The 71,105-nt window shown below is 42.2% G+C and overlaps 5 protein-coding genes and 1 long non-coding RNA gene across 8 annotated transcripts in view; 3 read left to right on the top strand and 3 right to left on the bottom strand.

Annotated features, from left to right (window-relative positions):
* Positions 1-2,838, top strand: part of LOC108648161 — a 3,490-nt gene extending 652 nt beyond the window's left edge. Inside the window, exons 1-3 of one of the 2 annotated variants that reach the window (XR_004223670.1) lie at positions 390-423; positions 1,199-1,278; positions 1,666-2,838. This is a non-coding gene — a long non-coding RNA (uncharacterized LOC108648161). Of the gene's footprint in view, positions 1-389; positions 424-1,198; positions 1,279-1,665 lie in introns of those variants that run through there. The other variant, XR_004223669.1, reaches the window with a different exon arrangement.
* Positions 2,839-13,954: 11,116 nt separating this feature from the next.
* On the top strand, positions 13,955-20,806 carry LOC101731115. Its single transcript, XM_018095847.2, has 11 exons — positions 13,955-16,192; positions 16,912-16,986; positions 17,564-17,650; positions 17,855-17,890; positions 18,586-18,675; positions 18,818-18,868; positions 19,091-19,165; positions 19,268-19,368; positions 19,556-19,709; positions 19,996-20,149; positions 20,268-20,806. The coding sequence occupies exons 1-11, from the start codon at positions 15,931-15,933 to the stop codon at positions 20,407-20,409; spliced, it is 1,227 nt and encodes a 408-aa protein (XP_017951336.1). The 5' UTR covers positions 13,955-15,930; the 3' UTR covers positions 20,410-20,806.
* A 4,621-nt stretch (positions 20,807-25,427) lies between these two features.
* LOC116412376 (leukocyte immunoglobulin-like receptor subfamily A member 6) lies at positions 25,428-34,863 on the bottom strand. Its single transcript, XM_031906543.1, has 3 exons — positions 34,810-34,863; positions 27,270-27,579; positions 25,428-25,633 (listed from the first exon to the last, which is right to left on the bottom strand). Exons 1-3 carry the CDS (start codon positions 34,861-34,863, stop codon positions 25,443-25,445), a joined length of 555 nt encoding a protein of 184 aa, XP_031762403.1. The 3' UTR covers positions 25,428-25,442.
* A 1,021-nt stretch (positions 34,864-35,884) lies between these two features.
* LOC101731078 lies at positions 35,885-41,066 on the top strand. Its single transcript, XM_031906320.1, has 11 exons — positions 35,885-36,370; positions 37,157-37,231; positions 37,811-37,897; positions 38,102-38,137; positions 38,833-38,922; positions 39,098-39,148; positions 39,372-39,446; positions 39,555-39,655; positions 39,843-39,996; positions 40,283-40,436; positions 40,555-41,066. Exons 1-11 carry the CDS (start codon positions 36,109-36,111, stop codon positions 40,694-40,696), a joined length of 1,227 nt encoding a protein of 408 aa, XP_031762180.1. The 5' UTR covers positions 35,885-36,108; the 3' UTR covers positions 40,697-41,066.
* Positions 41,067-47,151: 6,085 nt separating this feature from the next.
* On the bottom strand, positions 47,152-60,739 carry xilr1 (Ig-like receptor 1). 2 transcript variants are annotated; one of them, XM_031906322.1, is made up of 6 exons: positions 60,596-60,739; positions 57,947-57,982; positions 53,842-54,105; positions 52,335-52,607; positions 50,152-50,424; positions 47,152-47,513 (listed from the first exon to the last, which is right to left on the bottom strand). In XM_031906322.1, the coding sequence occupies exons 1-6, from the start codon at positions 60,627-60,629 to the stop codon at positions 47,323-47,325; spliced, it is 1,071 nt and encodes a 356-aa protein (XP_031762182.1). In that variant the 5' UTR covers positions 60,630-60,739; the 3' UTR covers positions 47,152-47,322. The 2 variants fall into 2 exon arrangements, with proteins under 2 accessions (XP_031762182.1, XP_031762181.1); XM_031906321.1 differs by having other exon boundaries at positions 53,842-54,108; positions 60,596-60,738.
* Positions 60,740-66,303: 5,564 nt separating this feature from the next.
* xilr4 (Ig-like receptor 4) overlaps positions 66,304-71,105 on the bottom strand; it is an 8,521-nt gene continuing 3,719 nt past the window's right edge. The window contains exons 3-5 of the mRNA XM_004916561.4: positions 70,098-70,373; positions 67,980-68,258; positions 66,304-66,759 (exon numbers count right to left, since the gene is read on the bottom strand). Of these exons, the coding sequence (XP_004916618.3) occupies positions 66,410-66,759; positions 67,980-68,258; positions 70,098-70,373 (905 nt within the window). The 3' untranslated portion in view covers positions 66,304-66,409. The remainder of the gene's footprint in view (positions 66,760-67,979; positions 68,259-70,097; positions 70,374-71,105) is intronic.

The following is a 71,105-nucleotide window of genomic DNA, read 5'->3' on the forward strand; positions in this document are numbered from 1 at the left end:
CAAAATTTAAAAAGCATACTGCCCAATAGTCCTCCTATTGTTTAGTAAAAACGCCACACTTTTGGCTCACCCAATCAAATATTTACTCAGTCACACTTACTTCACATTTTCTAGAACAGGCAGCCATCTCTAAAAAGGTATTCTCCCTTCCTATCCTTCCTTGCTTCATACTGCACATGTGTTTCATTCCCTCCCCCCCTCCCCTCTGCCAGATCCGCTTCTGATTGGCTGGTGGGCATGTGTAGCTCAGAACAGCAGACAGGATAAAGTTACACACATGCTCAGAGAATAGGAAGGCTGCCGCTGGCACCTACAGGAAGGGAAGAGAGATTTCAGTGATGTCACTGTAGTCTTCACACTGCTGTAGGCTGCCAGCACCATATCTCAGAGAAGCAAGCAGGGATCTGGGAATTTAGATATGCAGTAAGTACTTAAAAAGAATGCCTTTAGACTTACTTTTAATTTATATTAACCTTTCATTGTCCTTTAAGGGGGTGGTTCACTATTAAGTTAACTTCTGTATGTTGTAGAAAGGCCCATCATTTTTCAGTTGGTCTTCATTATTTCTGCCTCTTTTCAACTTTTAGAAGAGGGGGTAAAGTCTTTCATCTACAACACTGCCTGGCTGCAAAACTGTACCATAGCAACCAGATATTGGCTGGAGAAGTGATGACAAAAAAAAATTAAATAGTTCAAAAGCTACAACTAATGAAGACCAGTTGCAAATGATCTCAGAATATTACTGTGTACACCATACTAAAAGGGAAAGGAACAGTAACACCAAAAAATGTATCAAAGTAATGAGTATATAATGTACTATTGCCCTGCACTGGTAAAAGCCGTGTGTGTTTCCTTTAGAAACCCTGTTTATATGAACAAAGCTGCTGTGTAGCCATAGGGGTTGCTAATTAAATTGAAAAAAGGAGAAAAGGCCCGGGTTACATAGCAGATAACAGATAAGTTGAATAGGGTTTTAAAGGAGTAAAATATAGAAATATAATATAAAATAAGAAACATATAGATGCAGACCCACATTTATACGCACATATGGAAATCCTACGTGCAACCCACAGGAATACTCCCTTTCCTTGCAGGTAACTAGTGGGAAGATATATAGGTTACTTCACTTTTCATCCATAAATTCATATTGTGAAAAGTTTTAGTTCATTTTTATTCACTGCAAATTTTCTCCTTACAGACAATTCCAAGTTATTACGTTGCTGCTATGTGTCGTCCAGTAAATCACAGCAACACATCTCTATGTGCTGTATAATTCAGGTATGTGTTTCAGATTATAGGACTTTAGAGATCCAACACACCATGGCACATAAACAGGGAGTAGTGATAAAAGAGTCCAATAGTACGGAATATTCCAGTAAATCAAATTACATTGTGGTGGAGATGACTTCTGTCTCTTACTGTATCAGTCTAGCAACGTTATCTTGCTTCACTGGTATGTTGTTTATTTATGCTTTAATCTATTTATATGTGGTCATTTGAGTGTGAACCACAGTAGGATGGGTACGTCATGGTTGGCTTGGCAGTGTTTGCTCTGGGCCTACAGTCAAAAAGGAGGCCCCTTGGTCAGAATATGTTCTCTTAAAATGATGAAATATCAAAATAATGTTGCACAATAACTGAAAGATATTTTTATATTTACTTCAGGCCTGTCCCAACTTCAGCTTTTTTTTGATTGATGAGGAGAACTGACAGAATATGCGCACTCAGAGCCCTACCAAATGCACATAAGGAGGTCTGCCCTATGCAACCCAGCTGGCCACCGCGCCCCCCCCTCCGCACATGCATGCACACACAGGGGGGAGCGCTGGGAAATCAGCTGTAGGGGTAAGCGATCCCAGACTAGGGGTTGGCAACAGAAGTACCTGCATTGCGCCCCCTCACTGTTGCGCCCTAGGCAGGTGCCTCTTCTGCCTACCCCTAGTTCTGGCCCTGAGTTGAAGCTTCACAGTTCACAAAGGAGAAAAAAAGTCAGTCACTGGCGAATTCCAAACGTTGGGCATCCCCCCATTTACCTCACTTACCTGATACCCCAGGCCAGTGCTTCTGTTAGCATTAAACTGTCCCAGCCGGGGTTATTCCAGTGAGCACTATAGAGAGATTCCCTTCATGCATCTCCTTTATTCACCCGGGTGCACGTGTGCAAAGCCAAACTAAATAGCTGACTTTTTCACTGTACTGCTCAAAAGAAGCAGAAGAAAAGGATTGCCGGAACTAGGGGTAGGCAGAGGAGGCACGTGCCTAGGGCACAATGGCCAGGGGCACCAGGCACACAGCTCTTTCAGCCATCCCTAGTCTGGACCCACCCATGTCCCCCTCACTGCCTGTCTTCATTTTCTTCCCCCTATCTTCAGAGTGGCCGTGTACGTACATCCGCGCACACCTGCTTATGTGCAGACGCGTGGAGTGGTGGGCATGGTGGGTAGCTGTGTTGCCTAGGGCACCAGCCCAACTTGCTTGCTACAAAGGACTCCGGACCAATGTAGCTAACTGCTGCACGGGAACACCAGCCCAGGGTATTAGGCAAGTGAATACAATCATTGAGGGGTGTTTAACTTTTAGCACCCATGAGTGATAGTGACTTTCCTTCTCCTTTAATATATTGTTTTATTGCGGGGGGTCAGTAACCCCGACAGCCGGATAGCTTTTTTCAACTTCAAACCAGGAACAGGCAAAAGGAAAACTAGATATTTCCCCTTTAATTTAATTGTAGTTGGTTTAGCCCTGCAACTTGCTTTTAGAAGTGTCCTTGAGTGGTTTCTTATACTTGCCAGCGTTTGTGGTAGTTTAATCTTAAAAGTCACTGAGAATGCTGAACCAGTGGTTTCCATGAGTCAGTAGGGCTTATTTACTTTTCCTAGGACACATGGGCATGCCCCTAAGTGCTTATCTAACAAGTACTTGCACCCTGGGGGTTGCTGCACTCCTGCGTTGGATAGAAGATCTGGGGGTGAGGAATGGACTGCAGTGTCCTGTGACATAGGGCAGGCAGTAAGCACAGGCCCCTATTGCAGATTGCAACATCTGTTTTTATATTTAGTAGCCAACATCAGTTGAGTAATAACTGGGTGCTACAAAATCTTTGGTGGGCCTGGCACCCACAGCAGCTATCGACCCCCACCCGCCTGTTCCTGCCCTCCGTAGGTAGGAATGTGGCTGTGGAGGGGGGAATTTCTTTACAACTATAAAGGAAGCAGACTCTGGGGTCCTGGCCCACCTGTCCCCCCCCATGTGACTGCGGGGTCTGCTTCCTCTATAGTTACGCCAGTGGTTACCATTTACTTCGGCTCACAGTGTACAGCACTCATGGAAGCCAGTGCCCAGTTTTGTTTGCATTTACTACACTGCTAGTGTTTTCTCACACTGAAACATTCCACAAGCTCAGAAGTCCCAAGATCCATTCAAATCAATATCTCTCCGTCTGATCACTGATGAGTGTAGGTTGCTCGCAAATCTTAATATATTGGCCAGCAATGAGATGGTAACCATAGTACTAGTGGGGATGATTTCATTGGAGATTCATCTTGCTTCTATAATTAAGGCTTCCTTGAAATGTTAGGGGTGCAGATGGGAGAGGTTTATGGAAATTGTATTCACCTTCTAATGGGGCAGTGCTGATAATGTGATACGTAGCAAAAACAACTTCTCGATTTGGGCGTGAAACCCATTTTTACCTGGAAACTGAGATGAGAATAAATATCCACGATTGATGAATCTGATCCTGTGTTTTCATTTTTCGAAAAATTTCTTCAAAAAGTGTCTGTGCCACACAGCTAACATTTCATGTGGGAACTTCATGCTCAGAGTGTTCCCATGGCCGTACCAAACCCTGTTTGTGCGAGTGAGTAAGCCACAAGCTGATGCTTATTACAAATCTCTGCACAGTTTAAAGCATGAATTTCTTTCCCACTTTTGTTCTTCCCTGTTCTTTCTGTGGCAGAAAATGCCAACAGGGTCTTTGCTACTATTTCCAGACCCCTTCACTGGGCATTGGTGCATTTTTTGTATGTATTTGTGGAGATCTATAGGAATTGCTAGGGATCATCCATAAATCCCAGTTACAAAGGATTGATGCCACCTGTCCAGTTCTGACCCAAACAGTTCGGTTTTTCTTAGGCCTGTTTGGGACTCAACTGTCTGTTTGTTTTTCAGCCTTGCGAAACCTGAACTATAATCTGGGCAATAAATTAAAAATATTTCTATATTAAACTTGCTGGGATTTTGTCTATCAACATGCTTAGTTATCATGAAACACAGTTCATTTATTATTATTATTACAGAAAGAATATCAAATCTATCAAAAATGTGGAATTGTTAAATCAGCCTTGCTGTATTGCAGGTTTCTGTATAATAGACCCCATGCTTTTATTTAAGGGATTGGGTTTAGCTATCGGCAAAGGTGGCAAACCTAATACAGGTATGGAATCCCTTATCCAGAAACCCATTATCCAGAAAGCTCCGAATTACGAAAAGCCCGTCTCCCATAGACTCCATTTTAACCAAATAATTCCGAATTTTAAAACTGATTTCCTTTTTCTCTGTAATAATAAAACAGTACCTGTACTTGATCCCAACTAAGATATAATTACCCCTTATTGGGGGCAGAACAGCCCTATTGGGTTTATTTAATGGTTAAATTATTCCCTTTTCTCTGTAATAATAAAACAGTACCTGTACTTGATCCCAACTAAGATATAATTAATCCTTATTGGGGGCAGAACAGCCCTATTGGGTTTATTTAATGGTTAAATGATTCCCTTTTCTCTGTAATAATTAAACAGTACCTGTACTTGATCCCATCTAAAGATATAAATAATCATTATTGGATACAAAACAATCCTGTTAGGTTTAATTAACGTTTTATTGATATTTGTTAGTAGACTTAAGGTATGGAGATCCTAATTACAGAAAGACCCCTTATCCAGAATACCCTTGGTCCCGAGCATTCTTGATAATGGGTCCCATACCTGTACTGCCAGTTCTAGACGTTCTGAAAACTACAGATCTCTTATTCCTTATATCCCCTTATTATCCCATTGTATTGACGGTTCCAAATTTTTCCATGTGGGCAGCGACATAGATAATTGTTACTGGGCCCCACAGAAAATGTATTTTAGGGCCAACCAAAATGCCCGGAACTTGACCTGTTGTACTAATACAGACATATCAACTCACGCATATCTTTAGGGAGTTACCCTGATTTAAGCCCCCCTCACCTGGTCCGTAACGGGTGTCAGTAATTTGCAAACCTAACTTAGGCTGATGCCACACGTGACGTTTTTACACTGCGTATTTTCTAATTCTCTCGGCAGCTGAAAAACGCACAATATCATCATCCATAGAAATAACTTGAAAAGACTCAAAGGAAACCACACAATGCGTAAATACGCTAGAAAACGCCATACCACAGATTTTCCAAGCGTTTGCAGAAATACGCCGTTATTTGCACAGCAACCTATTCTGAAAAACGCCATAGTCAGGGGCTGTGTGGCTTGTGCGGCGTTTTTAGGCTGAGAAAATATGCAGCGTAAAAACGCCACGTCTGGCATCAGCCTTTAGTGCATAGAATTGCCTCCCAAATTCCTTTGATACTGTCCAAAGAAGTAGAACAGGGAGCTAGGCAACAGGCAGGGCCAAGATGCACCCAGATTTTTTTTGTTGGATAGTGACATGGACAATGAGTTACAAGTTACAATGTGATTGCCTTGGATAACTGATCTAGTGCAATATTAGTAAATAAGCCCCAGTGTGCTTTAGCACAAAGATTTATGCAGAAAAATAAAAATCCAAAAACCAAGCAATGGGTAGTGGGTTGCTGCCAGCTGTTATGAAAGACTGATGCTTTAGAATTGGCCCGTTTCATTATTTAGTGCTTTGTATATATCAGCTTCTAACCCCCCCCCCCACTATCTTATGTCATTTTTTCATATAATTCTGGTTTTAACTTTGAGAACTCTTCAGCAGTTGTTCTGACTCTCTGTTTATTTCCTCATCTCTGTAACCTTACTGGAAGCCTAGGGGTGGTTTAATTTTTAAGAAGTTCCAGTAATCACTCATATGACGCAATTATTGTTTACAATATTGCATTTTTATTTGACCTCTTCCCTTTTTGTGAACAAACATGGGCAGTGTATTGTGGCGGCACAGCACATGGGGTTTAACTACTTCCCCCAAATGTTATTTGTGGGTGAGATTTTTTGTTTTATAAATTGCGAGACAGTTCATTTTCTCAGTAGTTTTTGACTGGCAGAGAAAGAAGGTTGCCATGGGTTTGTCCCTCTAATCCGTATGCAGTCAGTTGTGGGGGCAGGGCATAGGGAAAAACATGAATTTATATCATCTGCCCGGTGGCCCTTCAACTGTTGTTACAGTGGAACACCTTCAAATTGAGATTAAAATGTATTCCCACACTGTAGTAGCGATAATGTATGAATGTACTGAGAAAAATCCCTAATGGGCCCTGGCCTGGGTGACCCCTACACACTTTCTGGAACACATGATTTTTATGGTACAGTGTTTATTACTAAATGACACTGTTCACATAGAAAATAATTCACTCTACCAACTTGCAGCGCAGCAGTAAAGAGAGACTGATGTTTATCAGAGCAAAAGTTACATGGCCGAGGGCACCTGTAAACTAAGAATATGTCTAGCCCCACATCAAATATTAAAATTACATTTAAAAAAATTTGAGAACATTTTGAAAAACAGATTTCAATGCAGGATTCTGCTGGAGCAGCTCTCTTAACTGGTGCATTAAAAAAACAAACATATTTTTCCATGACAGAATCCCATTTCCAGGTTTTGCTTGTACTTTAATACGAGGTGCCTGGGGTCAGGGAAAAGAGAGATGTCAAAATTATTGCCACAGATAAGCAGGAAAATCCAGGAAGGTAGAGAAGGTGGCAGAATTTCAGGAAGGTGGTTAAATTTCGGTTGATAAAAGAGGGGGCAATGCTGGTGGAATTGTGGGAGATGGAAGAGGGGGCAATGCTGGTGGAATTGTGGGAGATGGAAGAGGGGGCAGTGCTGGTGGAATTGTGGGAGATGGAAGAGGGGGCAATGCTGGTGGAATTGTGGGAGATGGAAGAGGGGGCAATGCTGGTGGAATTGTGGGAGATGGAAGAGGGGGCAATGCTGGTGGAAATTGTGGGAGATGGAAGAGGGGGCAATGCTGGTGGAATTGTGGGAGATGGAAGAGGGGGCAATGCTGGTGGAATTGTGGGAGATGAAAGAGGGGGCAATGCTGGTGGAATTGTGGGAGATGGAAGAGGGGGCAATGCTGGTGGAATTGTGGGAGATAGAAGAGGGGGCAATGCTGGTGGAATTGTGGGAGATGGAAGAGGGCAATGCTGGCGGAATTGTGGCAGATGGAAGAGGGGGCAATGCTGGTGGAATTGTGGGAGATGAAAGAGGGGGCAATGCTGGTGGAATTGTGGGAGATGGAAGAGGGGGCAATGCTGGTGGAATTGTGGGAGATGGAAGAGGGGGCAATGCTGGTGGAATTGTGGGAGATGGAAGAGGGGGCAATGCTGGTTTAATTGTGGGAGATAGAAGAGGGGGCAATGCTGGTGGAATTGTGGGAGATGGAAGAGGGGGCAATGCTGGTGGAATTGTGGGAGATGGAAGAGGGGGCAATGCTGGTGGAATTGTGGGAGATGGAAGAGGGGGCAATGCTGGTGGAATTGTGGGAGATGGAAGAGGGGGCAATGCTGGTGGAATTGTGGGAGATGGAAGAGGGGGCAATGCTGGTGGAATTGTGGGAGATGGAAGAGGGGGCAATGCTGGTGGAATTGTGGGAGATGGAAGAGGGGGCAATGCTGGTGGAATTGTGGGAGATGGAAGAGGGGACACTGCTAATGGAATTGTGGCAGAGAGGGCACTGCTGGCAGAATTGTGGCAAAAGGAAGAGGAATTGGTGGTGGAATAGCTGTTGATTGAGCCGCTGGTAGCAAAACTATGTATGGTAAATAACAGGAGAGGCACCACTGGTTGAACTGTAATTAATTGAAGAAGGAAGAAGAAGGTAGATGGAGCCACTGGTGAAACTGTGATAGATGGAAAAAAGGGCGCTGCTGACGGAACTTCAGTAAACAGAAAAAAAGGTACTACTGATGGAACAGTGGTAGATTGAGGGGGAGGCATAGCTGGTGGGATTCAATAGATTGAAGAAAAGGCACCGCCAATGGAACCACTGGTGGAAATGTGATAGTTAGGTAAGATTTACTTGAACTAAAGGTTGAAGTTAAAGGAAAACTAAACCCCAAATCACCAGTGGCAATTTAGGCACCCCTAGAGAATGTATACTTAAATCTCCAGGCTGGGGCTCCTCTTCTTTGAAAAATGTATTGGCCTTGGGATTTGAATGTAGTGTGCCCCCAGCATCTTGATACCTGCTCCCAGCATCCCCGGCACAGAACTGATTGGGTGCAACATCTTTGGTTATAACTGTTCTCTGCATGCACCCAGCTTTATTTGAAACAGAGGATACCTTGGAAAAATTAGCAAGATGGCTGCCTCTGTATTATAGAGGAGAAATGCAGGGAGATTGTGAGCCTTCAAGATGTGGACCCTTTTAGTGGGGTTCTATTTCTGTATCAGTAGCAACTTTAATAGGATCAAGAATCCAGTTAAGACCAGTGGTTGATACAATCAGGGCCAGTGAACAACCCTTACAACCAAACAGGGGGTACTGCTGGCGCAATGCACTTAGGGGGTCTGTACAGACTAATGGTGCCCAGAGTCAACAGCTTATTGGCAGTTATGATCCGATCCTTTGGCCCAAGGGGGGGCAATTTAGGGCATTTTCCACACAAGCAATTTCCAGCTGGGTGGGTGCCAAACAATTAGAATTCACTTATGTGCCAAACACCTAAACTTGTGGGCCAATCAATTGTCACTTTAAAAAAGATCAGAATTTTCCCTGTGATTGTCATAGGAATGAATATGGAGTGATTCCGAGAGTTTTGTCACCCACCTACTAACCTGAAAATCACTTGGGTGACACTACTTCCTGGATCTCCCCATCTGCCATTATCCAAAATTAATAAGTTACTGGCAGGGGCATAATAAGGGCAGCAGGTCCCACTAACTGTAACGGCCCAGAGGAGTAAGTAGAGGGCTCAGTGGGGTCCAGACTGATTTAATATATTGCAGTTTCAGTATATCAGCTTATCATTATTAATTTATTTGGGGGCCTAAAATGAACTCATATGAGCTAGGGATATAGTGCATAACCCCCTTTGTAACTTAAATATATGATCAGCTGGGGAATACTTATATACTTATAAATGGCAGTAGGGGGTCCAGACTGATATAATATATTGCAGTTTCAGTATATCAGCTTATCATTATTAATGTATTTGGGGGCCTAAAATGAATTCATATGAGCTAGGGATGTAATGGATAACTCCCTTTGTAAATATATGAGCAGCTAGGGAATTCTTGTAGATTGTAAGCACTTTTGGGCAGGGCTCTCTTCACCTCTTGTATCGGTTACTGATTGCTTTATATGTTACTCTGTATGTCCAATGTATGGAACCCACTTATTGTACAGTGCTGCGGGATATGTTGGGGCTTTATAAATAAATGTTAATAATAATAATACTTATAAATGGCAGTAGGGGGTCCAGACTGATTTAATATATTGCAGTTTCAATATATCAGCTTATCATTATAAATGTATTTGGGGGCCTAAAATGAACTCATATGAGCTAGGGATGTAATGGATAACCCCCTTTGTAACTTGCAGCTGGGGAATTCTTATATACTTATAAATGGCAGTAGGGGGTACATAGTCCAGCTCTGTATCAGCAAGTCTTCGCTTCATTGCTAAGTGTGTCACACATAGCTGCACAGTTGCCACAGAGGTTGGAACCGGCCCTGACAATGATAGAAACACTGGAAATAACCAGTTGTACTGAAGTTGAATGTGAGAGCTGGAAGTGGAATATGGAATAACAGAAGAATAGCGAGACTCTGTATAGTGGAAAATAAGCACAAGCGCCGGTATATTTTCTTTGGGAAATACTGGTTTTATCCTTGTGCCAAGTCAGGCAGAGTTCTCTTTCAAGGCACAAGATAAATGTATGAACGTCTGGGATGGAAAAGCGGTGGGGAAGTTAGAATAAGAAAGGAATGTTTCAAGGAAAGCGCTGAAATAATACTTATTGCGGGAATTCAGGCCCCCACACTGGGAATATCCATTTAGAGGTTGTTTTTGAGCTTAAAATATAACGTGGGGTCAGGAGCGTGTCAGGGTTTGATAAATGGGGTTCTAGCGGACCCTGCGCAGCCCGGCTCTCTCCTACATTCTTCACTTCAACTTCTATAGAGAAACAGGAATTTTATTTAGTAAGTGTTCAGGGGACTGGAAAATGAGATTACAAGATGAATGCAGGTTATTATTTCAGCCATAGATGCTTATTCTGGCCATACAAACTCCATAGCTACACCTGTGTGCTACATGATATACATCTAAAAAGTTTCCTATTGGCTATAATCTACTATCCACACAAATGGTAACCCTCATATAAGTGTCACGGGGAAGTCCCCTGAAACCCAATGTAAGCCTTTTCAAAAAGTACACATAATTTCAAGCAACCGTGCAATATACAACAATTAATAAAATCTACAGCCTTTTTAATGATTTTTAATATACCGGTACACAACCCGTTATCCAGAATGCTTGGGACCAAGGGTATTCCGGATAAGGGATCGTTCCATAATTTGGATCCCCATACCTTAAGTCTACTAAAAAAATCAATAAAACAGTAATTAAACCCAATAGGACTGTTTTGCCCCCAATAAGGATTAATTATATCTTAGTTGGGATCAGTTACAAGGTACTGTTTTATTATTACAGAGAAAAGGGAATCATTTAACCATTAAATAAACCCAATAGGGCTGTTCTGCCCCCAATAAGGGGTAATTATATCTTAGTTGGGATCAAGTACAGGTACTGTTTTATTATTACAGAGAAAAGGGAATCAGTTTTAAAATACTATATTATTTGATTATAATGGAGTCTATGGGAGACGGGCTTTCCAAAATTCTGAGCTTTCTGGATAATGGGGTTCCGGATAAGGGATCCCATAGCTGTAATAATATGGATTGGAACAGTTCCCTAAGTCCCGCCCCCTGTTCCCCTGCTGATCTGGCTGACTGCTTTGGGACTTTTGAGAAAAAAATGTAGCAGTAGTCGCCTGTCCTCGGGCTGTTTCTGTGTGGGGCTCTTTAACACATTTTGGTTCGGAAGCTGAAGTCCCCCTTTAGGTATAGGCTACAGTGTGTAACAAGTACAGTTATAGAGACAATGTGGGTCCCATCTACAGAGTGCAAAGTGCAAGACGGCCATGTTTTTTTTTACCCACTGCAATTTTTTTTTCCTGAGGGCAATGCAGTTTGCATGAATTGACCAATATGGATGCAAAGTAGCAGGTTGCTTATTCCTCTCTAGTCCCTGTCAGATGGGTGGTGTGTGTGTCCTAATCATCCTTGCCAGAAGTACAGTAGGTAGGGCCACCATCAGAAACCCATTGTATATGCTACACAAATGAACTACCTGTAGCAGGTCGGTAGGTTTTGCTAAGAACTATAGAGGAAACAGGTCCTGCAACTGCCAGGGGCCCAGGGACTATAGTGGGCCCAGTGGGACTGAGAAGCAACTGCAATATGGAAAATGCCTTTTACTCTAGGGGCCTTGTGGTCTTGCTGGGGGGCCCAGTAACCAGTCATTGTACTGCTGGAAGTTCATGTAGGAGATTTATATCATTCAGTAAACAGATCCCGATATAGACAGTTACTATGTAATAAGCAGTCCCTATAAACTGTTCCAAAACTTCATGTGCTAATTAAGGGTCAGTTCATTGAGAATTAGTGGAATCCGTTGTAAGTTTAAAGCCTGTATTCCTGCCTCTGCTCTGCGCTGTCATTGGTGGAAGTTCTACACTGCTCTGCACTGGTCTTGCTGTGGGGCCCAGTGACTAGTCAGTAGCAGTTCATATAAATAGCAAAAATAATTGAATAATGTGCTAATAAAGTCAGTTTATTGGGGGTCAGTGGAATTTACCTTAAGTTTTTTTTTTATTTATTGGGGGTCAGTGGAGTTTGCCCCTGCACTGGGCAGAGATAGGCTGCAGTTCCATATCAGGGTCACATAGCTGCTAAGTGACTGGCACCTTACAGGTATGAATGTACTACTGCCCAAAGTGCCACTAACTGCCCTGCGCAACCTGGGAAAGCGGGAAGTGGGGCAGATGGGGCAGTACCTTGCAATTGATCCCAACTAAGATGTAAATAATCCTTATTGGATGCAAAACCATCCTATTGGGTTTAATTAATGGTTTATTGATTTTTTAATAGACAAGGTATGGAGATCCAAATTATGGAAAGACCCCTTATGCGTAATACCCTTGGTCCCGAGCATTCCAGATAAAGGGTCCTGTACCTGTACCAGTATGAGAAGGTGTCTAAGAAGATTTCAAATAATGGCTTCGCTAAAACTGAACAAAGAGCAAAGTAAAGTTCTTAGCAATGTATAGTGCCATTATGTGCCAACCGCTGGCATTTGTGCCAAACCTTTTGTACTTCCACAGTGTAACTCCTCCTATTTCAATTTTATTATAAAAACCTGCATATTTTACAATTCCTATATTTAAAATAATTCAATGTGATCTTTGTTAGTGAAGCAATTCCCTCCTCACTTTCGGCAAGCCATGTGGGTTGATCTCTTATTGTTTCACACTAAAGGAATCCATTGGAAAAGGAAATAGTTTGTATAGGGGATGTAAAGCCATGTTCGGTGGTTTTAAAGTACATTTTTTATATATTATTACAACTAAAAGTAATGTTTTTCTTTCCCTTTCTGATTTGCTGCTTCTGTCTCTTGAAAAAATGTAGCAGAAGTCAGTCCTGCCTCTCTAGCTGTCTCCGGCTATATTGGTTCCAAAGCCAGAACCACCAGGGCAAAGAACTGCGAAGTACTTCAAAACCATTCACATTGTTAATGAAAGCATAATTATATTTTGTATATTTTGATCCAGTGTTTTTTTTTTTTGCAATACAGGTATGGGATTTATTATCTAGAATGCTATGGACCTGGGGTTTTCCAGATAAGAGATCTTTCCATAATTTGGACCTCTATACAGGTATGGGATTTATTATCCAGAATGCTAGGGACCTGGTGTTTTCCAGATAAGAGATCTTTCCATAATTTGGACCTCTATACAGGTATGGGATTTATTATCCAGAATGCTCAGGACCTGGAGTTTTCCAGATAAGAGATCTTTCCATAATTTGGATCTTTATACAGGTATAGGATTTATTATCTAGAATGCTATGGACCTGGGGTTTTCCAGATGAGGGATCTTTCCGTAATTAAATCTTCATATCTTTAGTCAGCTTAAAAATAATTTAAACATTAAATAAACCCAATAAGGATTCATTCCTATTTCCCAATACACATATTTATACCAAATACAATGGTTGCTGCCAAGTAATATTTTATATGAAGAGGTTGGTCCAAAAAGGATAGAAAATGTTTTAGTTTTCAATATAATCTTCCCTTCCCTGTCAATTGTTCACACATCAGTACAAAGTATATTTATGTTTTTGATCGATCTATTAAAAAAGGACCCTAACCCTATGGATTAAATATGTGGGGTACACAGGCATCTCCCCCAACAGAATAACTTTGGGTTGTGCTGCACTGGATTTATATCTGGCGCTGCCCTAGACCCTCCTCCCCATGATTATTATACATGCCCTGAATAGATTGGATTGCCCCTCCCGCCCCTCAGTGCTGTCACCAGATTTTTGTATCAATTGTCTGACTGAGGGCTTTTGGTTATTTTTGAAAAAAAAAACAAGTTTTTACTACATATGCAACTGAAGGCTACTGCCCTAAGTGCTGCCCTACCCTTGGGTTCCTATAGAAAATATGACCCCGGGGCTACATGAGTGTCTAGAAACTTACACAGATCACAGTCATTTACTACACATTTTTCTGTAGTTTTTTTGTGTTACTAAATCATACTTCTATCCATCAATAAATAATTTTGGTGTTCCAGGATACCTCAGTTTGTTACTGGCATTAATCAATCACATTACATTAGCTCTAGCTGCCTGAGTGCTTGAAAAGCTAAATTATACTTGGCTAATTGAGCTTCATGTGGCTAGAAAAAAGGCAGATATTACAGGTATCCCACCAATTTCCTGATGATGCCTTTAGACTAGCATAAAGGGAACAGGGCAGGTGTGCATAGAAGAGATCAGATTGCTACAGCCCATACACAGGCCGACAGTATCTGCTGAGTGAGGCAACAACTTAGTGGTCCATGTACGGAACCAACAGTCTGTCCAATCAATGTCAAGCTGCAGATCAGCCCGATATCTACTGGGCAGGTTTAAAAATACTGTTGGGCCACATTGGACAGTTGTTGTGGTCTTCTGAGTATGTAACAGCCACTAAGCCTGACCCCTCCCCCCCCCAGGTGTTAAACCGGATTTGCCAAACATGCAGATCTTTCCCAAGTAATAATAGATGTGAGATTCATTCCCAGGCAGTTGCCACAATAACACAGACACTGAGAGTCTCTAGATCGCAGCTAATTTCTGCCATGTTGCGCAGCCGGCGCCCCAGCCCGTACCTTCCCAGGCTTAGAATAGCAGAGAAATAGTGAGCGACAGTCTGTCCTTGACATATTTTCTAGGGGAAATTAATCCTATCATTGTTTTCTATTTCACCCAGTTTCTAGTGAAACTTAAACACATTAGTTCTAGGAATGAGCGCCAATATACCTAACATGGCTGCTGGAGCACTTCCTGTTTGGGAAAAATAAAGAGGATTCATGGAAATGAATGGTTATTTAAATTTCACGTATTTGACAAAATATTTGGCTCAAAAAAATTGTGATTTTTCAAACAATAATCTCAATATTTTCGTTTGACCTTACCAACATTATGGAGACCTTTAATAAATGGAAGAATGATTCTGTGTTACTTGAAAAAATACCAAGTTCAATTTATATGAGTTTATATGAGGCCAGAAATATTCTAGTTTTAGTAAATCTGCCCCAGGGTGTACATCTGCCCCAGTGTGTACATACTACTTGCCCTCGGGCACAGGGGGGGCTCATAGACATCAGGGAATTGGGGGCTTCACACCGGCCTTTAGAAGTTGTTACTTGCAGGGTTCCCCTATCCCTTTGTACGTACACATGCAATTGCCTTGTACCTAGTAGTGCTTTTTAAAGCTGAAGGAATTCACACATGTAGGACTAGTTGGGGGCCACATACATAACTAGAGGCGCCCCTCACTGGCACCATTTCATTCTAACTAGATGAGAAGTGGTGCCATTAACTACATAACACAGTGCACATATGTCTGACTCCAATAACAGACACATTCAGATTTGTTGCCCCCCCCCTCACCCTGCACCAACAACCCACCTCCAACAGCCTTTCCCCTGGAAACTGCCACTTAAAGCCAGCAATTGCAGCTGTGGCCCCAGCAAGAAGGCTAGTGTGTGTGGCGTAGGAGCCCAAGGCAACCCTGTACCAGTTAGGGACATTAGTGATTTGGGTGAGGTAAATGGGAACCTGTATTTATGCCGCTGACATATAATGTACATAAACCTACATAGAAACAAACTGGTTGAGGTTAAAATGTTTAATCTTTTCCCAGAATAGTTTTATTTCTAGCTATGTTAATATCATCAGTCTAAACAAATTGTCAGACATTATAACATCACCATCATTCAGCCAGTATAACATCACCATGACGACCATTGTGACATCACCATCACACAGCCAGTATGAGCATTATGACATCACTAACCAAAGTTTACTTAGAGTGTGCTGTTTCCTGCTGTGTCTCATTCGCTTGTTGTTTGGCTACGAGCAACAAGCGATATGCGTTTCCAGCATTTTTTCATACATTTTTTTATTCTTTTATTTTTATTTTTTATATTCACTAATTCAGCTACTGTTCCTACATTATTATGTCTGAAATGTGACAAGGATTTCGAAAAAATCAAGGATGAATTCATACACTTATTTGACATGAAAGATGTACTTGGATCTTCCAAACTGGATTTTATTAAGCCAGCTATAAAGAAAATATTTACTGCTACGTTTGAGGTAGTTATTGCCAAGATGGAAGAGAGGAGACTGGGTAAGTATTAGCTCTGTAACTAATATGCCCTGCCGGCAGCACTGGGCTTTATAAAGCATATTTCTGTTAGTAGTATGTCATTATATTGTCTGTTACAAATGTTTCATAATATAATGTTTTCTTTTTTAATGGCCAATGTTTAATGCAAAACTCAGTACCATAAAATATAAACGTCTTTCCTTTAGGGATGCACTGAATCCGAACCCCAATCAAAAAACACAGTTGCAAAAAATACCCCACAATCCTTAATTTTTAAAAAAAAAATCTGGAAATTTACAGCCTAATTGTTCCCTGTGATTTTGTTGCCATAGCAAAACTTGAATATAATGAACTTGTTCAGATTATACATATGAAACCCACGACAAATTACAATGATGGGAGCATTTTGTCGAGATTATAATGTTTTTTTTGAAAAATGCTCACAGTTACATTATAACAGATATACTCTGAGGATTCAGCCAAGTCCAACATTTTCTGAATCTGCCATTGTTTTGTTCACATTTTCATTTCAAATAGGGTTCAGATTTGGTATTTTCTCTGAATCTTTTGCGGGGGATTCAGTATTGGTCCCAGTGCAGGAATGATGGATTTGGTGCTTTACTAAATAACCGAGTTACAGGCCTACTGTATATAATCACTTTATAGTCCCATTAATGCACATTCAGATAAACCCAGTATGTGAAATTCAAGACAAATGTAATAATCTGTTTCTTTTACAGATAAAATCGGGATAAGTGAATTGGCCAAGGAGTTCAGGAAAACAATGAAATCTATAAAAGATACTAAAGCTAAAGGTAAGCTTAATTCTACTAAAGTGATGTTTATTGGAGACCAAGCTCTACCATGCAACAGTAATCTAGTTGCTGGAATAAAGGAGGCCATACACTGCCAGATCCACCAAACAAGTGGAACTGGATCCAATTCGACCCCCCCCATGCACAGAGCCAAAGTAGACTGATCCAATTGTTGGCCCCCGGGGTCAGTGATTGGATCATACACTGGGGCCTATGGAGGCCTGTCGGATGAGGATCACATTAATGCCCCCTAAATACACTCTTTGCCCAATGGGATGTTTAAACCTGTGCAATTGATATCTGGCCACTTTAAGTGACTTTACCAAACAGATGAAAGAGACAAAATAGAAAGGTTCATCTTTTAAAAAGCGCTACATAATAATCCTATTTTATAGCTGTTTGGGTCAGATTTGTCCTGTTAATAATTCAACAATTCAACAACCCTGCCGTTAGGAATGAGAATTGCCCCCAATATAAAGTTGTATCTAATGCAAGAGAATGTCATTCTAACCAACTTCCCAATATACACAACTTCAGCTCTTTGTTCTGAACTCTGCCTCTTTTTGTGTTTATACAGGAACCGAATTTATCAAGGCCATAGAATCCAACATCCAAGAGCTTAAACAGAAAGCCGAGATTATTGCTCAAACGTTTGAGCAAGAACGTAAGTAATTTAACCTCAATAAATACCTATACAGCTGTCTTGTCTTATATATGCATGAACCCCCCTCTAATAGAAAGGATAAGCCACTAGCAGATATGAAACATAATAATATATCCGCTTAATCTAAACTCTTGTTTCTAAGGGATATGTTTGACCTTAATTAACTTGAAATATTTACTAATTGTTCTCCGTTTTCCTTTTCAGGTTCATGCCCCAATCTGAAAGGTGGCTTCAAATGTGGTGAGTAAAGTCTAATGCTTCAGTGACAGAGTTTGGTTATTTAATATTATATACTTACTATTTTTATAGTATTTTTCCATCCATAGTACCTGGCGCATGGGGTATGGGTACCAGTGAGGATAGTGGGTACATGCAAGGTGACACACAGTAAATGCAATACTTTATGCAATATTATATGGCACAGGTAGCGCACTCATATGTAGGATCTTGTATGAGTAACAGCCATCTCCAATGATGCTTATACCCCCTGTGCCCCCTGTCTGGGGAGAGGCCAATGCAACAGACAGACTAAAGAGTCTTGTATTTCTGATCTTAGTGCTAATGATGATATTTACTGTACTTACACTGCTTATCCATTAGTTTATATTACAGTTAAGGATACATTACTATGTATGGCCCTGACTCTGCAAAGGGAAAGTAACATATAGCCATTCCATCCTTAGTGACTTATTCAGTGCCAGACTGGGCCCACCAGACACGTTGAGGTCCCACTGACAAACATTAGATACAAACAGTTCTAAATGTAACAGGTGTCATACAGACCTCTTGGAGGGGTATAAGAAAGGGCTGATGGGATTAGTACTAGCTGGGGCCCACAGGGAGATCCCCCAGTACCCTGGCAGGCCAGTCCGACCCTTGTGACTTTAGCTTTGTGTAACTTTGTACTGATATATAATCATTTTCTATATTTCTAGGAGTTCTTGAGCAGAAAATTATTCAGTGCGGCACATGCAAAGAGCAGACTCTGGTGTGTGTCGGGGGCTCCAATGAGAAGAAATGTGACGGTATGTATTTATACATACAGTTCCATAGAGCTTGATGTTATACAATAACGTAATAGAAATGTCACTGTATTGCTTGGAGAGGCCTCTTGTTAGAGTGAGGGAAAATTAATTTACTAATTAAATTATTTCTTTTCTTTTTTAGAAACTGTGTCCAACTGCCTGATGTGTGTGTGTCGGGCAGGAGTTTGTCACCGTAAGTACTTACAGCTTCCACATTCATGTCTGACTACAATATAATATATACTACTAGCACTGGTTTTTACATTGCAATTACATTTACAAATAATATTTAAATCAATATACATGTCAATTGGAAAGTTACTTAGAATTACATAATCTTCCACCAAGCATAACTATTGTGGCTGTGCCCCTGCCAGGAATGAAAATCTAAATCTATTCATTTCTATATCTGCAGACAGAACAACTAAGCAACTGTGTCAGCCTTGCACAGGCTACCAGAAGTGCCTCAATGAGGTGTTACATTGTAAAGGTGAGTTGTGTTCTCTTTTGGGTCTTTGTAGGGTTCTGGCTGGGCTCAGTCAGCGCTTGAGAGGAACAAATTCATGTTTATTGCAATATTTGTATCTTATAGATCAGGATCTCCGAGTTGCTGAAGGCGAAGACCTAAAGTTTGACTGCAACCTAAAATTTCTCAACCTTGTTGATGAAAAGTTTGAATTTGTTTTAGAAAAGGTAAATTGCCACAATTATCTATATACTGATTAATCAATTCATTACTCCCATTGGAGTGTGATGAAGAGTGAGGAGGGATATAAGTGTAAACTTTGTTGATGAAAGGCCTTTAGTTTGCCAGTTTGTTTAGGAATACTGATATTTGTCACTATCATATAACATGGTTTTACCATTTCTTGTTTTGTAGAGAGAAGAATCGGGCGTCTCATCCACGCAGACCGCCAACAAACCGAACTTCCTTATAGCAAAAGCCGGCAAGGAAGTTTCAGGCCGTTACAGCTGTACGGCAAAGGCCAAAGATGTAATGTTTCCAATAAGCAGAGTGGATTTTACAGTAAAAGGTAAGTATTTATTATTAAATAGCACTGATTCAACCATGTGTATCTGTCTGTGGGTAGATAAAATGGAAATAAGTACAGCATTCAGGGTATTAAACACTGACCCAACATTTTGGTCCTATCTCATATTCTCCTTAGAATTACACATAGTGAGGAGTCCTTATTACACTCTGTCATTCTAAACAAGAACTTTTCTTTTCTAGAATACATAATTTTTTCATACTGTTATTTAGGAAGCCTGATCTAATACCCAGTATAACAAATATTCATCTTTATTTCTCATGTGTAGTTGTGAGCCCACCAGAACCTGAATTTCTGGGCTCATCAGTTCCATCTCCTGCTGAAAAATTTAAATTTAAAGATATCCGGTTGGCCAAGATAATGGTTATAACTGGCACTGTAACCTGCTTGGCCATTACTGCATCGATAATGACCTGTATATGGTAAGTGTGCTTTAAGTAACATTGGGAATTAAAGCTTGGGGCAATAAGAATTAAGGATATAAGAAATAAGGTTAGACCCCTTGGAAGGAGCCTCACACGACTGTTTTTGATGTTTCAGTTTATTAATAAGAGAAAGCCACAAAGAAGAAGAGGCTCGTGCCCAGAAGAAACAAACGGTACTGGAAGAAGTGAAGATTTCCATGGATAGTGAGAAGAGCAAACCGGGCACTAGAGAAAAGGCAACACAAACAGATGTCTGAGGGCAACAGCTATTCCATTTGTCTATGGCTGTACCCCCAACGGCATTCTGTTACGTGTATCGGCGCAGGTTAAATATCAACAAACCTAAAGTGATCTTATTCTGCCCTGAATACTTAAACAGCGCTCTCTCTTTATACCCCCTTATTCTAACACTCAGTTGGTGAGGAAGGGCGATCGAGGGATGGTGGGCGGGTTGGGGGTATAAAGAGGGAGCAGACGCTGCTGTTGTGTATTCAGAGCTGACAGATCAGAAGATCTATAGATTGAAAGAAGATCTCTGTGATTATAAAATGAGCCTGTCCCACCGCTCATGGACAAGGAGCCAATGGGGCAGAACCGTTGTGGACATCGCAGAGGAGTCACAAAAATCTTTGTTTTTGTCTATAAAAATACAATAAATGTTGTTTTTATTGCATTTCTGTAGTCTCTATTGTATTTATTGGATGCTATTCTATGATAAACTATAAGGATCATGCAAACTATTTTATACGTCTTGGGGGAATTCATAACAATGCTTTAAAAATGTTGTTTTTGCGCCTCCTTATTCACAGCCTAATTCCCTGTAATTTTTCCACTTCTACCAACAATTTTCAAATAATCACGACATTTTAACAGACATTTTTTAAGCTAAAATGTGACCGGCTAATTTGGCTTATGTCTTTTAGAGAACATGTACACACTTTTTAAATGTGGCGGCATTACAACAAATCCATAAAACTATAAGATACCTTTTGTGAATTTCTCATGCACACTTTAAGAACTGTGTACTTGCCGACACTTTTGTGAAATCCCCCATAGAATTATGTATAAAACTTAATAAAAATTATTCTTTAGCCCAATGTACTTGTTTGAGGGTAAATAACTTGAATGAATTACTCCAGCAGCCCCCCCATTCTCACTGTACATACATATACTCATATAACATACATGAAACCATAATATTAGCTTGCAGCACTGCACCAGCCTTTATATATTGTAGCAGGTAGTGCCCCGAGCTATTCTCTTTCCTCGTATTACTTTGGCCGCTGCACATCTGCTGAAGGTTTCATTAGACCTGAGAAGGCCACGTGACTCATTGTCTTCATTCATCCCTCCACCTATTGCACTGATATGGTGATAGAGCGCCATCTTTTGGCAAGTCAGATGCAGATGATGTTGTCAAATAACAAAGCTACAGTATATCTAAACAAGGTGATATTATGACAAAGCCTTCATTCAGCAGAGCAGCATCAACCTAACTGCAGGGTTAATAGGACTTAGAAACAGTATATACTGAAATACCAGCCCCTAGGGGCATTATCTGGGTAATCATAAAATACAGGGAAATACTGAGAGGCATCATAGAGCCATACTGTGCCTGCCCTACCCTGTTTCTGTGTGCCATACTCTGCCTTCCCTACCCATCCTGTGTGTGTGCCATACTTTGCCTGCCCTATGCTTCCTGTGTGTGCCATACTCTGCCTGCCCTACCCTGTTTCTGTGTGTGCCATACTCTGCCTGCCCTACCCTGTTTCTGTGTGCCATACTCTGCCTTCCCTACTCATCCTGTGTGTGTGCCATACTTTGCCTGCCCTATGCTTCCTGTGTGTGCCATACTCTGCCTGCCCTTCCCTGTTTCTGTGTGTGCCATACTCTGCCTGCCCTACCCATCCTGTGTGTGTGCCATACTTTGCCTGCCCTATGCTTCCTGTGTGTGCTATACTCTGCCTGCCCTACCCTGTTTCTGTGTGTGCCATACTCTGCCTGCCCTACCCCGTTTCTGTGTGTGCCATACTCTGCCTGCCCTTCCCTGTTTCTGTGTGTGCCATACTCTGTGTGCCCTATGCTGCCTGTATGTGCCATACTCTGCCTGCCCTACCCTGCCTGTGTGTGCCATACTCTGCCTGCCCTACCCTGCCTCTGTGTGTGCCATACTCTGCCTGCCCTATGCTTCATGTGTGTGCCATACTCTTCCTGCCCTACCCATCCTGTTTGTGTGTCATACTCTGCCTGCCCTACCCTGCCTGTATGTACCATACTATGTCTGCCCTATGCTGCCTGTGTTTGCCATGCCCTTCCTGCCCTATTTGGCCTGTGTTTGCCATGCCCTGCCTGCCCTATTCCACCTGTGTGTGCCATACTCTGCCTGCCCTACCCTGCCTGTGTGCCATACTTTGCCTGCCCTATGCTGCCTGTGTGTGCCATACTCTGCCTACCCTATGCTGCCTGTGTTCCATACTCTGCCTGCCCTATGCTGCCTGTGTGTGCCATACTCTTCCTGCCCTACCCTTTTTGTGTGTGCCATACTTTGCCTGCCCTACCCTTCCTGTGTGTGCCATACTTTGCCTGCCCTATGCTGCCTGTGTGTGCCATACTCTGCCTGCCCTACTCTACCTCTGTGTGCCATACTCTGCCTGCCCTACCCTGCCTGTGTGTGCCATACTCTGCCTGCCCAATGCTTCCTGTGTGTGCCATACTCTACCTGCCCTACCCTGCCTGTGTGTGCCATACCAAGCCTGTCCTATTGTGCCCTTGTGTACCATACCCTGCCTGCCCTACCCTGCCTATGTGTTCCATACTTCTGACTTTCATTATCGTTCCTCAACTACGTAGGCCAGGAAAATTCCAGCCCTCTGTACCACAGAAGTTTGAGAGCACTACTTTAGAGGATGTATAATTTGTTTCCATTTTCCAGAATCTTCTTGGTACTTCTTTTTATTGCTGGGCTGTGCTCTGCACCTTGTATTTCATAAAAAGTCCATCCCAGGGCACAGAGCACAGTCATTATTGGGACACAGAGCAGGCAGTAAGTACAGGGCCCCATAGTAGCCTTTGTCCGACACCGCTTCCTGCTCCCACCACTATCTGAATGTGCATGTAAGATGATGAGTGGGGGACAGGAAGTGGGGGGCACATAGGAGGGTGGCTGCAGGGACCCAATTTTATTTTCTTTGCACCTTGCCTTCCATGTTGCAAATGACCCCTATAGTTAGGGTTGCACCTTTCTTACAACAAGGTGAATTGGGACAGGGGGAGGGAGGTGCAGAAGACAGAGAGGACCTGGGGGCACAGATGGGGGGGCAAACACAGATACAGACGAATACATTGCTAGTGAATTTGTAACACTGGCCCTGGCCTTGGCTGGTTATTTACCAGCTGAGGAACCCTACCTATAGTCTTATGTATTTAGGAATAATGATGTCTCCCTGCCTATGGTAGAATATGGCCACTTGCCTTATGTGGGGGAAAGATATCTGGACCTTTATTTTTAAAATTAAATTGCAAGAGTTATTGAATCAGTCGTACTGCCAGAGAGTTATCCATCATTTAGCGAGGACGCTTGGGAGGCCATTTACTAATGGTCCAGTTTGTTTTTTACTGATTCTGATTTTTTAGCGCTAAAAGTTGTGACTTTTCCGAGATTTAATATGCCACAATACTGAGACAATTCTGAATCCAACAATTCGCCATCTACAACTTGCCGAGATGTAAAAGTCAATGGCAGATGTCCCTTCCGTGGAAGATCTTTCTTTGCTTCGATACATTAGACGTATTTGGATTTTTGACCCTGTTTTTGTGCGGAAATTTGAAAAAGTCTCAGTTTTTATGCAACAAGTAGGAAAATTCTGAGTTTTCAAGACATACCTTAGTCACCCATTGTTTTGCAAAATAAAACAGAACCCCCAACTGGCGGATACTGAGTTGCTTAGTACTATTGGGATGCCAACATAGGGTTCATTTATGATCACTAGGAGCACTGGGCGCAACACGGCAGCCCAACTGATCCCATTACCAAACTGGTGCCAGCATTTACATCATCACATGCTATTACACATGCTGCAAGGTGAGCAAAAACATGGAAAAAACCCCCAGTATTGGCACAAGTGTAATAAATGAGCCCTGTGCTGTGCAAGTGCAATAGAGAAACAATGCAGTATGCTACCGGCCCTGTAGGTGGCGTACCAGTCATACTGTAATGCTTATAATTGAGAGCAGTTTCATTCTAAATAATCTGTGGGAAATCGTTACATTTAATCAGCTATAAATGCATAGTTACTGTCAATAATTTGTAGCTGTGATTGTTGCATCTTTGCAGTGTCTGCCAAATGCTAAAGTGGTAGAATGGCAGTCAGTATATTAATGGTCTTGTGTCATGTAACAACTATTTCTTACAATCTGGCACTTCCATATACACTATATACAATTATATCAATATGCTCATTGTGGCTTATGTACTAACACCTGGGAAGTCTGCAACGGCGCAGTAATTATTATTCTTTATTTATACAATACCAACATATTCTGTAGAGCTTTGCAGAGAATATAATGCACGTCAGTCAATGCCCTAGTGGAGCTTCCACGTGCCCTGCAACTGTATGTTCTCCCCATGTCTGCCTGGGGATCCACAAGATACTCTGCTTTCCTCCCACACATCAAATACATACAGACACTTTAAATAGCTCCCGATAAACAGCCTAGCGTGCGTCCATTCTAACCAACTGTTTATATACAGTACATATACATATTATTAGACTACTGCAGGTAGAATAATGAAAGTAAAGCTTTGTGCTCCAAAATGGAGATGCCCAATAATTACAGTGACTGTGTTTAGCTCTGTGAACCTATAGCAGATCCCGCTGGCACTACTACAGCTAGATATGGGCCCTGCAATGAATGTAGCTATATCAACATACCCATAGTAACACTGGCAGAGAGAGCTGCACCCTTGTGCCACAAGCAGCCATAACAGCACAGCCCTCACACATTGGCTATAACAGTGCCTGTTGGTGCAGCTCTACCTTTAAGCTATACATGGTACATTCAGACATGATTCTTACTCTGCTGCAGCCTAAGGCCCCTCGACACATCACCCTGCTTATAATAACAATACATCAAAACTGCACAACATTATACATTTATAACAACTTTATTTTAACAGAAAAGAAAACATTCATTCCAAATGCCCCCAGTCTGGGCCTAAAGGTGATACAATTTTATCTTTTAATTGCTTTTCATTTTGTTCATGTCCATCACTTTGGAATTACAGAGAGGCCTAACACTGAATAGAATATATATTATAGTGGTAATGGCTCAGTTCTTCATTTTGTAGCTGGCTCTTCTTGGTATGGCAGTTCTCAGTAGCAAGGAGAATGGTGACTGTAAGCAGGAGTCCTGCCAGTGCAAGACGTACTGTATTTGATATGGTATAATCTGTATTCTGTCTGGAAACCTCGTTACCTGTACCTGGAGATCAATATGTTATCAATAACATGGGAAAAGTATAACAGCTAAACAGCACATGTTAGAAAAACAGATGTATAGAAATTTGTTTGCCAGTTGTTAGCAGAGTGTATTGTATAATTGTTATTTGTTGTGGGGCCACTAGGTGGCACTGCTAAGCTGGAGAAACTATATAATGGGGAACATAGGGTACTACTTTATCTTTGCCCCAATGAGAAAGGGTAGTATATGATGCCAGGGAGCCTAAGATAGGCCACCTCAAAGAGGTATCCTGTAGGTTTAGTTACAGTAGGTTAGATAGTTGCAGGGTAGATTTGTTGGAGCTCACTGCAGGTAGTGAGTGTTAGTGGAAAGATAGGTAGGCAAGCAGTTGAGGCTCTAACAAGGGACCAGCGCCTCGGCGTTACATCACCCAGTTAGGAAGAGAAACTAGTTGAGATAGGGCCTAGTGTGCCTCAAACGCACGGCTGACCCCTTTGCTGAATGTCTGTAAGAAGGTACAGCACCCCTGGCTAAACGGAAGAAGCAAGCAAGTAGGCATCAGGCTGGGGCCAAGTGGCACTGGGAACCTTAACTGTCCAGGTGTGTGGAAAGTGTTAGTACGGAACTGTGCTGGTGCTTGTTTAACTGTTTGGTGTTTTTATTGGTTTGTAAGTGGATATTGCAAGTTCCCTCAGCTGTGACTGAAGTGTGTGTTACTCAGCCAAGTGTCCCAGGAGGGCACGGAACGCCACGTCACATAAACACTGGGGCAATCACAAAGCAAGTAACAAAGTGCCACAGTTGAGAGAAGCCGGGGCTAACTAATCAGCCAATAAACTTTTCTGCATCTTTCAGTTTATAATTGGAAGTAATTATGTAAATGTGAGCTAGAGGACATCTGGCGGATACGAAAAGGCTCCAAGTGTAATACAGTTTGTCACATTCACTGTGTTTCTCCAATTACTTCCGGGTTGGTGATTATAATTTTGATTAAGGTGCCTATATATAGCCCGTGGGTCCTGCATTGTGTTACTTACTCCTGAGGAAGTGTGCCGTGTAGCACGCGAAACGCGTTGAGCTATTGTTACTGCCTCCATTACTCCTGAACAGTGTGAGTAGCCTGCATTGCGCAGGGTTTTTTGTCTTAACAAACTGTATTTCACTATCCATGTTCTCTTCTATTTAACCCATTGGTAATCGGGCAGTGACTGCAATCAATGTTTGATCTGTGTTTCTATGGGCTTTATCCTACATACATCTGGTGAGCATTTGAATTGACAGATTGCGTGTGCACTGATATACGACAAACCATTTTGTCACTTTGCACTTTTGGTGCTGTTAGCATCTTAACGTATTTCACTAGATTGCATTTTATTTATTTTATTTTACATGCGCTTCCAGGAAACTAGTTAGGGACGAGTTAAGTCCAAGTTGGAAGTTTTGTTCTCCACCAAAGACAAAGTCACTGCTATGCAGCCATTTTAACATGCTGAATGGGTACTGTAGGGAAGGGGAATGGAAACCTCTGATACATGGATAGAGAGCCACCTTCACCTGTAAGGGTTTCTAGAACTAAATTGCCCAGATGTTAATGTACATCTATTACATCCATTTATTAGAAAGAAGTTGTATAAAAACACACAAAAAATGAGCTTACCTTCTATAATAATATCTATTTGATCGCTAAGCTCAAAGTCTGATTGGCTGGATTTTCTCAGGCAGTAGTATGGCCCTGTATCCTTTGGCTGTACATGGTATATGTGGAATTGGGCTATTGCTCCTGCAGGTTCCTGCTCTGATACAATATCTTCATCCTTATATAAAACAAAGGTATCTCCTTGCTCTGCCCTTTGGCACAGGATGGTGAGGTTTCCTCCCACGGAGATGTTGGTACTGGGCAAAGCCCATATCTGCACAGTGTCATCTGCCCCTTGTGGGTGAGAAGAAAAGAAATGACACAGTGAGTCCTATAATAATAATGATAACAATGTACAGTTCCTGTGTCAGAGAGACGGGCAGAATTCTAGCGTTTACGTTGGGATTAATTAGATTTGATGGGGGGGCAACGTGATTACTTTGTATAAATATTAGTCAGGTTTTTAGATTAAGATGTTTCCAGGGTTGGATCGGGGGCTGCCGCTGCCCCAGTGCTGCCATCTCTCTCCCCCTTCACCTCTGCTCAGGTTGAAGAGGGGGCGCACGGCACCACTGTCCTACTGGTACTCAGAGAATAAGGCTGATAAAGGGACCCCACCCTGCAATTCTCAATCCCCCCTTCCCCTTGTAGTGATGCCGCCCCTACTGTTTTATTATTACAGAGAAAACGGAATCATTTAACCATGAAATAAACCCAATAGGGCTGTTCTGCCCCCAATAAGGGGTAATTATATCTTAGTTGGGATCAAGTACAGGTATTGTTTTATTATTACAGAGAAAAGGGAATCATTTAACCATGAAATAAACCCAATAGGGCTGTTCTGCCCCAATAAGGGGTAATTATATCTTAGTTGGGATCAAGTACAGGTACTGTTTTATTATTACAGAGAAAAGGGAATCAGTTTTAAAATTCTATATTATTTGATTATAATGGAGTCTATGGGAGACGGGCTTTCTGTAATTCTGAGCTTTCTGGATAATGGGGTTCCGGATAAGGGATCCCATAGCTGTAATAATATGGTTTGGTACAGTTCCCTAAGTCCAGCCCCCTGTTCCCCTGCTGATCTGGCTGACTGCTTTGAGACTTTTGAGAATAAAATGTAGCAGTAGTCGCTTGTCCTCGGGCTGTTTCTGTGTGGGTCTCTTTAGGTAAAGGCTACAGTGTGTAACAAGTACAGTTATAGAGACAATGTGGGTCCCATCTACAGAGTGCAAAGTGCAAGACGGCCATGTTTTTTTTTACCCACTGTGCAATTTTTTTTCCTGAGGGCAATGCAGTTTGCATGAATTGACCAATATGCATGCAAAGTAGCAGGTTGCTTATTCCTCTCTAGTCCCTGTCAGATGGGTGGTGTGTGTGTCCTAATCATCCTTGCCAGAAGTACAGTAGGTAGGGCCACCATCAGAAACCCATTGTATATGCTACACAAATGAACTACCTGTAGCAGGTCGGTAGGTTTTGCTAAGAACTATAGAGGAAACAGGTCCTGCAACTGCCAGGGGCCCAGGGACTATAGTGGGCCCAGTGGGACTGAGAAGCAACTGCAATATGGAAAATGTCTTTTACTCTAGGGGCCCCGTGGTCTTGCTGGGGGGCCCAGTAACCAGTCATTGTACTGCTGGAAAGTTCATGTAGGAGATTTATATCATTCAGTAAACAGATCCCGATATAGACAGTTACTATGTAATAAGCAGTCCCTATAAACTGTTCCAAAACTTCATGTGCTAATTAAGGGTCAGTTCATTGAGAATTAGTGGAATTCGTTGTACGTCTAAAGCCTGTATTCCTGCCCCTGCTCTGTCATTGGTGGAAGTTCTACAAGGTTTTGGCACTGGTCTTGCTGTGGGGCCCAGTGACTAGTCAGTAATAGTTCATATAAATAGCAAAAATAATTGATTAATGTGCTAATAAAGTCAGTTTATTGGGGGTCAGTGGAGTTTGCCCCCGCACTGGGCAGAGATAGGCTGCAGTTCCTTATCAGGGTCACATAGCTGCTGAGTGACTGGCACCTTACGGGTATGAATGTACTACTGCCCAAAGAGCCACTAACTGCCCTGCGCAGCCTGAGAAAGCATGAAGTGGGGCAGATGGGCCACTAAGTGCCCTGGGCAGCCTGGGGAAGTGGGGCAGATGGGCCATTAACTGCCCTGGGCAGCCGGGGAAAGCGGGAAGTGGGGCAGATGGGCAAATGGTTGCTGTTATTATGATATCTCTCCCATAACCATTTTTACCCACTCTTTGCGACTCTCTTACCCACACTTACCCACACTTACCCACTCTTACCCACACTTACCCACTCATACCCACACTTACCACTCTTACCCACACTTACCCACTCTTACCCACTCTTACCCACACTTACCCACTCTTACCCACTCTTACCCACACTTACCCACTCTTACCCACACTTACCCACACTTACCCACCCTTACCCACACTTACCCACACTTACCCACTCTTACCCACACTTACCCACTCTTACCTACTCTTACCCACTCTTACCAACACTTACCCACACTTACCCACTCTTACCTACTCTTACCCACTCTTACCCACACTTACCCACACTTACCCACCCTTACCCACACTTACCCACTCTTACCCACACTTACCCACTCTTACCTACTCTTACCCACTCTTACCCACACTTACCCACACTTACCCACTCTTTCCCACTCTTACCCACACTTACCCACTCTTACCTGCACTTACCCACTCTTACCCACACTTATCCACCCTTACCCACACTTACCAACTCTTACCCACACTTATCCACACTTACCCACTCTTACCCGCACTTACCCGCTCTTACCCACACTTACCAACTCTTACCCACACTTACCCACTCTTACCCACACTTATCCATCCTTACCCACACTTACCCACTCTTACTCACACTTACCCACTCTTACCCACACTTATCCACACTTACCCACTCTGACCTACTCCTACCCACTCTTACCCACACTTACCCACTCTTACTCACACTTACCCACTCTTACCCACACTTATCCACACTTACCCACTCTGACCTACTCCTACCCACTCTTACCCACACTTACCCACTCTTACCCACACTTACCCACTCTTACCCACACTTACCCACTCTTTCCCATACTTACCCACACTAACCCACTCTTTCCCACACTCACCCACCTTTATTGCTTTAGAGAGCATACTGTTTGTATAAAGAGAGGGAGCCTTATGAAATGATCCGATGTATTTCCATATAGCCTTGCATACCCCTGGGGAAGCATATTTATCTAACTTTTCCAATGTGGGTTTTAGAAAATTGCATAAAGGGGAAGCAACTGCAAAAAGCATTCCTTTTGTATATTACAACAAACATATCTTGAAAGTGAACTTCTCCTTTAAAGGACATGGAAAGGCAAAGTCACTTGGGGGTGCCAAAATGTTAGGCACCCCCAAGTGAATTTAACCGCTTATCCCGTACCCCGGGCTGGTGCCCCTGTTAGGAGAAAACAGCACCAGCCCGGGGTACCTTGAGCGAGCGCTTCCTCCTTCCTGTATCGCTGCACGCGCATGCACAGTAGAGTGAATAGTGGAATTTTAACAGAGAAGTCGGCTTTTCACTCTACTGCTCATGCACCTATTGTGTTAGTCGCAGCGAAACGAAGCCAGAAAGAGGAAGCGCATCGCTACAGGTACCCCGGGCTAGGAGAAGGAAAGGCTAAGTCACTTGGGGGTGCCAAAATGTTAGGCACCCCCAAGTGACTTGAATCACTTACCTTTTACCCCGGGCTGGTGCCCCTGTACGGAGAGAACAGCACCAGCCCGGGGTAGCAGCGAGCGCTTCCTCCTTCCTAATCGCTTGCGCGCGCATACACAGAAGAGTGAATAGTGGAACTTAAACAAGAAAGTCGGCTTTTCACTCTACTGCGCATGCGCCGGCCGACGGATTTCGCCGGCAAAAGGAAGGAGGAAGCGCTTCCTACAGGTACCCTGGGCTGGTGCTTTTTTCTCCTAACAGGGGCACCAGCCCAGGGTACAAGGTAATCGATCTAAGTCACTTGGGGGTGCCTAACATTTTGGCACCCCCAAGTGACTTAGCCTTTTTTTCCCCTTTATGTGTAATGGAAATTCAGTACCTTGCAATTGATCCCAACTAAGATATAAATAATCCTTATTGGATGCAAAACACTCCTATTGGGTTTAATTAATGGTTTATTGATTTTTTAGTAGACTTAAGGTATGGAGATCCAAATTACAGAAAGACCCCTTATCTGTAATACCCTTGGTCCTGAGCATTCTGGATAACGGGTACCTGTACCAGTATTGGATGAGAAGGTGTCTAAGAAGATTTCAAATAATGGCTTCTCTAGAACTGAACAAAGAGCAAAGTAAAGTTCTTAGCAATGTATAGTGCCATTATGTGCCAACCGCTGGCATTTGTGCCAAACCTTTTGTACTTCCACAGTGTAACTCCTCCTATTTCAATTTTATTATAAAAACCTGCATATTTTACAATTCATATATTTAAAATAATTCAATGTGATCTTTGTTAGTGAAGCAATTCCCTCCTCACTTTCGGCTCAAACAAGCCATGTGGGTTGATCTCTTATTGTTTCACACTAAAGGAATCCATTGGAAAAGGAAATAGTTTGTATAGGGGATGTAAAGCCATGTTCAGCAAATAATTGCCCATTCACACTGTTAATGAAAGCATAATTGTATTTTGTATATTTTGATCCAATGGTTTTTTTTGCAATACAGGTATGGGACCTGTTATCCAGAATGCTAGGGACCTGGGGTTTTCCATATAAGAGATCTTTCCATAATTTGAATCTCTATACAGGTATGGGATTTATTATCCAGAATGCTAGGGACCTGGGGTTTTCCAGATGAGGGATTTTTCCGTAATTTAGATCTCTATACAGGTATAGGATTTATTATCTAGAATGCTAGGGACCTGGGGTTTTCCAGATGAGGGATCTTTCCATAATTTGGATCTTTATACAGGTATGGGATTTATTATCCAGAATGCTAGGGACCTGGGGTTTTCCAGATGAGAGATCTTTCCATAATTTGGATCTCTATACAGGTATAGGATTTATTATCTAGAATGCTCAGGACCTGGGGTTTTCCAGATGAGGGATCTTTCCATAATTTGGATCTCTATACAGGTATAGGATTTATTATCTAGAATGCTCAGGACCTGGGGTTTTCCAGATGAGGGATCTTTCCGTAATTTAGATCTTCATATCTTTTGTCTGCTTAAAAATAATTTAAACATTAAATAAACCCAAATAGGATTGTTCTTCCTCCAATAAGGATTCATTCCTATTTCCCAATACACATAATTATACCAAATACAATGGTTGCTGCCAAGTAATATTTTATATGAAGAGGTTGGTCCAAAATGTATAGAAAATATTTTAGTTTTCAATATAATCTTCCCTTCCCTGTCAATTGTCCATACATCAGGGCAAAGTATATTTATGTTTTTGATAGATCTATTAAAAAAGGACCCTAACCCTATGGATTAAATATGTGGGGTACACAGGCATCTCCCCCTACAGAATAACTTTGATCCAGAGAGAAGGGTCTAGAAACTTACACAGATCACAGTCATTTACTACAAGTTTTTCTGTAGTTTTTTTGTGTTACTAAATCATACTTCTATCCATCAATAAATAATTTTGGTGTTCCAGGATACCTCAGTTTGTTACTGGCATTAATCAATCACATTACATTAGCTCTAGCTGCCTGAGTGCTTGAAAAGCAGAATTATACTTGGCTAATTGAGCTTCATGTGGCTAGAAAAAAGGCAGATATTACAGGTATCCCACCAATTTCCTGATGATGCCTTTAGACTAGCATAAAGGGAACAGGGCAGGTGTGCATAGAAGAGATCAGATTGCTACAGCAGGTAAAACTTAGTCCCTTTGCTCAGTACTAATCTTAAATTACTTATATAGGTCAGTCAGTGTAGGACTGGCCAGAAGGGATGGCTTTGACGTAGTTGGCCAGCTTGAAGTATATTGCAATGTACGGACAAACAATCCCTCTTTTTGGGGTGGGGAGGGAAGGCATTTCTTAGTAGCTGAATGCACAGAAATGTCCTAATGTCCTATTTCTACATATTGATAATGGGTGAGTGCAAAGGATTTTTTGCGGTTGTTTAAATGTATTTTGTGGTCACAGCCTCATTGCACCCCCGCCTAATGGTTTACAATTTAGTGGTTGAGCACAACTTTCCCTTTTTCTTGTGTTATTGTTTATACAGGAGCAGTGGCCAGCTCCATGTTGTAGCCCCCACTATTCCCAGCTCCAGTCAGGTGATCCCAATGGAGCCAATAAAGGGCAACCATATGGGGGTTTTAACCTTATACGCAAGCATGTTGCAGGTAAAACTTAGTCCCTTTGCTCAGTACTAATCTTAAATTACTTATATAGGTCAGTCAGTGTAGGACTGGCCAGAAGGGATGGCTTTGACGTAGTTGGCCAGCTTGAAGTATATTGCAATGTACGGACAAACAATCCCTCTTTTTGGGGTGGGGAGGGAAGGCATTTCTTAGTAGCTGAATGCACAGAAATGTCCTAATGTCCTATTTCTACATATTGATAATGGGTGAGTGCAAAGGATTTTTTGCGGTTGTTTAAATGTATTTTGTGGTCACAGCCTCATTGCACCCCCGCCTAATGGTTTACAATTTAGTGGTTGAGCACAACTTTCCCTTTTTCTTGTGTTATTGTTTATACAGGAGCAGTGGCCAGCTCCATGTTGTAGCCCCCACTATTCCCAGCTCCAGTCAGGTGATCCCAATGGAGCCAATAAAGGGCAACCATATGGGGGTTTTAACCTTATACGCAAGCATGTTGCAGGTAAAACTTAGTCCCTTTGCTCAGTACTAATCTTAAATTACTTATATAGGTCAGTCAGTGTAGGACTGGCCAGAAGGGATGACTTTGACGTAGTTGGCCAGCTTGAAGTATATTGCAATGTACGGACAAACAATCCCTCTTTTTGGGGTGGGGAGGGAAGGCATTTCTTAGTAGCTGAATGCACAGAAATGTCCTAATGTCCTATTTCTACATATTGATAATGGGTGAGTGCAGAGGATTTTTTGCGGTTGTTTAAATGTATTTTGTGGTCACAGCCTCATTGCACCACCCCCGCCTAATGGTTTACAATTTAGTGGTTGAGCACAACTTTCCCTTTTTCTTGTGTTATTGTTGCTACAGCCCATACACAGGCCAACAGTAACTGCCAATTCAGAGTGAGGCAACAACTTAATGGTCCATGGACGGAACCAACAGTCTGTCCAAACAATATCAAGCTGTAGATCAGCCCGATATCTACTGGGCAGGTTTAAAAATACTATTGGGCCACATTGGACAGTTGTTGTGGTCTTCTGAGTATGTAACAGCCACTAAGCCTGACCCCCCCCCCCCCCCAGGTGTTAAACCGGATTTGCCAAACATGCAGATCTTTCCCAAGTAATAATAGATGTGTGATTCAGTCTCTAGATCGCAGCTAATTTCTGCCATGTTGCCCAGCCGGCGCCCCAGCCCGTACCTTCCCAGGCTTAGAATAGCAGAGAAATAGTGAGCGACAGTCTGTCCTTGACATATTTTCTAGGGGAAATTAATCCTATCATTGTTTTCTATTTCACCCAGTTTCTAGTGAAACTTAAACACATTAGTTCTAGGAATGAGCGCCAATATGCCTAACATGGCTGCTGGAGCTCTTCTTGTTTGAGAAAAATAAAGAGGATTCATGGAAATGAATGGTTATTTAAATTTCACATATTTCTCGAAATATTTGGCTCAAAAAAATTGTGATTTTTCAAACAATAATCTCAATATTTTCGTTTGACCTTACCAACATTATGGAGACCTTTAATAAATGGAAGAATGATTCTGTGTTACTTGAAAAAATACCAAGTTCAATTTATATGAGTTTATATGAGGCCAGAAATATTCTAGTTTTAGTAAATCTGCCCCAGGGTGTACATCTGCCCCAGTGTGTACATACTACTTGCCCTCGGGCACAGGGGGGGCTCATAGACATCAGGGAATTGGGGGCTTCACACCGGCCTTTAGAAGTTGTTACTTGCAGGGTTCCCCTATCCCTTTGTACGTACACATGCAATTGCCTTGTACCTAGTGGAATCACACACTTATACTGTATACTGGTTTGCCAAAGTGCTTGTTAAAGCTGAAGGAATTCACACATGTAGGACTAGTTGGGGGCCACATACATAACTAGAGGCGCCCCTCACTGGCACCATTTCATTCTAACTAGATGAGAAGTAGTGCCATTAACTACATAACACAGTGCACATATGTCTGACTCCAATAACAGACACATTCAGATTTGTTGCCCCCCCCTCACCCTGCACCAACAACCCACCTCCAACAGCCTTTCCCCTGGAAACTGCCACTTAAAGCCAGCAATTGCAGCTGTGGCCCCAGCAAAAAGGCTAGTGTGTGTGGCGTAGGAGCCCAAGGCAACCCTGTACCAGTTAGGGACATTAGTGATTTGGGTGAGGTTAATGGGAACCTGTATTTATGCCGCTGACATGTAATGTACATAAACCTACATAGAAACAAACTGGTTGAGGTTAAAATGTTTAATCTTTTCCCAGAATAGTTTTATTTCTAGCTATGTTAATACCATCAGTCTAAACAAATTGTCAGACATTATAATATCACCATCATTCAGCCAGTATAACATCACCATGACGACCATTGTGACATCACCATCACACAGCCAGTATGAGCATTATGACATCACTAACCAAAGTTTACTTAGAGTGTGCTGTTTCCTGCTGTGTCTCATTCGCTTGTTGTTTGGCTACGAGCAACAAGCGAGATGCATTTCCAGCATTTTTTCATACATTTTTTTATTCTTTTATTTTTATTTTTTATATTCACTAATTCAGCTACTGTTCCTACATTATTATGTCTGAAATGTGACAAGGATTTCGAAAAAATCAAGGATGAATTCATACACTTATTTGACATGAAAGATGTACTTGGATCTTCCAAACTGGATTTTATTAAGCCAGCTATAAAGAAAATATTTACTGCTACGTTTGAGGTAGTTATTGCCAAGATGGAAGAGAGGAGACTGGGTAAGTATTAGCTCTGTAACTAATATGCCCTGCCGGCAGCACTGGGCTTTATAAAGCATATTTCTGTTAGTAGTATGTCATTATATTGTCTGTTACAAATGTTTCATAATATAATGTTTTCTTTTTTAATGGCCAATGTTTAATGCAAAACTCAGTACCATAAAATATAAACGTCTTTCCTTTAGGGATGCACTGAATCCGAACCCCAATCTGTCTGAGGGGGAATTTACTAGAAATACAAGATCGCAATTAGGGAAAAGTCTCTAAAAGTCTTGTCAAAAAACACAGTTGCAAAAAAAAACCCCACAATCCTTAATTTTTAAAAAAAAAATGTGGAAATTTACAGCCTAATTGTTCCCTGTGATTTTGTTGCCATAGCAAAACTTGAATATAATGAACTTGTTCAGATTATACATATGAAAACCACGACAAATTACAATGATGGGAGCATTTTGTCGAGATTATAATGTTTTTTTTGAAAAATGCTCACAGTTACATTATAACAGATATACTCTGAGGATTCAGCCAAGTCCAACACTTTCAGAATCTGCCATTGTTTTGTTCACATTTTCATTTCAAATAGGGTTCAGATTTGGTATTTTCTCTGAATCTTTTGCGGGGGATTCAGTATTGGTCCCAGTGCAGGAATGATGGATTTGGTGCTTTACTAAATAACCGAGTTACAGGCCTACTGTATATAATCACTTTATAGTCCCATTAATGCACATTCAGATAAACCCAGTATGTGAAATTCAAGACAAATTTAATAATCTGTTTCTTTTACAGATAAAATCGGGATAAGTGAATTGGCCAAGGAGTTCAGGAAAACAATGAAATCTATAAAAGATACTAAAGCTAAAGGTAAGCTTAATTCTACTAGAAAGTGATGTTTATTGGAGACCAAGCTCTACCATGCAACAGTAATCTAGTTGCTGGAATAAAGGAGGCCATACACTGCCAGATCCACCAAACAAGTGGAACTGGATCCAGTCCGACCCCCTATGCACAGAGCCAAAGTAGACTGATCCAATTGCTGGCCCCGGGGTCAGTGATTGGATCATACACTGGGGCCTATGGAGGCCTGTCGGATGAGGATCACATTAATGCCCCCTAAATACACTCTTTGCCCAACGGGATGTTTAAACCTGTGCAATTGATATCTGGCCACTTTAAGTGACTTTACCAAACAGATGAAAGAGACAAAATAGAAAGGTTCATCTTTTAAAAAGCACTACATAATAATCCTATTTTATAGCTGTTTGGGTCAGATTTGTCCTGTTACTAATTCAACAATTCAACAACCCTGCCGTTAGGAATGAGAATTGCCCCCCCCAACATAAAGTTGTATCTAATGCAAGAGAATGTCATTCTAACCAACTTCCCAATATACACAACTTCAGCTCTTTGTTCTGAACTCTGCCTCTTTTTGTGTTTATGCAGGAACCGAATTTATCAAGGCCATAGAATCCAACATCCAAGAGCTTAAACGGAAAGCCGAGATTATTGCTCAAACGTTTGAGCAAGAACGTAAGTAATTTAACCTCAATAAATACCTATACAGCTGTCTTGTCTTATATATGCATGAACCCCACTCTAATAGAAAGGATAAGCCACTAGCAGATATGAAACTTAATAATATATCCGCTTAATCTAAACACTTGTTTCTAAGGGATATGTTTGACCCTAATTAACTTGAAATATTTACTAATTGTTCTCCATTTTCCATTTCAGGTTCATGCCCCAATCTGAAAGGTGGCTTCAAATGTGGTGAGTAAAGTCTAATGCTTCAGTGACAGAGTTTGGTTATTTAATATTATATACTTATTATTTTTATAGTATTTTTCCACCCATAGTACCTGGCGCATGGGGTATGGGTATCAGTGAGGATAGTGGGTACATGCAAGGTGACACACAGGACATGCAATACTTTATGCAATATTATATGGCACAGGTAGCGCACTCATATGTAGGATCTTGTATGAGTAACAGCCATCTCCAATGATGCTTATACCCCCTGTGCCCCCTGTCTGGGGAGAGGCCAGTGCAACAGGCAGTCTAAAGAGTCTTGTATTTCTGATCTTAGTGCTAATGATGATATTTACTGTACTTACACTGCTTATCCATTAGTTTATATTACAGTTAAGGATACATTACTATGTATGGCCCTGACTCTGCAAAGGGAAAGTAACATATAGCCATTCCATCCTTAGTGACTTATTCAGTGCCAGACTGGGCCCACCAGACACATTGAGGTCCCACTGACAAACATTAGATATAAACAGTTCTAAATGTAACAGGTGTCATACAGACCTGTGGGAGGGGTATAAGAAAGGGCTGATGGGATTAGTACTAGCTGGGGCCCACAGGGAGATCCCCCAGTACCCTGGCAGGCCAGTCCGACCCTTGTGACTTTAGCTTTGTGTAACTTTGTACTGATATATAATCATTTTCTATATTTCTAGGAGTTCTTGAGCAGAAAATTATTCAGTGCGGCACATGCAAAGAGCAGACTCTGGTGTGTGTCGGGGGCTCCAATGAGAAGAAATGTGACGGTACGTATTTATACATACAGCTTCCATAGAGCTTAGTAACGAGTGGAGACCACTAAATCCAGTAATGATGTTATACAATAACGTAATAGAAATGTCACTGTATTGCTTGGAGAGGCCTCTTGTTAGAGTGAGGAAAAATTAATTTACTAATTAAATTATTTCTTTTCTTTTTTAGAAACTGTGTCCAACTGCCTGATGTGTGTGTGTCGGGCAGGAGTTTGTCACCGTAAGTACTTACAGCTTCCACATTCATGTCTGACCTACAATATAATATATACTACTAGCACTGTTTTTTACATTGCAATTACATTTACAAAGAATATTCAAATCAATATACATGTCAATGGGAAAGTTACTTAGAATTACATAATCTTCCACCAAGCATAACCATTGTGGCTGTGCCCCTGCCAAGAATGAAAATCTTAATCTATTCATTTCTATATCTGCAGACAGAACAACTAAGCAACCGTGCCAACCTTGCACAGGCTACCAGAAGTGCCTCAATGAGGTGTTACATTGTAAAGGTGAGTTGTGTTCTCTTTTGGGTCTTGGTAGGGTTCTGGCTGGGCCTATAATCAGTCAGCGCTTGAGAGGAACAAATTAATGTTTATTGCAATATTTGTATCGTATAGATCAGGATCTCCGAGTTGCTGAAGGCGAAGACCTAAAGTTTGACTGCAACCTAAAGTTTCTCAACCTTGTTGATGAAAAGTTTGAATTTGTTTTAGAAAAGGTAAATTGCCACAATTATCTATATACTGATTAATCAATTCATTACTCCCATTGGAGTGTGATGAAGAGTGAGGAGGGATATAAGTGTAAACTTTGTTGATGAAAGGCCTTTAGTTTGCCAGTTTGTTTAGGAATACTGATATTTGTCACTATCATATAACATGGTTTTACCATTTCTTGTTTTGTAGAGAGAAGAATCGGGCGTCTCATCCACGCAGACCGCCAACAAACCGAACTTCCTTATAGCAAAAGCCGGCAAGGAAGTTTCAGGCCGTTACAGCTGTACGGCAAAGGCCAAGGATGTAATGTTTCCAATAAGCAGAGTGGATTTTACAGTAAAAGGTAAGTATTTATTATTAAATAGCACTGATTCAACCATGTGTATCTGTCTGTGGGTAGATAAAATGGGAATAAGTACAGCATTCAGGGTATTAAGCACTGACCCAACATTTTGGTCCCATCTCATATTTTCCTTAGAATTACACATAGTGAGGAGTCCTTATTACACTCTGTCATTCTAAACAAGAACTTTTCTTTTCTAGAATACATAATTTTTTCATATTGTTATTTAGGAAGCCTGATCTAATACCCAGTATAACAAATATTCATCTTTATTTCTTATGTGTAGTTGTGAGCCCACCAGAACCTGAATTTCTGGGCTCATCAGTTCCATCTCCTGCTGAAAAATTTAAATTTAAAGATATTCGGTTGGCCAAGATAATGGTTATAACTGGCACTGTAACCTGCTTGGCCATTACTGCATCGATAATGACCTGCATATGGTAAGTGTGCTTTAAGTAACATTGGGAATTAAAGCTTGGGGCAATAAGAATTAAGGATATAAGAAATAAGGTTAGACCCCTTGGAAGAAGCCTCACACGACTGTTTTTGATGTTTCAGTTTATTAATAAGAGAAAGCCACAAAGAAGAAGAGGCTCGTGCCCAGAAGAAACAAACGGTACTGGAAGAAGTAAAGATCTCCATTGATAGTGAGAAGAGCAAGCCGGGCACTAGAGAAAAGGCAACACAAACAGATGTCTGAGGGCAACAGCTATTCCATTTGTCTATGGCTGTACCCCAACGTCATTCTGTTACGTGTATCGGCGCAGGTTAAATGCCACAGAAACCTAAAGTGATCTTATTCTGCCCTGAATACTTACACAGCGCTCTCTCTTTATACCCCCTTATTCTAACACTCAGTTGGTGAGGAAGGGCGATCGAGGGATGGTGGGCGGGTTGGGGGTATAAAGAGGGAGCAGACGCTGCTGTTGTGTATTCAGAGCTGACAGATCAGAAGATCTATAGATTGAAAGAAGATTATAAAATGAGCCTGTCCCACCGCTCATGGACAAGGAGCCAATGGGGCAGAACCGTTGTGGACATCGCAGAGGAGTCACAAAAATCTTTGTTTTTGTCTATAAAAATACAATAAACGTTGTTTTTATTGTATTTCTGTAGTCTCTATTGTATTTATTGGATGCTATTTTATGATAAACTATAAGGATCATACAAACTATTTTATACGTCTTGGGGGAATTCATAACAATGCTGCAAAAATGTTGTATTTGCGCCTCCTTATTCACAGCCTAATTCCCTGTTATTTTTCCACTTCTACCAACAATTTTCAAATAATCACGACATTTTAACAGACATTTTTTAAGCCAAAATGTGACAGGCTAATTTGGCTTATGTCTGTTAGAGAACATGTTGAGGTGCATACAGGGCCGCCATCAGAAATCACAGGGCCCCTCACAATAAAGTTTTCTGGGCCCCCCCTCCTCCCACACCCCCAATGGCCCCTCCCCCAGTGACCCCTCCCATCAATACAAAGGACATAAAACTTTGGTAGCCAGGGCCCCCTAAAACATTGGTGTCCAGGGGTTACGTTTTGCATTGGTGCCAGGGCAGGTACCCCCTAAATCATTGCTAGCCAGCCCAGGGCCCCCTAAAACTCAGGTAGCCAGGCCCCCCCTAAACAGGCCCCCCCCAAAGCATCCTCCAGCTTCCCCCAGGCCCCCCCAAAGCATCCTCCAGCTTCCCCCAGGGCCCCCCCCCCCAAAACATCCTCCAGCTTCCCCCAGGCCCCCCACCAAAACATCCTCCAGCTTCCCCCAGGGCCCCCCCCAAAGCATTTTCCAGCTTCCAACAGGGCCCCCCCCAAAGCATTCTCCAGCTTCCCCCAGGGCCCCCCCCCAAAGCATTTTCCAGCTTCCCCCAGGGCCCCCCCAAAACATTCTCCAGCTTCCCCCAGGGCCCCCCCAAAGCATTCTCCAGCTTCCCCCAGGGCCGCCCCCAAAGCATTCTCCAGCTTCCCCCAGGGCCCCCCCCAAAGCATTCTCCAGCTTCCCCCAGGGCCCCCCCCAAAGCATTTTCCAGCTTCCAACAGGGCCCCCCCCCCAAAGCATTTTCCAGCTTCCAACAGGGCCCCCCCCCAAAGCATTCTCCAGCTTCCCCCAGGGCCCCCCCACAAAGCATTCATGTTCCACTGACCAGGAGAGATCAGGCAAAAGTCTATAGACTGTATCATCACTGGCTCTTTTATAGAAGGCCAAAACTATCCTGACAGATAATATGGCCAAACGTATCTGGACTTGTGTCAGCACAAGAGGTATGGTGTTTTATGGACAGTCACCCACAAGTCTGCTGCCTGCTGCCTGCTGCCTGCTGCCTGCTGCCTGCTGCCTGCTTCCGCGGTGTCCTCCGCTGTGTGCCGCGGCTCCCCGCTACTTCTGCGCTTTTATATGGTTGCGCCCTGTGCGTGTGACGTCAGCACGCACGGGCGCAACCTTATAAAAGCGGAGAAGTAGCGGCACAAAGCGGAGGACGCCGCCGGAGGAAGCGAGGGCCCGGGCTTGATTAAAGGGGGCCCGAGCTCAGAAAACTTTAGCGCGGCCGGGCCCCCTTTAAAGCCAAAAACGTCCGGGCCCGGGACGATTGTCCCCCCTGTGCCCCCCTGATGGCGGCCCTGGGTGCATAAATGACATTTTCACAGAGCAAAAACAATTGTTTACCATGTACACACTTTTTAAATGTGGCGGCATTACAACAAATCCATAAAACTATAAGATACCTTTTGTGAGTTTCTCATGCACACTTTAAGAACTGTGTACTTGCCGATACTTTTGTGAAATCCCCCATAGAATTATGTATAAAACTCATTATTCTTTAGCCCAATGTACTTGTTTGAGGGTAAATAACTTGAATGAATTACTCCAGCAGCCCCCCCATTCTCACTGTACATACATATACTCATGTAACATACATGAAACCATAATATTAGCTTGCAGCACTGCACCAGCCTTTATATATTGTAGCAGGTAGTGCCCCGAGCTATTCTCTTTCCTCCTATTACTTTGGCCGCTGCACATCTGCTGAAGGTTTCATTAGACCTTAGAAGGCCACATGACTTATTGTCTTCATTCATCCCTCCACCTATTGCACTGATATGGTGATAGAGCGCCATCTTTTGGCAAGTCAGATGCAGATGATGTTGTCAGATAACAAAGCTATATCTAAACAAGGAGATATTATGACAAAGCCTTCATTCAGCAGAGCAGCATCAACCTAACTGCAGGGTTAATAGGACCTAGAAACAGTATATACTGAAATACCAGCCCCTAGGGGCATTATCTGGGTAATCATAAAATACAGGGAAATACTGAGAGGCATCATAGAGCCATACTGTGCCTGCCCTACCCTGTTTCTGTGTGCCATACTCTGCCTTCCCTACCCATCCTGTGTGTGTGCCATACTTTGCCTTCCCTATGCTTCCTGTGTGTGACATACTCTGCCTGCCCTACCCTGTTTCTGTGTGTGCCATACTCTGCCTGCCCTACCCATCCTGTGTGTGTGCCATACTTTGCCTGCCCTATGCTTCCTGTGTGTGCCATACTCTGCCTGCCCTATGCTGCCTGTGTGTGCCATACTCTGCCTGCCCTACCCTGTTTCTGTGTGTGCCATACTCTGCCTGCCCTACCCCGTTTCTGTGTGTGCCATACTCTGCCTGCCCTTCCCTGTTTCTGTGTGTGCCATACTTTGCCTGCCCTATGCTTCCTGTGTGTGCCATACTCTGCCTGCCCTACCCCATTTCTGTGTGTGCCATACTCTGCCTGCCCTTCCCTGTTTCTGTGTGTGCCATACTCTGTCTGCCCTATGCTGCCTGTATGTGCCATACTCTTCCTGCCCTACCCATCCTGCTTGTGTGTCATACTCTGCCTGCCCTACCCTGCCTGTATGTACCATACTATGTCTGCCCTATGCTGCCTGTGTTTGCTATGCCCTTCCTGCCCTATTTGGCCTGTGTTTGCCATGCCCTGTCTGCCCTATTCCACCTGTGTGTGCCATACTCTGCCTGCCCTACCATGCCTGTGTGTGCCATACACTGCCTGCCCTACCCTGCCTCTGTGTGTGCCATACTCTGCCTGCCCTATGCTTCCTGTGTGTGCCATACTCTTCCTGCCCTACCCATCCTGTTTGTGTGTCATACTCTGCCTGCCCTACCCTGCCTGTATGTACCATACTATGTCTGCCCTATACTGCCTGTGTTTGCTATGCCCTTCCTGCCCTATTTGGCCTGTGTTTGCCATGCCCTGCCTGCCCTATTCCACCTGTGTGTGCCATACTCTGCCTGCCCTACCCTGCCTGTGTGTGCCATACTCTACCTACCCTATGATGCCTGTGTGTGCCATACTCTGCCTGCCCTATGCTGCCGGTGTGTGCCATACTCTGCCTGCCCTACCCTTCTTGTGTGTGCTATACTTTGCCTGCCCTACCCTTCCTGTGTGTGCCATACTTTGCCTGCCCTATGCTGCCTGTGTGTGCCATTCTCTGCCTGCCCTACCCTTCTTGTGTGTGCCATACTTTGCCTGCCCTACCCTTCCTGTGTGTGCCATACTTTGCCTGCCCTATGCTGCCTCTGTGTGCCATACTCTGCCTGCTCTACTCTGCTTGTGTGTGCCATACTCTGCCTGCCCTACCCTTCCTGTTTGTGCCATACTCTGCCTGCCCAATGCTTCCTGTGTGTCCCATACTCTGCCTGCCCTACCCTGCCTGTGTGTGCATACTCTGCCTGCCCAATGCTTCCTGTGTGTGCCATACTCTACCTGCCCTACCCTGCCTGTGTGTGCCATACCAGGCCTGTCCTATCCTGCCCTTGTGTATCATACTCTGCCTGCCCTACCCTGCCCATGTGTGCCATACTTATGACTTTCATTATCGTTCCTCCACCACGTAGGCCAGGAAAATTCCGGCCCTCTGTACCACAGAAGTTTGACAGCACTACTTTAGAGGATGTATAATATGTTTCCATTTTCCAGAATCTTCTTGGTACTTCTTTTTATTGCTGGGCTGTGCTCTGCACCTTGTGTTTCATATAAAGTCCATCCCAGGGCACAGAGCAAAGTCATTATTGGGACACAGAGCAGGCAGCAAGTACAGGGCCCCATAGTAGCCTTTGTCCGACACCGCTTCCTGCTCCCACCACTATCTGAATGTGCATGTAAGATGATGAGTAGGGGACAGGAAGTGGGGGGCACATACGAGGGTGGCTGCAGGGACCCAATTTTATGCTCTTTGCACCTTGCCTTCCATGTTGCAAATGACCCCTATAGGGTTGCACCTTTCTTACAACAAGGTGAATTGGGACAGGGGGAGGGAGGTGCAGAAGACTGAGAGGATCTGGGGGCACAGATGGGGGGGCAAACACAGATACAGACGAATACATTGCTAGTGAATTTGTAACACTGGCCCTGGCCTTGGCTGGTTATTTACCAGCTGAGCAACCCTACCTATAGTCTTATGTATTTAGGAATAATGATGTCTCCCTGCCTATGGTAGAATATGGCCACTTGCCTTATGTGGGGGAAAGATATCCGGACCTTTATTTTTAAAATGAAATTGCAAGAGTTATTAAATCAGTCGCAGTGCCAGAGAGTTATCCATCATTTAGCGAGGACGCTTGGGAGGCCATTTACTAATGGTCCAGTTTGTTTTTTACTGATTCAGATTTTTTAGCTCTAAAAGTTGTGACTTTTCCGAGATTTAATAAGCCACAATACTGAGACAATTCTGAATCCAACAATTCGCCATCTACAACTTTTCGAGATGTAAAAGTCAATGGCAGATGTCCCTTCCGTGGAAGATCTTTCTTATCTTTGATACATTAGAGGTTTTTGGATTTTTGACCCTGTTTTTGTGCGGAAATTTGAGTAGGAAAATTTCAAGACATACCTTAGTCACCCATTGTTTTGCAAAATAAAACAGAACCCCCAACTGGCGGATACTGAGTTGCTTAGTGCTTTTGGGATGCCAACATAGGGTTCATTTATGATCACTAGGAGCAATGGGCGCAACACGGCAGCCCAACATATCCCATTACCAAACTGGTGCCAGCATTTACAATTCAGACACATGCTATTACACATGCTGCAAGGTGAGCAAAAACATGGAAAAAAAACCCAGTATTGACACAAGTGTAATAAATGAGCCCTGTGCTGTGCAAGTGCAATAGAGAAACAATGCAGTATGCTACCGGCCCTGTAGGTGGCGCACCAGTCATACTGTAATGCTTATAATTGAGAGCAGTTTCATTCTAAATAATCTGTGGGAAATCGTTACGTTTAATCGGCTATAAATGCATAGTTACTGTCAATAATTTGTAGCTGTGATTGTTGCATCTTTGCAGTGTCTGCCAAATGCTAAAGTGGTAGAATGGCAGTCAGTATATTAATGGTCTTGTGTCATGTAACAGCTATTTCTTACAATCTGGCACTTCCATATACACTATATACAATGATATCAATATGCTCATTGTGGCTTATGTACTAACACCTGGGAAGTCTGCAACGGCGCAGTAATTATTATTCTTTATTTATACAATACCAACATATTCTGTAGAGCTTTGCAGAGAATATAATGCACATCAGTCAATGCCCTAGTGGAGCTTCCACGTGCCCTGCAACTGTATGTTCTCCCCATGTCTGCCTGGGGATCCACAAGATACTCTGGTTTCCTCCCACACATCAAATACATACAGACACTTTAAATAGCTCCCGATAAACAGCCTAGCGTGCGTCCATTCTAACCAACCGTTTATATACAGTACATATACATATTATTAGACTACTGCAGGTAGAATAATGAAAGTAAAGCTTTGTGCTCCAAAATGGAGATGCCCAATAATGACAGTGACTGTGTTTAGCTCTGTGAACCTATAGCAGATCCCGCTGGCACTACTACAGCTAGATATGGGCCCTGCAATGAATGTAGCTATATCAACATACCCATAGTAACACTGGCAGAGAGAGCTGCACCCTTGTGCCACAAGCAGCCATAACAGCACAGCCCTCACACAATGGCTATAACAGTGCCTGTTGGTGCAGCTTTACCTTTAAGCTATACATGGTACATTCAGACATGATTCTTACTCTGCTGCAGCCTAAGGCCCTTCGACACATCACCCTGCTTATAATAACAATACATCAAAACTGCACAACATTATACATTTATAACATCTTTATTTTAACAGGAAAGAAAACATTCATTCCAAATGCCCCTCTGGCATTCGCCTTAATATACAAATTGCCAGTCCGGGCCTGAAGGTGATACGATTTTATCTTTTAATTGCTTTTCATTTTGTTCATGTCCATCACTTTGGAATTACAGAGAGGCCTAACACTGAACAGAATATATATTATAGTGGTAATGGCTCAGTTCTTCATTTTGTAGCTGGCTCTTCTTGGTATGGCAGTTCTCAGTAGCAAGGAGAATGGTGACTGTAAGCAGGAGTCCTGCCAGTGCAAGACGTACTGTATTTGATATGGTGTAATCTGTATTCTGTCTGGAAACCTCGTTACCTGTACCTGGAGAGGAAAACCGTCAATTATAAATAACATGGGAAAGGTATGAAGTATAACAGCTAAACAGCACACATTAGAAAAACAGATGTAAATTTATGTCTGCCAGTTGTGAGCAGAGGGTACTTTATAATTGTTGTTATTTGTTAGTGGGGCCACTAGGTGGCACTGCTAAGCAGGTGAAGCTATATAAGGGGAAAGGCAGTGTACCACATTCTTACCACTCTATTTGCTTGATGAGAAACGGTAGTATATGATGCCAGGGAGCCTAAGGTAGGCCACCTCAAAGAGGTATCCTGTAGGTTTAGTTAGGTTAGATAGTTGCAGGGTAGATTTGTTGGAGCTCACTGCAGGTAGTGAGTGTTAGTGGAAGGATAGGTAGGCAAGCAGTTGAGGCTCCAACAAGGGACCAACACCCCGGCGTGGATGTTGCAAGTTCCCTCAGCTGTGACTGAAGTGTGTGTTACTCAGCCAAGTGTCCCAGGAGGGCACGGAACGCCACGTCACATAAATACTGGGGCAATCACAAAGCAAGTAACAAAGTGCCACAGTTGAGAGAAGCCGGGGCTAACTAATCAGCCAATAAACTTTCCTGCATCTTTCAGTTGATACGAAAAGGCTCCAAGTGTAATACAGTTTGTCACATTCACTGTGTTTCTCCAATTACTTCCGGGTTGGTGATTATAATTTTGATTAAGGTGCCTATATATAGCCCGTGGGTCCTGCATTGTGTTACTTGCTCCTGAGGAAGTGTGCCGTGTAGCACGCGAAACGCGTTGAGCTATTGTTACTGCCTCCATTACTCCTGAACAGTGTGAGTAGCCTGCATTGTGCAGGGTTTTTTGTCTTAACAAACTGTATTTCACTATCCATGTTCTCTTCTATTTAACCCATTGATAATCGCGCAATGACTGCAATCAATATTTGATCTGTGTTTCTATGGGCTTTATCCTACATACATCTGGTGAGCATTTGAATTGACAGATTGCGTGTGCACTGATATACGACAAACCATTTTGTCACTTTGCACTTTTGGTGCTGTTAGTATCTTAACGTATTATAACGTTCAAGTTAGGTAGGAACCAGTGTGCGACCGCTGGATGCAAAGTCTGATTCTTACGGTATAGTAGGAACTCCCAGCCCTTTCCGGTCTTCACCGACGCCCTTTTGGGGCCCCGGAACTTTCTGCTGCGGTCCAAGCTGGGGTCCTGCAAACTTTCAGAGTACAGACGAAAATACGAGGTACCGGCAAGGCAAAGGCAGAATTGTAGTCGGGGTACAGGCAAAGGTCGAGGCAGGTAGCAGGAATCGTAGTTGGGGTACAGGCAAATGTCGAGGCAGGTAGCAGGAATCGTAGTCGGGGTACAGGCAAAGGTCGAGGCAGGTAGCAGGAATCGTAGTCGGGGTACAGGCAAAGGTCGAGGCAGGTAGCAGGAATCGTAGTCGGGGTACAGGCAAAGGTCGAGGCAGGTAGCAGGAATCGTATCGGGGTACAGGCAAAGGTCGAGGCAAGTAGCAGGAATCGTAGTCGGGGTACAGGCAAAGGTCGAGGCAGGTAGCAGGAATCGTAGTTGGGGTACAGGCAAATGTCGAGGCAGGTAGCAGGAATCGTAGTCGGGGTACAGGCAAAGGTCGAGGCAGGTAGCAGGAATCGTAGTCGGGGTACAGGCAAAGGTCGAGGCAGGTAGCAGGAATCGTAGTCGGGGTACAGGCAAAGGTCGAGGCAGGTAGCAGGAATCGTATCGGGGTACAGGCAAAGGTCGAGGCAGGTAGCAGGAATCGTAGTCGGGGTACAGGCAAAGGTCGAGGCAGGTAGCAGGAATCGTAGTCGGGGTACAGGCAAAGGTCGAGGCAGGTAGCAGGAATCGTATCGGGGTACAGGCAAAGGTCGAGGCAAGTAGCAGGAATCGTAGTCGGGGTACAGGCAAAGGTCGAGGCAGGTAGCAGGAATCGTAGTCGGGGTACAGGCAAAGGTCGAGGCAGGTAGCAGGAATCGTAGTCGGGGTACAGGCAAAGGTCAAAACCAGAAACAACAATCAAAACGCTTGAGCAGGTACTGATAAATAACCAGAAGCCAGCTTGGGCAATGAAAGACTGAAGGAAGGGGTTTAAATAGCAGATTTTGGTGCCAAACAAAAGGAAACGGAAGAAACAAAAAACCTACACAAAGATGGCGCCTAAAGCTTCAAGGCGTGCAACTGCGCATGTCAGCGCGCATGTGCAGTAATGCCGCGGCGTCCCCGACGAACCCGGAAGTGTGGGCCCTTGCCAGAGCGCGTCTGCCGGCCAGCGTGAGCTAAGGTAGGGGAACGCGCCGGACCGGCAGAGCACCTTACATGTATTTCACTAGATTGCATTTTATTTATTTTATTTTACATGCGCTTCCAAGAAACTAGTTAGGGACGAGTTAAGTCCAAGTTGGAAGTTTTGTTCTCCACCAAAGACAAAGTCACTGCTATGCAGCCATTTTAACATGCTGAATGGGTACTGTAGGGAAGGGGAATGGAAACCTCTGATACATGGATAGAGAGCCACCTTCACCTGTAAGGGTTTCTAGAACTAAATTGCCCAGATGTTAATGTACATCTATTACATCCATTTATTAGAAAGTAGTTGTATAAAAACACACAAAAAATGAGCTTACCTTCTATAATAATATCTATTTGATCGCTAAGCTCAAAGTCTGATTGGCTGGATTTTCTCAGGCAGTAGTATGGCCCTGTATCCTTTGGCTGTACATGGTATATGTGAAATTGGGCTATTGCTCCTGCAGGTTCCTGCTCTGATACAATATCTTCATCCTTATATAAAACAAAGGTATCTCCTTGCTCTGCCCTTTGGCACAGGATGGTGAGGTTTCCTCCCACGGAGATGTTGGTACTGGGCAAAGCCCATATCTGCACAGTGTCATCTGCCCCTTGTGGGTGAGAAGAAAAGAAATGACACAGGGAGTCCTATAATAATAATGATAACAATGTACAGTTCCTGTGTCAGAGAGACGGGCAGAATTCTGCTGGGATTGATTATATATGATAAGTAGGGTGGATATGATCACTTTGTATAAATACCATATGTATTCTCATAGATTAGCTGTTTATAGGGGTTGTTTAGAGCGTTTACGTTGGGATTAATTAGATTTGATGGGGGGGCAACATGATTACTTTGTATAAATATTAGTCAGGTTTTTAGATTAAGATGTTTCCAGGGTTGGATCGGGGGCTGCCGCTGCCCCAGTGCTGCCATCTCTCTCCCCCTTCACCTCTGCTCAGGTTGGAGAGGGGGCGCACGGCACCACTGTCCTACTGGTACTCAGAGAATAAGGCTGATAAAGGGACCCCACCCTGCAATTCTCAATCCCCCCTTCCCCTTGGCCAAACAAGAGACAGCTTTGTATGGTTTCTCCTTCCCTATTTGGATCATTTAAAAGCAATTTAGCTGCTCCTTTTAACTTCCAAAGCCAATGTTTTGTTTTGTTTTTTATAGCTGGAAATCTGTTTTTCTAGTGCAGGGAGTGCAATTGCCCTGTGATGCCGTCCCTCCTGTTTTATTATTACAGAGAAAAGGGAATCATTTAACCATGAAATAAACCCAATAGGGCTGTTCTGCCCCCAATAAGGATTAATTATATCTTAGTTGGGATCAAGTACAGGTACTGTTTTATTATTACAGAGAAAAGGGAATCATTTAACCATTAAATAAACCCAATAGGGCTGTTCTGCCCCCAATAAGGGGTAATTATATCTTAGTTGGGATCAAGTACAGGTACTGTTTTATTATTACAGAGAAAAGGGAATCATTTAACCATTAAATAAACCCAATAGGGCTGTTCTGCCCCCAATAAGGGGTAATTATATCTTAGTTGGGATCAAGTACAGGTACTGTTTTATTATTACAGAGAAAAGGGAATCATTTAACCATTAAATAAACCCAATAGGGCTGTTCTGCCCCCAATAAGGGGTAATTATATCTTAGTTGGGATCAAGTACAGGTACTGTTTTATTATTACAGAGAAAAGGGAATCATTTTTAAAAATTAGAATTATTTTCTTAAAATGGAATCTATGGGAGTTGGACTTTCTGGATAATGGGTTTCCGGATAACAGATCCCAAACCGGGGCAGAGAAACCTCAATTTTACATACACTGATTTACATTTTTTTACATTTGACCCTATTTTTGTATCGCCAGTATATAATGCTTAATGTATTTGCCTGATTTTACACTATTTTTTCTGGTCCTCTGAGAAACATGAAGTGGGGGTTCCCCTGTAATAACTTGTACTTGATGGTAACTAAGCTACATGAATGCATATTGGGGGCAAAACAATCCTATTGGGGTTATTTAAATGTATTTAATTTATTTAATAGTTAACTGATTTTTAGCAGATGTACTGATCCAAATTACAGATAGATCCCTTATCTGGAAACCCCCCAGGTCCCAAATTCCTGATAATAGATCCTATACCTGTATCTCAGCCTATGTACAATTTTCCATGCATAATGTCGCTGCGACATTAGTAACTTTACTGCCACATCAGTTATTCTAGTCTGGCTATTCAGTGTTCCTAGTGTTCTTGATCATACTAGCTCACAAATGTTTATATTTTCTTGAATCTCAAGATACAAATCAGCAAAAAATCGAAATGACTTTTTCCCATTTCAAGCAGAATCTTGTTGTTGTACTATAAATAAATATATACCCAGTAGTTATTAAGCACTTCTGTTTAATAAACATACACTACAAGCTTATTATAGGTTTACAACTAAGGCCATTTCCCATTTTATTAGAGTGAAGTTTAGTAAAAAACGTAAAGAAATGCTTTCGCTTACCTTCTATTGTAACATGTATTTGATTGCTAAACTTGACTTTTGATTGGCTGGATTTTCTCAGGCAGTAGTATATCCCTGCATTCTTTGCCTGTACATGGTATAAGTGGAATTGGGCTATTCCTCCTGCAGGTTCCTGCTCTGATACAATATCTTCATCCTTATATAAAACAAAGGTATCTCCTTGCTCTGCCCTTTGGCACAGGATGGTGAGGTTTCCTCCCACGGAGATGTTGGTACTGGGCAAAGCCCATATCTGCACAGTGTCATCTGCCCCTTGTGGGTGAGAAGAAAAGAAATGACACAGTGAGTCCTATAATAATAATGATAACAATGTACAGTTCCTGTGTCAGAGAGACGGGCAGAATTCTGCTGGGATTGATTATATATGATAAGTAGGGTGGATATGATCACTTTGTATAAATACCATATGTATTCTCATAGATTAGCTGTTTATAGGGGTTGTTTAGAGGGGGTGCTGCTATTTGTAGCTGCCAACCCTCTCCCCCTTCACTCAGCTGCCTCCTGCTCAGAACAGGTTGACGAGGGGCACATTGTTAGTGCACAGAGCACCACTGTCCTACTGGTACTTATATAGGGACCCTACGCTGCAGTTGTTAATGAAATTTTACCCCCTCCTTGGCCAAACAAAAGACAGCGTCATATGGTTTCTCCTTCTCCATCTGGATCATTTAGCAGCTGGGTAGCAATTATCTGAACGTGGTTGATAAACTTGCTACTGGAACTTCAAGAGCCAAAATGTAGTTTTTGTTTTTTTTTTAAAACAGGGGCATTCCGGGGTCCCTGATGTGGCCTGTTGGATGCCACCCTCCCGGCACCCCGTGCTTGCCTTTCTGAGCATTGGAGTGGGGCCACATTGCTAGTGAAGAGAACACAACTGCACTCTCTGCCCTGGAAGGGCTGTAATTCCATTTTAAAATTCAGCTTTTTGATGCCCCTGGTAACTTGCGGGCTGCTGCCACGGGTGCTAGTTTCTCGCCTCGTGGCAGCAGTGTCCCTGACTTTATTCCAGAAATTCAGCTTTTTTTGATGCAGAAAGCACAATTGTGCTCAAATGGTACAATGGCACTCAATAGATGAAAAAAAATATATTTGTATCAGTGGAAGAGAGACAGGCCAACTGCTACTGTTTCCCTAAACTTTTACAGTTATTAGGGATGCACCAACCCCAAGATTTGGTTCAGGATTTGGCTTTTTCTGCAGGATTTGAATTTGGCTGAATCCATGTGGCTGAACTAAATCAAATGGGTTCGGTATTGGCAGAATCTTTCATGAAGGATTCGGGGTTCAGCCTAATCCCAACATAGTGGATTTGGTGCATCCCTAACAGTTATTGAGATAATATTGGGTAGTTGCGGTATAGCGCTGACCAACGCAGTCCCGGCTGTACTCCAGATCTCCATGATCCAAAATAGGAGGTAATAAATAATCCTAATATAGTTCTATATCTTTTACAAGAAATAAAATGACAACTAAAGCCTTATCATACCTTTGACTGTTATTGTTTTATGATTGGTAATCCTGGCGTCTGATTTCCTCATACAGAAGTAATTTCCAGCATCTGTTTTTCTTGCATCTTGTAGGTAAAAATTCGCTGTTTGCCCTACAAGTGGCCCCTCTATCAATGGCGCTCCGTTTTTATATAGAATGAACTTGTCCTCTTGCTTGGTTCCTTGGCACTGGATGGTCACATTGCTCCCAATATCAATGTAGAGGCTTGGAATAACAGATATCCTAGGGTAATCGACCCTTTCTGCTGGATAAGGGTGGAACAAATGGGACACTGGATTGCAAAATCATATATATTTATTTGTATATAAAGAAAGCTATTTCTGCAAATCTCCGAAGTGCCAAAGTAGCAAAACTGAAATATGTAAATACTGGACTTAATATATTGCTAATTATTACATGAGCAGCACTTTGGGCAACACAGTTTGCTTCCAAACTGCCCCTTCAGCTACACAGGTACAGTCCTTTTGTTGTGCATTCAAGGTGTGCTGAATTAATTGCCCAATAGAGAATATATGCTTTATGGGGCAGCTGGGATACCAGGAGACTCCTTGGTGGGCCCTGGTCTGAGTGGGCCAATACCCCCTTTGTGGAGGACAGAGCATTACCTTCTTTAACTATAGGTTCTGCTCGTGTTTTCATTCCCAGCAGTACATAAAAGGCAGGGTGCAAAGGGATTTTTGTGTTACACCCTGTCCTGCAAGTAGAACAAGCGGTCTGTGCCCTGCATTTTGGAGTAGAGACAAACGTTTCCCCTATGGCTACATTGCTTCCTGCCTTTTAATTTATAAAGACATCCTGCCTCCCGGCCCATAGCTGTCCCCTAACTGAATAACATACAGGTTAGGAAGTACCAGTGGATGCAGTTCACAACAGGGCACTATGTCCTATGGCCCTGTAAATATACTTATATATATATATATCTATATAGCAGGGACAAAAGCTTATATTTTCCTGTGCAGTGACATACCAATATGAAGCCACATTGCGGGATAGAACTGAGCAGAGAAGAACAAGAAGACATTTCTTCCATCAATAAATTAAGCTTTTGCCATTCTGTTAAGTCACTAACAGGACAGCGAGGCGCCCTCCTAATACACATTCACATTAGTAGTGTAAAAATTGCTAATAAAGGGATGAGTGAAAATATTTGCCACAGACAAATTTGCAGCAAAATCTGTGAGTTTGCCCCTGGAATTTTTTCCCTAATATGCCGGGAAAATCGGCACTACTTATTCGCCGAGGTGGCTGGCACAGGGGAAGTGATCAGGATAGTACAGGTATCGGACCTCTTATCCGGAAACCCATTATCTAGAAAGCTCCGAATTACGGAAAGGCCATAGACTCCATTTTAATCAAAAATTCACATTTTTACAAATGATTTTCCTTTTTCTCTGTAATTAATAAAACAGTACCTGTACTTGATCCCAACTAAGATATAATTACCCCTTATTGGGGGCAGAACAGCCCTATTGGGTTTATTTCATGGTTAAATGATTCCCTTTTCTCTGTAATAATAAAACAGTACCTGTACTTGATCCCAACTAAGATATAATTACCCCTTATTGGGGCAGAACAGCCCTATTGGGTGTATTTCATGGTTAAATGATTCCCTTTTCTCTGTAATTAATAAAACAGTACCTGTACTTGATCCCAACTAAGATATAATTACCCCATATTGGGGCAGAACAGCCCTATTGGGTTTATTTAATGGTTAAATGATTCCCTTTTCTCTGTAATAATAAAACAGTACCTGTACTTGATCCCAACTAAGATATAATTACCCCATATTGGGGCAGAACAGCCCTATTGGGTTTATTTAATGGTTAAATGATTCCCTTTTCTCTGTAATAATAAAACAGTACCTGTACTTGATCCCAACTAAGATATAATTACCCCTTATTGGGGGCAGAACAGCCCTATTGGGTTTATTTAATGGTTAAATGATTCCCTTTTCTCTGTAATAATAAAACAGTACCTTGTACATGTATAGGACCCATTATCCAGATGCTCGGGACCAAGGGTATTCCGGATAAGGGATCTTTCCGTAATTTGGATCTCAATACCTTAAGTCTACTAAAAAATCAATAAAACATTAATTAAACCCAATAGGATTGTTTTGCATCCAATAAGGATTATTTATATCTTAGTTGGAATCAATTACAGGTACTGTTTTATTATTACAGAGAAAAGGGAATCATTTAACCATTAAATAAACCCAATAGGGCTGTTCTGCCCCCAATAAGGGGTAATTATATCTTAGTTGGGATCAAGTACAGGTACTGTTTTATTATTACAGAGAAAAGGGAATCATTTAACCATTAAATAAACCCAATAGGGCTGTTCTGCCCCCAATAAGGGGTAATTATATATTAGTTGGAATCAAGTACAGGTACTGTTTTATTATTACAGAGAAAAGGGAATCATTTAACCATTAAATAAACCCAATAGGGCTGTTCTGCCCCCAATAAGGGGTAATTTTATCTTAGTTGGAATCAATTACAAGGCATTGTTTTATTTCTACATAGAAAAAGGAAATCAGTTTTAAAATTCTGATATATTTGATTATAATGGAGTCTATGGGAGACGGGTATTCCGTAATTCGGAGCTTTCTGGATAACGGGTTTCCGGATAAGGGGTCCAATACTTTTACTTGATCCCAACTAAGATATAATTAATCCTTATTGGAGCCAAAACAATCCTATGGGTCCCATACCTGTATTGCCTGCTTATGCTGCCTGTCATTTCTGTCCCCAATGCCTGTGCCAAGCAAGAGAGCTATAAGGGCAGAAATGGCAGTAATGCTGGTGCCTATCGGATCACCTGCTTGCCCAGGCTTTCAGAGCAAATGGTGACAAATGATTTTATCTCTAGGATTTTGTCTCAGCAGATTTGCTCATCGCTGCTGTGTTCAGAAGAGCACTCTGAGCAATTTGACCTTATTGGGGGCATTTAATAAAGCAAGTTCTTTTCCATTTGGGCTTTTTGTCGGCAAAAACTTGATTTTGTCATGGAAAAATAACACCGATTTGTTGCGATTTATTATGCGACGAAACTGTGACAATTCCAAATGCTAAAATACGCCAGCTAAAACCGGTCAAGATCATGCGGAAGTCAATGACATGACTTTTCCATAACTATTTTCGTTTGGGCTTTTTCAAATCAGATTTTTTTTTTGGGTAAATGACTGCCATTTGTGAAAATCCATGTGGCTGAAAAAAAATCCATGTGGCTGAACTAAATCAAATGGGTTCGGTATTGGCAGAATCTTTCATGAAGGATTCAGGGTTCAGCCTAATCCCAACGTAGTGGATTCGGTGCATCCCTAACGGTTATTGAGATAATATTGGGTAGTTGCGGTAGAGGGATGGCTAAATCCCGCCTCTCCTACACGCCATGAGTATAGTGCTGACTAACGCAGTCCCGGCTGTACTCCAGATCTCCATGATCCAAAAATTGTGAAAATGAGTTTAGTTGTGGTTTTAAAAAAAAGATAAAACCACAAAAATCCAAATGCTGATAAATCCCCCGATGTGTAATTAAAGGTGGCCTACACGGGCCGATTCTAACTGCCGATATAGGTCCTTTAGATCGATTCAGCAGCTTAATGATGGGGCTCCCCGACTGATATCTGGCCTGAAATTGCCCAGGTTTGATTTTTCCATCAGATCGGGGACCACATTGGCTCGTTGATGTGGCCCCTGAACCAACGGCGACTATACCTGCCTTTCTAATTTGATCATTTGGCTCTGGGGGTAGGCCCAGTAGGTGGGGATATTGGGAGAAGATCTGCTCACTTGGCTTGGTCTTCTTACTGTGTATGGCCACCTTAAGAGTGGGTATATGAACCCTTTCCTGCAGGGTTTATAAGGAAAGTGGTATGAGAAGTGGAAATCCGCTGTACACACATTATATTGCCTGCTGATGAGTCTTCATGATGAGGAAGCTGCCGATTTCTTGCAAAATGTAAATCAAAACAGCAACAACTATGCCTTTTCCTGTGCCGATGACCAATGTCGCAACTTCTTGTTTTTTCGTTGTTCCCTCAAACCCCCCAGGTAAAATTATAAATGAGAGAAACTCACCTTCAGAAGCCAGGATCCTCCTATTCTGTAAAGTATCTAGAAAAGTAAGAAGGAATTATTTCTTCATATTTCTAAAACAACCAAGGATGAGTGAGGATGAGGCCCTGTGAGAAGCATGAATTTGGGGCCACATTGTTGCACTACTGGTTTAATGCACCCCTGTATGTAAAGCATATTGTATTTATTCTGCCCAGGGTTCCTAATTTATTGGAATATTTTTGTTTGTTGATGTGTGTGTGGGGGGGTGGCAAAGGGTATTTGTTTAATTTTGGGGTAATGTAGTGAGTCATGTAAAGTTTATAGTTGTTATTACTACATAGGGGCCTCTAGAGGGAGTGAGTGTTGGCAAAGTCCCAGAGGAGGAGTTTTGAAAGGGTATATCTTTATGGGAAACAAGCTCACACAGGAAGTCATCTGACCGGCAGAGACAACTGAAACAGGAAGGAAGAGTAAACTAGTCAGGGCCTAGCTTGTGTATAGCACACTATAGTAGTGTGAGGAAGGTCAGGTTAGTGAGAATAGGCAGCTAAAATCCCCACCAAGGAGTTTGTGGGAGTAGCTTCCCAGAGGGAATCCCAGGATTGGAGTGGATAGTGAGGATGCAGGAAGACTCTCTGGGATTCGGCAAGTAGTGGCAAACGGTGTTGGACTCCCACTGCAGAGCACCTGGCAAGGCTGGTGTTTTGGGCTTAGCCCTGCAAAGGGGGGAGTGCTGACTGAACCCCTAGGAGGCGCCGGAGGCTGATGGTGAGAGTGGGAAGGAACACTGGAGGGACCAGAAAGTGAATCTGCCTGTGGAAGATATTTTCCAGCCTGACTGTTACACTAATCTGGCATGTGTTAATTGTAAACTGCATCCTGATTGGTTGTGATCTGTGTGCCTGTGTTTGAAAAACAATTGCTGTATTGACATGAACCTTGGCAAGGAAAGAAATAAAGCATTGGTTGTTACAACTCCCAGCACCCTTTGTGTTTCCTGGTGTAGGACATAGTTAAGGGGTAATTACTACCCACATATGAGCATGGGCAGCTTAGTTATATTGGGCAGATGGAGGTTTAGCACCGGGTCCCAACTGGTCCTTCAGATCTGTGACTTTATTGTGCAAGGTACAGGGAGCACAGGACTGGGACAAGCCAAATATTATGTAATTATGTGTTTCTGTGCAAATTCATGGGCTTTTGTCAGCGCTTGTTGCTACTCGACAAATAATGGGCTATAAATTCTCTTGCACAGATATCCCTGCAGTGCAGATCATGAATTCCTGTTCATTGGATGCTCTTGGCATTACCAAAGGCAAATGAATACTATATACTCAGCAATAGCAAACCCAACAGAGATTATTTCTTTCTTACATAGTTACTAGGGGTTTAAAAAAGACCAGAGTCCATCAAGTTCAACCCATCCAAGTACCCAGCACACACAACCCACACCTACCAATCTATACACTCACATACATAAACTATATACACTAACATTAATACTAACTGTAGATATTAGTATCACAATAGCCTTGGATATTCTGCTTGTTCAAGAACTCATCCAGGCCCCTCTTAAAGGCATTAACAGAGTCTGCCATTACCACATCACTAGGAAGGGCATTCCCCAACCTCACTGCCCTCACCGTGAAAAACCACCTACGCTGCTTCAAATGGAAGCTCTGTTCCTCTAATCTAAAGGGGGGGCCTCTGGTGCGCTGATTGTATTTATGGGAAAAAAGAACCCCCCCCATCTACCTATAATCCCCTCTAATGTACTTGTACAGAGTAATCATGTCCCCTCGCAAGCGCCTCTTTTCCAGAGAAAACAGCCCCAACCCTGACAGTCTAACCTCATAGCTTAACCCTTCCATCCCCTTTACCAGTTTAGTTGCAGTCTCTGCACTCTCTCCAGCTCATTAATATCCTTCTTAAGGACTGGAGCCCAAAACTGCCCCCCATACTCAAGGTGAGGCCTTACCAGGGACCTATAAGGGGCAAAATTATGTTCTCATCCCTTGAGTCAATGCCCTTTTTATACAAGATAGCACTTTATTTGCTTTAGTAGCCACAGAATGACACTGCCTGGAATTAGACAACTTGTTATCTACAAAAACCCCTAGATCCTTCTCCATTAAGGATACCCCCAACACACTACCATTCAGTAGATAGTTTGCGTTTACATTATTTCTACCAAAGTGCATAACTTTGCACTTATCAACATTGAACCTCATTTTCCAGTTTGCTGCCCAGTTTTCCAATTTTGTCAAATCGCTCTGCAAAGCGGCAGCATCCTGCATGGAACTTATAGTTTTGCACAATTTAGTGTCATCAGCAGAAATAGAAACAGTACTGTCTATGCCCACCTCCAGGTCATTGACCATTCTTATTTGTATCTGACTCTAATATCTGTATCTAATTCACCGGATACCAAATAGGTAAAATATGTAGAATGGGCCATTAGGGGCAGTCAGAATACATTCTTTGGACTGAGGGAGGATGTACAGGTCAATACAATGCCTTTATAACATATTTCCAGCTCATTGTTCCCCTTCCCCCTTGCTAGCTGCCTACATTTAGGTTCCCCCTAAGTAGCCTGCCCCACAAGCCATAAACCCTCAATATAAAACCCTCAATATAAAAACATTTCAGTATTAAAAGAGTTATACTCACAGGCTATATAAAGTAAGATCACAGAGACAAGCATTTTCACGTGGCTGTAGGGACAGCGACTATATCATCTGGATGTGAGAACTGAGAAGTGAAACTTGTAGAAAGTTTACCATTTCACAATAAGGAACCTTTTACAAACACTTCAGAGGACTACATTGTCTACTGGGTTTTTTTTGCTAAGTAAGTTCCTTTTAGTATTCAAATGGTGCAGTATTCTGGGGAGTGTTGGTCAATACCAGATCTTGATTGTTTTGGTCTTTGTCTCTGAGACCAGGGAAGGCCAAGTAGCAATGAGAAAGGTGCAGAGAACAATTTGCACTGTGTTTATGATTTGTACAACTGGATCTGTGCCCTGTGGGCTTAAAGATGGTTTCCAGTTCTGCCACCTTTGTCTCCAGTTGGTCCTCATCACAATAAATTCCTCACAATCTCAGTCTCAACTTGTGCTGATTACTTTGTGTGTTTTTGTGAACTGGGGCACAAGTTGCAGCTGGCATTGGAAGAGCGGGGATGGCATCCCTTAAAGCAGAAGGAAAGGCTAATAAAGAGTTAATCTCAAGCTGCAGGCATACCTTCAGTTCCCTCAATAGTGCCCTTAAGTCTCCCAATATTTCTCCTGTTCAGAAGATCAGAAGCCAAACAGGAAAAAAAAAAAAACGCTGAGCTGGGTAGAGAAGATTCCCATAATGCATCACCCCTTCCCAGACTTGGCGACTTGTTATTGTAGGCGGCGCATGCACACACATCAGGAGCGTCTGGTTGCTATGGCGACGCAGCAACAGAGAACTCTGTGACCTGCAGGTGGGGGGAGCGGGGGGCAGGTGCTGCAAACGGCGGAGGGTTTGTGGCAGGAGCGGGGAGCAGGGTGGTTTGTGACAGGAGCGGGGAGCGGCAGGGAAGGGGGGTGGGTGAGTATATCTCTTTCTTGCAGTAGCCGGATGCGAGTAGCCGGCGAGCTGGGGGGGGGGGGGTGCTGGCGGCAGAGGATGATCTGTGACATGCTGTGGCAAACATATGAAGGGAGGGGTGCGGGGATCAGTGGGGGGGCTGGCTTGTGCTTTTCAGCCCATTCAGACACGCTGGACAAGATGGCGGCGCCGTTCACTAAAACAAGTATGTAGGTTCTAGTAAGTGCATCTCTGTAAATCTTTCATTAGGCAAGCCAGGAATATAGCGATTTTACACAACAATAGTAGTACTATTTAATAGTGTGCTTAATAGATTTTGACTTTCCTTCTCCTTTAAGTTTCTAAATAATGAAATGAAAAGTGCTATATTATTGGTGCCAATAATAATCTGTACAAACCTGTACAAATAGAAATCAACAGAATAAGCACATGGTGGCGCTCTAACCCCGGCCTCTGCTACTAGCTTTAGAATCAAATGCATAGACAGCAGGCTGTTAATACACAGGGTTTATTTGGCATTGCAGTGTAAGTATTATAAACAGTATGGTGAAAAACGGAGCAGATTTGCATTTTACAGATATTAAGCAATTAAACACGCTAATTAAGCAATCCAGGCGTTATTAAATGGGACACAGATGAGCAAGAGAAAACCCCAAACATTGCACTATTCACTTACAGTAGGCTAGTGCTGAATTACACACACACACATATATATATATATTTCTTACCTTATTAATAGCTCTAGAAATTTGTCTGCACAACTTAAATGTACCAAAGAAAAATAGAGAGGGGGTGTATGCTTGGAATCATTCCTAAGTGCTTACCCATTAGATTGACAGCTCACAAGTTTCCTTCTGGTTATTACTGAGGCTGCTCTTCCCTGGTGTTGCACCTTCGCTTCCCATCACTTTCTCCCTAGCGTATGGTGACTACTGATTTTCTCTCATACTGCAGACTGTTGCGCCCAGTTTACACCTTTTCCTTTGATCACTTTCTCGCTAATCCATCTATATTATAGAAAACATGCGCCATACTGACAGGGACAGACCCACATCTTCCCGTACATTTAGAATGCTGTAGAAAAGGCCATAGGGAAAGTGTTTGATAAATGTGATCAAATTGTTAATGCTGGGAATCATTTTTAGATCTAATAGCGCTAAACTCCATCTTAGTAATGACAAATAATTCTATTTTTTGGAAATTATTAAATGATTGTCATCTCTGGGCACTGGTTTTATGCATAAAATAAAGAAGTGACTTTGTTTTTCTCTGTTAAACAAACAAACCTGATGATTGGATAATCTGAGGTTTAAGTAGAAAATCTAGATAAAGTGCAAATGCCTATTCATGTATTTAGTGGCCATTAATAAGTTATTGGAACATTTCTTTTTACTAGAATCTGTAAGGACTGGAGCTGAGTGCAAGTTTGTGCTATTATCAGCTCTGGGTAGTTGTTTTCGGACTATGCTTCAGATGAACAGGGATTCAGGATATCCAACTAATTCAGTAACTGTTCATACAGGCCAATGGCCATACAAGCAGCCCCATCATTTCCAGATTGGATTTTTCCCTTATACAGGTATAGGTATAGGACCCATCTGTACTATGACTAATGCTTGTGTTTTGGCAGAGGGTGGCATTTTGGGCAAATCAAGTGCAGAGACAGCGATGGGCAGAATCATTGGATCAATTTAAAAATATAGGAGTTTTTTCCCAGTGGTTGAAATTGAATTCCTAGCATATTCCTAACAGTCAGAATTTAGCACATTTATTTAACTTTCTTTTATTCTTTATTATTTAAAGGAGAATGAAAGTCATTTTGGCATTTTTTACTGCCAATAGATTCGCCACATTAGTGCCACCTAGAACCAGGGGAGGGCCAAGCCGTCCGGGCGCCCTAGGCAACCCGGTCGGCCACCTCGCCCGCCCCCTCCGTTGGCGCGCATGCGCAGTTCGGGGGGGGGGTGCGATGCCGTGGGTCATTGCCCCCGCCGCTTGGGGAGGGGGGAGAGAACTGCCCCAGGATTGAAGGATTTTTCTGAGAGAGGAAGTCAGATACCCTAAGAACATGTTAACAAAAAAGGAGACAAGAAATCCTGTATTCCTTTTGATAGAGGACTCAGTGCAGCGTTTCTGTGAGTGCTTATGGCTGTATTTACATAGACTTTTCTGATAAAGCTTCCTTAGTTTTTACCTTTCCTTCTCCTTTAATCACTTTCACTCATTTTTGAAAGCATTTCCCTCTCTCGCCTCTTTTTCACCAATAAGAATATGTTCTCCAGCTTTGAGCAGTCAAATTCCATTGTTTCCTATGGGCTAAAGTCTAAAGTCTGTTCACAATTCTGTTACTAAACCAATTCCATAACATGTACGAGTTTCTCTCATTTTTAATGAAATACAAGTCAGACAATACTGATCCAGTTCATTGGGGCAGCCACGGGTATCCGACGGGAGCCACAGACCTGCAGCAATTCTGAATCAGAAGAAGGCAGCGTGCAAGAGCAAAACAGGCACCGATTTTTTACATTTTGTGAACTGCCTTACAGGTTGCAAATTATTCTTTTAATCTTCTATTTATAAATGTTTTACTCACGTCATGTATGCTGGATATTTAGTAGTATATATATATGTTTTTTTTAATATATTTTCTGCCAATTGTTTTATGGAGATGAGTAACTGCAACCTTTAATTTGCCTGTACAGGTATAGGACCCGTTATCCAGAATGCTCGGGACCAAGGGTATTCCATGGATCTCCATTACTTAAGTCTACTAAAAAAATCAATAAAACATTAATTAAACCCAATAGGATGGTTCTTAGTTGGGATCAAGTACAGGTACTGTTTTATTATTACAGAGAAAAGGGAATCATTTAACCATGAAATAAACCCAATAGGGCTGTTCTGCCCCAATAAGGGGTAATTATATCTTAGTTGGGATCAAGTACAGGTACTGTTTTATTATTACAGAGAAAAGGGAATCATTTAACCATGAAATAAACCCAATAGGGCTGTTCTGCCCCCAATAAGGGGTAATTATATCTTAGTTGGGATCAAGTACAGGTACTGTTTTATTATTACAGAGAAAAGGGAATCATTTAACCATTAAATAAACCCAATAGGGCTGTTCTGCCCCCAATAAGGGGTAATTATATCTTAGTTGGGATCAAGTACAAGGTACTGTTTTATTATTACAGAGAAAAAGGGAATCAGTTTTAAAATTCTGTATTATTTGATTAAAATGGAGTCTATGGGAGACGGGCTTTCCATAATTCTGAGCTTTCTGGATAATGGGTTTCCGGATAAGGGATCCGATACCTGTATCAGTGGGGGGTTTCAGCAGACCGGCCTCTCTGTCTGTATATACTGACTGGGATTTTATGACATGGCTGGACAGTCTGGGATATTGCTACTACAAACTTGGCCCACTGTGGTATAAATAGAAATCCAGCCCTGTAATGTGTGAAACAATGGCAAAACTGAAGTACAATAACTCTTTTATGGAGCTTAGTAAAAACCCAAAGGACAAATGAATAGCTACACACACTATATTCCCTTGTTCAGTGCAAACATCAAGGGGGAGAGTTACAGGGAGCCCTCTTATAGTTGGATATGTCAGGGGGGCTCTAAGGGGACATTTACTGATGCACAATTTTTTTTCATGTGTTTTTTTTGTGGCAAAATGCATTTTTTTATGATTTATTATGCAACAAAACCACTACAAATCTGAATGCAAAAATACACCATCTAAAACCTCTCAAATCATGTAGAAGTCAATGTCAAATGTCCCTCTTACTACTGGAAGATCTTTTTTTGCTTTGTGGTTTCAGAGGTTTTTTTTATGCTGTCATTTGTGCGACAATACAAAAAAGATGTGGTTTTCATATTTTTGTGCATGTTTTTCGTGTTTTTTCTGCATGTTTTTTCAATTCAGATCTTTTGATAAATAACTAACATTCATGGAAACAAGTTTTTTAAAATCACTAAAACCTCTGCTGGGCCTGAGAGGCATACGTGGGAATCCGACAGCAGCCCTGCCTAATGTATTGGCCTCGGGGGCGCATGGAAAAAGTCTCTGTTTCCCATTACATACAGCTGGTCTCAAATAAATTCTGTGTTTGAGCTAAATATTTGTTGATATATAGATATGTTGATATGTAGATATTTGCTAGGGTTATTCTAGTTTTTCTTGTACAGGTATGGGATCCCTTATCGGGAAACCCGTTATCCAAAAAGTTCCAAATTACGAAAAGGACATCTCCCATAGACTCCATTATAAGCAAATAGTTCTAATTTTTAAAAATAATTGCCTTTTCTCTGTAATAATAAAACAGTATCTTGTACTTGATCCCAACTAAGATATAATTACCCTTATTGGGGGCAGAACAGCCCTATTGGGTTTATTTAATGGTTAAATGATTCCCTTTTCTCTGTAATAATAAAACAGTACCTGTACTTGATCCCAACTAAGATATAATTACCCCTTATTGGGGGCAGAACAGCCCTATTGGGTTTATTTCATGGTTAAATGATTCCCTTTTCTCTGTAATAATAAAACAGTACCTGTACTTGATCCCAACTAAGATATAATTACCCCTTATTGGGGCAGAACAGCCCTATTGGGTTTATTTAATGGTTAAATGATTCCCTTTTCTCTGTAATAATAAAACAGTACCTGTACTTGATCCCAACTAAGATATAATTAATCCTTATTGGGGGCAGAACAGTCCTATTGGGTTTATTAAATATTTAAATGATTTATTAGTAGACTTAAGTTATGGAGATCCAAATTACGGAAAGATCCCTTATCCAGAAAACCCCAGGTCCTGAGCGTTTTGGATAACAGGTCCCATACCTGTACTAGTTAATCCCAGTAATGAATGAGTGTAGCCTTCCCTTCTGTGCCGGGTTAGACCAACTCTGTCTCTCCAGTTTTTGAAACATATTTGACGCTGTATCTGGGCAGTTCGGGTGGGCGTTCTTGTTGTATTACTTGGTAGTCTTCTCCTACTTGTTCTCTTTGTACTGCTTGGTAGTCTCCTTGTACTTGTTGTTGTTGTACTGCTTGGTACTCTCCTTCTACTTGTTGTTGTTGTTGTAATGCTTGGTAGTCTCCTTCTACAACTCTGTTTTGATCCATTAGTTCGTTTTCTCCATGTGTTTGTTGGAAGAAGCCTTTTTTTATCAGGATTGCACTGACAGTAACAACAACTATACACACACACAGTCGGATGATATTTCCCAATGAATAGTCTTGTGCTAGAAGGAGATAGAAGAACATTGGTTGGTTAGTAATGCACACTCCGAAGTACAATAAGAAAAAATAAAGGAAATGATTATTATTGTGCATGATAGGAACCTGGCAACCAATAGGAGAACAAACTGGACATCATTTACTATTCTAGGCACAAACAATAGCCACAAAGCAACATTCTAATGTGCACTTTTTTTGCCTTTAAGTTGCCTAGGGCCTAGCACTAAAATCCTCATTGCATTTAAAGAATAACTTAACCTTTAAAATAACAGAATGCAAAACTGAGTGCTATACTAAGCACTTTTGCCATTTACATTCATTATTTATTTATGTTTATTTCCAAGCAAGGCTGTATTTCGGATTGGAGCTGCCCTAGGCACCAAACCGCTGCTGCGCCAATTGCCTGAAGTTACGCCATTGCGCAGTGTGCTGCGGGTGATGCCACTTCCAGGCACATGAGGCCACATCAGCCTGTGGCGCTGGACAGGTATCTCCTACCCCCCACCTCTGCCACCGGATTTCAAAGGAAAAGATCCGGCAGGGGTGGAAAGGTTTTTCTTTAGTATTTACCATATAGGCATCTGCAGGCCACCCCACTAAACCTGCCGACCTAGGCACAGGCCCTCGAGTGCCTATATGCTAAATACGGCCCTGTTTCCAATATATTAAGGGACACAGGTACTGTTACTATGAATTAAGTTGCTACAGTGCCACCTGCTGGTCAGTTTCCCACCACGATTTTGAGGAAACAGCTGAAACACCCTTAGAAGCAGAACAAAGATGAACCCAGAACCAGTTTATCAGTACTGGACCTGTGTCTTAATAACACTTACTTTAAGCACAAGGAAGTTTTTTATAGAGAAAAACATGGCTGTGCCATGGGTTTGCCTGTGACTCTAATCGTAACAATCCTTCACATGGAGAAAGTGGAAAAGAAAGCCCTGGGCACCTTCAAGGGAACAACACCAAGTCATTGGTTCAGATCTGTGGTTGACACCATAACAACATAAACTGGGGGTTATAAGGACTCGACATCCTTGGGCTCATTTGCACTGAAGAAGAAAAACTCAGAAAAGTCCAGTTGTTTTAGACTTAAATCTACTAGATACTGTATATCATGGCCTGGATGAATGAGAATCTTTATAGACAGAAATGACCTCTAAAATCTAAGCGTTTCCTTTTGATATATATAATAAATGTATGTATCCTTTCATTTAGTACTTACCATTTAAATCTATCATTATACTGTAGGCAGAAGGTACAAGGCCGCACTCCATCCTTACTTGATAAATGCATATAAAGTTAATATTTGTATTTTCAGTCTTATTGATTGAGAAGATCATCCTATCGGAATCCCTGCCTGCTTTTTCCTCCTGAATTTCTTTGTCTTTGTTTAAAAGCTGAAACGACATTCCCGCGTGCCACTTTGGGGCTTTGCATGTAACTAATACGATATCTGTATGTTTGGGATCAGACTTCTTACTGATGACAGGACTCTCTTGCACTGAAAGATTGAAATAAACAATAAATTATAATGAAAGCAATGTTATCAGAAAATAAGTATGGGAAGCACCATCTTTCTAGCTGAAATACAACCCTGAGCATCAAAAATGGCTCTACAGTGTGCTAAAGGAAAATCCTGTATTACCAGAGACCTTGTGTTATTGTTATGTGGGTTTCAGGGCAGGGTTGGACTGGGCTGCTACAGTACAAAGGGATCTACTGGTAGATCCAGACTTTAGTGGGTCCTAGTCTAGAACAGTTCTCATCAGCCCCTTCTTATTTCCTCCACTGGCAAATAAAACATCTGTAATATTTACCACTGTCAGATATATATTTTTGAAATGGGCCCAAGGTGTTTGGTTCTCCAGTGGGATCCACAAGGCCCATTCCAATACTAATTGAGAGAATTCATTAAACAAATATTAAATAAAACCAATCAAATGAAAGTAAATGAAGCCGGTTGTCACTACCAGAACCCCTAAATGTACATATCTGCCAGCTGAGTGTTTTTTTGGTAATAGTGGAAGAGCTTATGGTAACCCAACTAGCAATTTAGTTCTCTACTGTCTGTAGATAGTATATGAGGAAGGATCTCTCACTTGCACCTGACTCAGGCTTCAGGCTGAATTTGTGTCCCGTGGTCTGGGGTAGCGCTGTAGGACCCCAATAGGGTCAGCAAAGCTAATCTAACCTCCTAACGATTATAATTTTTGTGAGGGAAGTGTAAATGGAAAACATGAAGCAGAACATGAAGTGATTAAATACATATACATTATAGGGAATTATTGGCATTATCGAAATACTGGAATTATTGAAGTTTAATGACATTCTGTCCTACTAAACATACGTTTGCCTGTCCAACATCTCCTTCCCAAACAAATGGTAGCAATTTGAAGGACTCCCAAGAGATGTTGGTACATAGTTAGTGGGATGGTGCTATTCTTTAGCTATAAGAGCATTAGGGTGGTTGGGCAATGATGTGGTCCCGCTTGGCCGGCTTTCAGTCCCTGTTCCAGTTCATGCCCCAGGGGTTCAGTTGGGTTGGGGTCAGTCATCTGTGCAGGCCAATCATATTCTCCGCCCCCCCCCACCATTTTACCAAACCCATTTGTATGAAATTCTGTTCATAGGGGCATTATTGTGCTGAAACAAGAAATAATCTTCTTTGAACTGCTGCCAAAAGCAAAAAGCATGGAATTGCCTAGCATGACATTACACACTGTCAGGTTTGATTTCACTGTAAGAGAAACTATATCCCAAACCATGAAAAACACTCCCAGTATCATATATTCAGACTGGTTGCATTTTCTTGTCATTGAGACTCGTCTGTTGGTGAAGCTCGACTGCTCACCTCAAAGAACATGTTCCAGAGTCCAGAGGCAAGGGCCTTTACTCCCCTCCAGCCAAAGGCTGACTGAAATCATTGCTGATATTGCTTCCAGAGACAGTTTGGAACTCTGCAGTGAGTGCTCCAACTGAGGGCATGAGGTCTTACAAAGGGTATTAGGGTAAATGTGATCCAGTGTTGCCTGGGAAAGCTGAACTTACATATTTAAAATAGATTTTTTTTAAAAAAAAAGGTACTCTGCATTGCACATTATTTGCATTATATCAGGTATCGGTGGTATATTTCTGTGTGGGGGGTATGTGCAATGTATACACCTATTAATTGTACAGCTTATTTGCTGGTACAAATAGGTGTTATTAATAGTAATAATAATAATTTCTGATGTGTTTCTGAGTATTCCTCCTATATTAATGGAATGGTGCAATCTGATTAGTCAGGTGGGCAGATGTTAGATTTTATCAGATGGCAAAATATCGTAGTTACTAAACGTACCCTCGGGTATGATCTGCAAGTTGCTGTATCTGGAATCTGCAAAGTCATCGCCCAGGCGTATGCGATACATGCAGATGGACTTCTTGGGCCGGGTTGATTGCTCAATGAGGAATGTCACATTATTTTTTATCCCTTCAGTTTCATTTTCAATGCCATGGTTATCGTTGAGTAGTTGAAACCACATATATTTCCCCTTGTTGGATGCGGCACAATAGATTCTAATCTTCCCATTCTCTTTGGGTTGGGGTTCACAAGTGATAGAAGGTTTTTCAATGTCTGGAAGATTTAGCAGAAGATACATTTGTGTGGGAGATATGAACTGGCATCTCAAAATCTGAAAAAAGTTGCATTAATAACAAAATGTAATGTAACATTGTAAATAAACTGCAATATTTTACCCTGAAATAAACAACTGTCATGAAATCAGGGGCCACAATAGACCTACAGTAAGTATAGACTGGCAATCTGTAAATTGTGGCAAATGCCAGAGGGGCTGCTATAAGATGCCATAGACAGTCACTATTTATTGGGCTGGTGGGGGCTGTTTGGGCCAAAACCAAAATAAAAGGGTTGCAGAAGACCTTTACAGGCAGGGTAACCTACGAGGAGGATGTCTGTTTTTTTCAGGTCAGATCATACTGTCTATGATGGCTTTTAAATCAGTCCACAATAGGGATTCTCAGTGTTCTCTGAGCTTCTTCATGGTAGTTTTGACCTGTGGCTACATATTCTGGTAACAACTGGACCACAGCTTTGGCAACCGCCTTAAAAGGGTTTAGTGTTCCCAGCGCCGGATTTGTCTTCCGGCGCCCCTAGGCCGCCCCGGTTGATCGTCACTCCCCCCCAGTGGGGTTAGGTCCCCATTGCTCCGTATGGGAGCATGTATAGGAGTTACCAGGTTACCAGTGTACGTGCATAGAAATATCTATTCACAGCACAGAAAACAAGGAGCTGCTCTTTGCCTAACAGGTGGTTCTGTTTTCAAGGCCATACAGACACAACTAAGGC

Source organism: Xenopus tropicalis, chromosome 7 (assembly GCF_000004195.4).
Source record: "Xenopus tropicalis strain Nigerian chromosome 7, UCB_Xtro_10.0, whole genome shotgun sequence".
Lineage (NCBI taxonomy): Eukaryota > Metazoa > Chordata > Amphibia > Anura > Pipidae > Xenopus > Xenopus tropicalis.

Coding starts and splice junctions, on each gene's coding strand:
- LOC101731115 (XM_018095847.2), top strand. CDS start 15,931: ATGCGTTTCCAGCATTTTTTCATACATTTTTTTATTCTTTTATTTTTA. Junction 19,369..19,555: donor TTGAATTTGTTTTAGAAAAG/GTAAATTGCCAC, acceptor CTTGTTTTGTAG/AGAGAAGAATCGGGCGTCTC. Junction 20,150..20,267: donor TCGATAATGACCTGTATATG/GTAAGTGTGCTT, acceptor TTGATGTTTCAG/TTTATTAATAAGAGAAAGCC.
- LOC116412376 (XM_031906543.1), bottom strand. CDS start 34,863: ATGTCAAGGACAGACTGTCGCTCACTATTTCTCTGCTATTCTAAGCCT. Junction 27,580..34,809: donor GCTATTCTAAGCCTGGGAAG/GTACGGGCTGGG, acceptor TTATTATTATAG/GACTCACTGTGTCATTTCTT. Junction 25,634..27,269: donor AATAGATATTATTATAGAAG/GTAAGCTCATTT, acceptor ATTGATCTCCAG/GTACAGGTAACGAGGTTTCC.
- LOC101731078 (XM_031906320.1), top strand. CDS start 36,109: ATGCATTTCCAGCATTTTTTCATACATTTTTTTATTCTTTTATTTTTA. Junction 37,232..37,810: donor AAAAGATACTAAAGCTAAAG/GTAAGCTTAATT, acceptor GTGTTTATGCAG/GAACCGAATTTATCAAGGCC. Junction 37,898..38,101: donor TCAAACGTTTGAGCAAGAAC/GTAAGTAATTTA, acceptor TTTCCATTTCAG/GTTCATGCCCCAATCTGAAA.
- xilr1 (XM_031906321.1), bottom strand. CDS start 60,629: ATGCTTGTCTCTGTGATCTTACTTTATATAGCCT. Junction 57,983..60,595: donor GATCTTACTTTATATAGCCT/GTGAGTATAACT, acceptor TTACTTTTCTAG/ATACTTTACAGAATAGGAGG. Junction 50,425..52,334: donor AATACATGTTACAATAGAAG/GTAAGCGAAAGC, acceptor CTCACCCACAAG/GGGCAGATGACACTGTGCAG.